The sequence below is a fragment of the Opisthorchis viverrini genome (assembly GCF_000715545.1).
Source record: "Opisthorchis viverrini unplaced genomic scaffold opera_v5_4, whole genome shotgun sequence".
Taxonomy (NCBI): domain Eukaryota; kingdom Metazoa; phylum Platyhelminthes; class Trematoda; order Opisthorchiida; family Opisthorchiidae; genus Opisthorchis; species Opisthorchis viverrini.
Genome location: NW_008751660.1, coordinates 2,872,261 through 2,923,934, shown reverse-complemented (window position 1 = coordinate 2,923,934; position 51,674 = coordinate 2,872,261). Strand labels below are relative to the sequence as shown.

Sequence of the window (51,674 nt, the reverse complement as noted above, 5' to 3'; positions counted from 1 at the left end):
CGAAGAGGCATCGGATGGGGAACTGGAAGCTACACACGGGGAGTTTGAGCTGCCCCAAAATCTCCTGAAGTTTTCCGCTAATAGCTTGCCGAAAGCGAACATGTCGCCAGCTCGCAAACTGTCCTTTCGTCAGGCTTCCAAATGTCCAAAAGTACCTACAGAGTACCTAGAGAGCGCCCAGTGGTTCGTGTTGCTTAAATATGCATGTGTTCAGGGTGGTACTGATCAAAACGGCTCTCGTTTTGAGAAGAAAAAGTAGTATCAGAAGCTGGGCTGGTAAGCACTCTAACATTGAGGTGCGCCAAATTAAAATTGAGAAAAGAAAGCTCGTCAAGGGAGCAGATCGGAAGTAAAAGGACATGAAGAAGAAAACTGATGGGTAGCACTGTAGATAGCACTAACATTTTTCTCACTTATCCACTCTGAGTTGTGTAGAAAATGAAGCTTCCTGGCTGATATTCCTACAGGGCGCAAATGCTGCGTGAGATTGCTTTTTGCAAAAACCATGTTTGCATGTGGTGTACTTGGGATGCCCACCGATAATCCCATTCGTGACAAATAGAGTTTGGATTTAAAGGCAGATGTCACTAAAGCTGACCTGGTCCTGTGCGATTTCCTGAAGGGACCAACAATTTTCATTCCAGCCTGAACCCAGCGTTACTATCGACCCAGTAGTGCATGTGCCCCCAGGTCCGTTGGAATGACCTTATTGTCTAAACAGCAGCCAGGATTGCCAGACCAACTCGTATTAAGCACAACTCGTCTCAAAACATCGTCTATCTGAGTTGCAAATGACTTATTCAGAAGTTGCGCGTGTTGAACATTATCTCTGAAACATACTGGTGTGAGGTGCCCATAAAATGACTAGTTTTTCTGGTCGCAATTTGAATAAAATAAGCCAGAAACGACAACCGAAGTGAACGTCTTGAAACGGAAATGTAGCTTGTGGTTGCTGAAGACCAAAATATATTTTGTATAATATTACCCTTGAAAATGTGAAAGGCAACTAAATTTTCAGTAATCACTGCACCCTACAAGGTCATTCTCATTACGGTGATAAGTGTTCTTAAATATTCTTCGTGGTATGGTATTCAGCCTGTAGTTACAGCGGCTTTCTGCAGTCAAGTCATCCTTTGGAGATTACCAGTTTGTTTAGTCTGTAAAACAATACCCTGGTGGGTCTTGGTCTTGAAATATCGAAAATCCATTCCGCTGTGTCAGTGGGATGCTTTTAGAAGAAGCATCCGTATGCTAAACCACTAGTTGAAATATCTCTCGGAATATCCAAGGCAGTGTCGTTCTTCGATAATTCTATCGGAGGAATTATCGCACATTTAAGTTTCATCCTGAAACCACAATAAATCTGTCAGCAATGAAACAATGTCCAAGAGTGATGGTTTTCCGTAGACCATAAAGATCAGGTTGTTTTTTCATCAAAACTATCAACTTATTTGCAGTCACTGAGTCTCGCACGTGAACAAAATACAGACCTTGCCGACTGTGACACAGGCCCGAGGTCAAACCGTCCGGTGGGTTATAAATACAAATAATATTTAAAGTTCATTTGTGACTCTCTGGTGTAGGATTCATTTCAGAAGGAAAAAAATTAAATGAAAATTGAACTTGTCACTTTCACGGACAACGAATCCCCCTGAAATAAAAACTACATTTTTGCGCTTTGAGTTCATACTTTCGTTCCAGCACTGAGACTCATCAGAAACGAATAGCCTCTGGAAATAACACTTGTCTGTTGGAGGCTGATATATAAATTGTTGTACGATACACCATCCATGCGGTTGAAAAAGCGAATGAATCCGATTCTGCTGACTGAGTGTAACTCAACCCCATGGACTAATTCCAATAGACAGTAATAGTTTGGCTCACTGCAATTCGATCGATCGGTAAACATGGACTGACGCATACTAACGAAACTGAGTTGAATCTGAAAGACCAGTAAAAGGAACAAACTTTGCAACCGTCGGCACACCGCACTGAATTGCAGTTCTAAAAAGCTGATGCATGATAAAAATTGCATTTTTCTACATTAACGTGTTTTTGTTTTATAGTTAACTGCATTAGATTATTTCTTCTTTGGGCTTTTGCGATGGAAATTATGCAAAAATAAAAGTAGTTGAGGGAAGTCAGGTAATTCCGTGCAGTTTCAGGATCCACGAAGAGGATCCCACAAGCACCAGGTTCACGAAAATTGAATTTGAAGATGTGGTGACGGGACTTTTTTGGTCCTTAAAGAGCAGTGGTAATAAAGTTATTTGACGTGGCGCGAATAAAAGTGTTGGAATACTGGGCCCAAGCACCATTTCCCCAAAATACGGAGGACCAATATTGCATGCTTTTTGTCAACTGAAAGAAAAACCTCAGTCAGTGGCTTTTATATCATATTCCTTCCTTATACTGTCATTAAACATATTTTAGAAGATGGTCCCCTCCCCATAAGCTACGGATAAAACTCAGCCAAAGACTACGTGACCACCCAGTGTTCTAGGAAAGCCGGCTGCTTTTTGAAATGAGATAGGTAGGGTGTCCCGAGTACTCTGGACATGGAGCCAAGTACAAAAAATGCAAAAGAAAAGGCAGGGTCTTTGAATGGGAGCCAAACCTGCCACCTCAGAAGAAATCGGATCACATTTCTAACGAAAAACGGGCAGCGCAACATCCTGGGGTTGCGAAATCCACCTTAAGTTTGCAGTGACATCAGTCTTCAATCTACTAGTGCAATGTACCTTGTATAGACGTAACACACCACTCATAAGGTTGCTGAAAACTCCGACAGGCCACGACCAGTTTCGCTCTTCCTCGGACTTTTTTGTCAAAGAAAAACCTCAGTCAGTGGCTTTTATATCATATTCCTTCCTTATACTGTCATTAAACATATTTTAGAAGATGGTCCCCTCCCCATAAGCTACGGATAAAACTCAGCCAAAGACTACGTGACCACCCAGTGTTCTAGGAAAGCCGGCTGCTTTTTGAAATGAGATAGGTAGGGTGTCCCGAGTACTCTGGACATGGAGCCAAGTACAAAAAATGCAAAAGAAAAGGCAGGGTCTTTGAATGGGAGCCAAACCTGCCACCTCAGAAGAAATCGGATCACATTTCTAACGAAAAACGGGCAGCGCAACATCCTGGGGTTGCGAAATCCACCTTAAGTTTGCAGTGACATCAGTCTTCAATCTACTAGTGCAATGTACCTTGTATAGACGTAACACACCACTCATAAGGTTGCTGAAAACTCCGACAGGCCACGACCAGTTTCGCCCTTCCTCGGACTTATCAGGTAGTATCAGCCCACTATGAGAAGTGTGTTACGTCTATGCAACGCATTGCGATATCTTGCATGTCGTACCAGCTGAAACATGAGGTACCCTGGTGCAGCGCATTCAGCTGAAGAAGAACGTCATAAACGAGAGATTCAGCGTGATTAACGTGAGTCTCTCCTGAGAAAAAAATCGGTATGCAAATGAGTCTATTCGTACAATGTCTTATTTCCTTAAATCAATCACGTCTATTGAATATATGAGTCTTTTCGGAGGCATTTACTTATGATCATAAACAGGGGCTTCCCTACATCTAGTGTATTCTCTACATTGGAAATACTGAAATACTCTCCAAGCATGACCGAATACCGAAATTTTAATGATGTGACAGTTAAGGTATCTTGAAGATGCCAGGAGGCGCTTTGCAGAAGTATGTAGTAGTTAATGAACAATGTACATTAATACTTCACACACTGATTTTATTCTGCAGGGGAATAATGTACAGCCGTTTCGTTTCACATCTAACGAGTCTAAAGAAACAATCGAGCTTACAACCATTCAGTTACTGGTGGCTGTTTAGTGACACACCTTGCACTAAATCATGCACGAAGACATGATACACCAATCAATTGGCCCAAATCACGTCATTTGGTTTTAACGGGCGCCCTGAATGATGACCTCTCAGGAGGAAAACCCACAAAATTTATGAGACTTCAATTCTAAGCAGGTTACTTGAATTTTATAGGTAGTGGGAAAATTTTCAAGCTCTGTGTGTTTTTCATCCAGAAAATGAAAAAACCACACTCACTTCATTTCTGGCGTATTTGAGATTTGATAGACCGTAAAGTTTCTCATGCTAACATCTTAGCAAACGAGGTAACTTGTGTTGCCCCTTATAGACCCTTTGGGACAAACCGGTGTGCGGTTTCAAAACCTGTCACCAGTTAATCACTTAACACAACAGACAAAGTAATAAAATAAGTAATATTGGGTGAAAAGTTCAGGCATATTGTCATATGTGACTGTGGTAAGCTACGTACTGTGCTTCTACAGTTTCTGCGACCTGGAATTGTGCACGTATTCCACTTATTGCTTGGCTCGCAAATTCCAATCAGCCCTAATCTACTCTAAACGGTTTTCCCTCTCCCCCCCCCCCTAGAAGATAGGCAGATAGCACAACCCAGGATAGTCACAAACACTCTTCTCTTCCGACTTTGGTTTGTTCGCTGAGCTGGGCAGTTCGACTGCAAACGTTTCATCACCAAGCTAAGTGACATTGTTACTCACATCATCAATGCGTTGCTATGGTACATAGTGGAGCACAGCTAGGGATCGGTGGTCGTAGTCGGCACAATCAGTGACTTCGCTCGGTGATGAAACATTTGCAACCAAATTGCCCAGCTAAGCGAAACTAAATAACTAGCATCTATGCCACCTCAGTTATCAATATTCTTTCAACAGTAAACTTTCCGCTTTCTTAGCAGAGCGGCTACTTTAGGGTAACTGATCTGCTCGTCGGCCGGGCGCCCTCTCATTGAACAGTGCGATAAGGTTTCTGCCATTCCACAAACGATTCCCCGCTCAGCATCATCTGAAAAAGTGCCCGTGTATAATTCATAGAAAGTATTATGAATTTTAATCGAATGACGGGTTGTGTGACGGAGATGCACATATTTCTCTATCTGGCCATCGAACTGTGGTAGCGATTCCTCTCGTGACTCATCGACTAACTGAGAGCACTTGGGCTCAAGATAGTTCATGATTTACGGTACGCAGTAACAAACCGGATGTTCGCGGATTAAACCCAATCGAGGCATCTCTGCCTAGACTTGGGCAAGTTAGCAGCATATCAACTCCCGTTTTTCCATCGAGTGGAATGAAAGCTAGGAACCGGCAGGTTTTCATACCTCAACGACTACTCATCGTTAGCATTAATCGACCGATTCACATCCACTTCTTTATTCGTGCTGGCTATAGGATGCGGTGTAATCTTCGTCCGATTAGTTACTATGCTTCCGTGGTTTAGGTGTGTGGGGCGAGATTACGCAAGGGGAAACCAAATGGTCCGCTACCACCAGTCTAGAATTTTGTGGCTGTTTTTGTATCGAAATCAAGAAGAATTAACCACATGCCATCGCATGTGGTTAATTCTCCCGTGAACGGGGAATAACATTACGGTGCCTACATATCATCTGTCCAGAGCAACGAGTCTCTTGAAAAGACGATCACTGATTTTCGCGGTTACCTCGTGTGGAATCGCCGAACGACTGGAACTCGTAACCTCAACGCAGGAGTGACCAAGTAGCCATTTTATACCATTCGAGTGGACAGATCTCCAAAACCGATGCAGCTAACTTCAGGAAGTCGTATGACACCTCTGCTGGTTTGTTAACACATTATTATCTGTGAATGTATGCAGCTGTTCAAGTCTGTCAGAACAGAGATGAATCACGCTATTAGTCCGAAGTTTTACACAAGAACTTTTCGTTTGTGGGACCTATGGTGCCAAGACTGTCCCTCGATCATGACACTAACTGCAAAAACCTAAAACTCAGCCGTCTGACATGTCTTGGCCGTACCATGCAAGTAGTGCTGCTCACGTGAGTACTCACACATTTGCGTGGAAACTTCACAATTCTTACAAATAGAATACCGACCGGTGACGCAGCGTTGTCTCTTCCACCGTCTGTATGAATCATTCTGATTGGATAGCCAGTCGCAAGTATTCACTTTACGGGCTCAGGGCTGCAACGCTATCCAGATTACAGTGGAAACACCCACGACCCAGTGCGTTGTCTATCGGCTAAAGCTTACAGAGCAAGATTTGTGGTCATGCTTCCGTCTTCAGTTGGGGCTGCAACGCTATCCAGATTACAGTGGAAACACCCACGACCCAGTGCGTTGTCTATCGGCTAAAGCCTTACAGAGCAGATTTGCGGTCATGCTTCCGTCTTCAGTTGGCCGATAATGATTTTGTTTGAGTAAAGATCTGTGACACAGATGACACTTCACTTCAACCTAAATATTCAAGTAAGGAACATCGTTTTCAGCACGACACGACCACACCATATCTGTCCCCCTGAGATACCTTTACTTTGATTTGAGCTCCCGTGGTAGGGACTTTCATTGAACTGAAAAGAGTAAACTAATACTAGTGTACAATCAAGCGGTTGTGCGCAACGTGATCCATTAAATCTCCACAACGCACCATATGACCTTCCCAAAATTTTCCACAAGTATGGTTTTTTTCAAAACAAATGTATGATGTAGATTAGGTTGATTAAAAGAAAAATAACTACAACATTATCTGTGCAGTTCGGTGCGGACCAGTTTGCTTTCATTTCCTGGTTGTTACAAAGAGGCACCTTGTCAAGAAAGGATTTGTGACGTTAATGAGGCCTTCATCTTGCGCTCTGATTGTCTGGTATTTCGCACATTTTCAGGAGTACGGTAGGATCAAACAGTCCGTTTGTAGGTCCAAAGGCTGTTACGTTAGAACTGTTGTCAATAGCAGAAATGCTCATTTCGTATCCGAAAAACGTATAATGGCTTGTCAAACTCACAAGTCTTTCTTTAGGCAAAAGGCTGTCCAAGACGTTCCCGCGTAGACTTCTGGAAACAAAGTTTCTTCCAATATCCAACTGAAGTGCATCTCATTTGATTTATGAAGTTAGCCGCACAAATGAGCACTTGTAGGTAGTGAAAGCACGTTGAAACTTCAGTTGAGGTTTCAGCAAACTGAGGAACAACCTACAGGTACATCATTATTGTTAGAAATACTCATTAAATGAGTCTGTTCAGAAGAAATTCCGGTCACGTGAGTTTTCCTTCTGGAAATTCACCAGGGAATTACAGGTTGCATTCCATTTTAATATACATTGCCGACTAGATCAGAAGTTGGAAATACGCCTTCTCCGAGATAGCGTTCTCTTACCGACAGGCTCCATCGATTTTGTGGGTGTTGCCATACTGGATGTGAGTGGACCAATCGAAGGCTCACATATCTTCAAACGCTAGTCACGTCTTAAGACGTGGGTCAAATATGTCGGAGTTGCTATGTTGCAAAGTCCTATAGCAAGATCGGTCGGTACTCTGCAGTGTGCCAGGAAATCTCAATATATGCTGCAGACATTCACCATTATATTCATCACTAGATTAGCTGATATTTCCCACCACCAAACCTGCTGCCTAAACTATTATAAAGGCACCAATGTAGTTCCGCTTACCGAAAGTCTATCGCAGCTTTCGAACATCATTCCAGTGGTAGATCAGCCCACGCGACCCGCTAGGGTGAAACTCAAGTAAAAAAATTTTCGTTTTCTCGACAGCAAGAGAAACATCAATCCGCCACTCATTCTATAACGGGTGTGGTTTGTTTAAGCTTATTTCTACAGAGCAGTAACCATGGTGCTTCCATCGCGCAAACCGCTAGGCGAGATGATCATTTTAGCTTGAACACGCTTGTCATTAGGCCCCATAATGCACACAGAAGCCACCGTCCGTCACTCGCTGGCACGCGATCCGAACATCACGTTTCTTGCTTGAGACACATTTCGGTTATGAAGGTGAAAATCACTAATATCAACCGTTTCGGCCTGCGCAATCTTCTGCTTACTGAAACCCGTTTTTGATAATTTGTATATCTACAGTCGTGTCGTCTTGGTTGGTGATGAGGTGCGGGACCCCGACAGAAAGATCGATACACTCATTCTATTGCCCCAAAGAGTATGTATCTGATGAGAACCCATTCAGTCGCTATGGTAATTAGACAAATTTTACGGCCCCCATAAGCACAACCCATGGCGTGGCGTGCCTTCGTCGCTGGGTGATTGAGCTGTGAGATTCATTATCAATGTTACGCAGCCCCAAAAACACGACACGCAGCACAGCTCCTGTCCACTGTTTTGTATCCGAAAGCTGGAACCGAAATAACAAACAATTAACCTATGCTCCAAATTACATAGGGTAATGTTGAAGCTCAGTAGAAGTATTCTAGAAAGATGGGATAATTAGAAAAAGCATGCAACTTTAATTGAAGTGATTTTATTACCAGACCAGGGGGAACTGACAGGGAGGAGTTCAAAGACCCATTTGCTAACAAAGTCAACAAAGAATGGCCAGGTCAGACTGCAGCTAATACGGTGCCCGCCGGTAACCCACGAGCCCATCACCGAAAAATGAAGTGAGTTTACGATGAAAACCGAACTTGTATTCAAATGAGCGCATTTGTCGAAGAATGGATGAAAAATTTAGGAGGAAAAAGTGAATTGGGGGAAACATACGGAGAAAAGCTTAGCCCTCATCAAATGCATCTGGATGAAAGATCGCGTTAGATTCAACCTCATCACTTTAGCGGCATTCAGGATGGTCACGCACGGTACCGTTTAGGTTCGACCCCATTAATATGTCATCTGAAGATCGAACCTGTCTCCTGTGAAGCAGAGTCACTCGGGTATGTAATACAATCGGAAACCGTCCAAGCGATTATTTAAACGCCTAGAAAGTAGACAAGCTTAAAGCAAATGGAGTGCCTGTGGTTTAACCGATTCGAAAGAAAAAGAGGCAATATGATTTAGCTAATTCACTGTCTACCGTCGGAAGGTTGTAAAACCGTATTAGAAAAAATACAGCGCAGTTGTGGACATTTACGTTATTCCCAAACAAAATGACTAGCTAATGAAACCAGTTCAGTCACAGACTAACGATCACGCCTTTTTGAACTCAGAGGTTAAGTCTGAAACGACTAATCAATACGGCTTCGAGAAACTTCACTCTCCGTGGTCCCTTGGTTCTTACTAAGACTCGGTTGGGTTGAGCTGAGTTGAGTTCAGCTCTGTGTCCTATGTCGATTAGATGCCTGATGATCGATGATTTGACTAACAGATTCGACCAGAGTCAATTGAGGGTCAGCTGACATGACATTGAGCCTTTTGTGTACGTGCCTTTGTGGCCACACCTCAAGTCTCCCACTAGTTCCACTGATTTATTAATGACTGCAACTATAGCTGTATTGGAAAATGTAATCAGTCGAAGACAACGATGCCCTAGTTGCCACGTCACCCGAAGAAAGCACGAGGGCTGAGATACTGCCAAATCCACGTCACCGAAAGCACGAGGGCTGAGATACTGCCAAATTGTCCAAGCTTGGATGGGAGCAGTAGAAATGCCCGGGTTGGATGTGAACCAGGGCATTCCGATCAGTAATTTCGCTTCTTAACCATTGGGCGACCCCGTAGATAAAATTGAATTTATTGCTTTTATAGGTAGCGGTAACGTACGCGGTGCATTCGCCTTTGCGTACAGTTGTGTTGCATTGTTGGTCCGGCGAAAAGATGTGTTTAGCACAACCACCGACCCATCACTACGATACCTAACAACGTGCTGATGATATAACCTCGATTAACTCAACTCAGTGAACAAAACAACGACCATCTGTGTTACCTAAGCCGCCAACATTCTCCTCTATGTTTAGTATCCATTTAAATGGACCGAAGACATGGTCACTGGTACAAGGGACGTCAACATGAATGTCGGTTTTCAGTGCCATGTCTGGCACCTTCAGTCTACCACAAAGGGTGAGGTAGTTTTCGGTGAAACGATCAGGGTTGTTGTTTTACCGAAGTTTACCTTTGAGCTAATCAAGTTTATCCGAGGTGCAGATCTGTACAAAGCTGTGGATTAAAGTGACAACTAAGGCACGTTTATACCGAAATGGATAGAAACTCTTGAAGTTTAGGTATCGCCCTGTCCATATAAGTTTCCCACACACCGAGCAGGAGGGCGAGACGGCTTAGTGGTAAGATCGCGAATTTACTGACTGGAAGGTCCGTGATTCAAATCTGATCTCTGCACTTCGACTTTTCCTGTATGGGCTTGGGCAACCTAGCAGTATACCAGCCCTCGTGCTTTCTTCGGGTGCCATAGCAATTAGGCACTGAAAGGGTGTTACAGATGAACGAGCAGGATATAATGCGTTTGGTGTTTCCGGTAATCAAATCAATCAAAAACAGAGTTCCGTTTTTCAAACTCATAGGTGAATAGCATGTTCAGGTGGACAGTCGTAGAAGCGGAGCACCTATTAGAGCCGTTTTGGATTATTTGGGCACAGTAAAATATCATTAAAGTCTCTTTTTTCGTGAGCACTTGTTGTAAATCGGCCTCTACTGTTTGTTTGATTATAAATGTGTCGGTAAGCGTTGGTCACATAGAACTCCCCATTGACAGCACAAACTTAGTTGAAGCAGGTGACCCACAAGCGTCAGCTGGACATGCTCAGTGCATTGTGAAGCAATATAGTAAGAACCATGGTTGGAAATATAGTGTTGCTTTGCTGTGATTCCAGATGTTCAACTGGACTCAGTAAGATGAAACATAACAAAGGATGAAAGCACGCCAAAAGAACACATTGGTAATTTAGAGAAACCGATGTGTTCTAACCACTGAAAAACTAAGAAACTGTATGAATGATGGAAGTCGACTGATTCCTTAAAAGGACAGCTGAAATTGTTGGAACAATGGTGTGCAAACTATTCGCAATTGCAACTAAGTAAAGTCTTCATTGACTTGACGTAGTGTGGCGTTCATAGATTATGAATACATTAAACGCCGTATCGAGCGTGCAAAGCCTCAGATTTTATTGACTGGATATATGTATTTGTATGCAGTGATCCGTGGTTGGGCAGCCCCCTGTAGAATCTCCCTTGAAATCTAGCAGCAGATGTGCCCAGCCATTAAACGCCTAATTTGTAGTGACACGTCAGCCAAACACCACAGTAGAATTACGAGCTTCACCCATATAGGCTGTTAGTCAAGCACTGAGTACAAACTCGAAGGCAGTGGGTTGTGGGGCTATTGCGATATTCGAGATGCCGCAACACACTACACTTGAGGCCACTGAAAACTCTTCAACAGCCTTCGACTGACGTCTACCTTCTTGTGGCTCATCAGCTAGGTATCTGCGTCGACACCGACGCACAGACCGTTTCTGACTGATGTGATATAAAGCCATTGGTTATAAAGGAGTACATTCACCCAGCCGAGTAGGCACGATGTGAAAGAATATGGGCGTCCTGGGTTGTTAACCCGAGAAAAAAGCCGGAGACGGCAGAGCGGACGGGCAGAATACAATGCCTCGATCAACAAGACTGGCCGTCTTCACGGTCCATTATTCGTATTTCACCATTGAGTACTGTATTATTTGGTAGACTAAATGTTCTTATTGCGGTACGAAATGTAACTGACTGTTCATAAATTTGGCCGTAAATAAGTGACTCAATCTACTTCTGTTGAGTCGATCCGTCAAAATTCTGACGAACAGCTTTAGTTTCTTCCACACACCTTTCGTCAATAACCTTGTGGACATAACTGAGCGTATTTTGCCGTGATGTTGGCTTGGGACAATAAGAGGAACCCAGAAAAATGTTGGACCACTGTAATCGTCCATTTTAAGCATATGTGACCACATTGATGGATAGACTCCACGGAAGGGATATGTTGAGTGTTGTTTACTAATCAGATCAGCAAATTCAGTTTTCACCAAATGAGTGGAAATGGTTAAACCATGGGGAAATTTCCTGAATAATTAAGTCGTGGATGGGATGATGCGTGAGTTTGGTAATGTGTCGAAATGCTGGTAGCAAGAGTGCATCTATTGTTTTTTGATGAGATGGCTATTGATCTACCCGCCGATCAGGCAACGTGATCGACAACCGATGTGCGAGTTCTTCCGTTCTTTTATTACTTGATGGTAATTCTTGCAGAGCTTGTCTGAAGAAGTGTAATGAGTTACGAAAACCAGCTGGACGCTTGGAATGCCCGTAGGCATTTCGACCCAGAATTCACATTGCAAGACAGTTCAACCGGTGCTGACAAGCTGAGACCTGTTGGATTGCCAAATTCCTGTTTGGAATTATCATAGTACACAACTGTGAGCATTTTCGAATCTGCGGCCATAGATCTAGACGGATTTGCACCTCGAGCCATTACATGCGTCACTCGAGAGATAACATATGCCCATGAAACTACCGTTGTGGTGATCAGTAAATCAGTAGAACTGGTAGGAGACTTGAGGTGTGGCCACAAAGGCACGTACACAAAAGGCTCAATGTCATGTCAGCTGACCCTCAATTGACTCTGGTCGAATCTGTTAGTCAAATCATCGATCATCAGGCATCTAATCGACATAGGACACAGAGCTGAACTCAACTCAGCTCAACCCTACCGAGCCTTAGTAGGAACCAAGGGACGACGAGGACTGAAGTTTCTCGAAGCCATATTGATTAGTCGTCTTAGACTTAACCTGTGTGCTCAAAAAGCCCTGATGTTTATTGACTGGTCACCTCATTTGTGATTAACATATACGCCCAAAACCGCACTGTATTTCACAGCCCTCCGACGGAAGACACTGCGAAATGATTTTTTTTCTCTTATTTTGCAGGCTGATTTCTCCGGAATGTCTTGGTTCTTAGGAACCGAGCTCTTGATTTTATTAGCCTGTATAATAATCCTGGGTAACAGGTGCACCCTGAAAGTATCTTGCTGAATGTTTTAGTTAACATGCCATGCACGATCACATAAATCAACAGTGTGGATTCTTACGGATAATGAGAAACCTATTTGAGTGAATAGCTTAAGATGATCCAAATAAAGTACTCTTTATAGTTCTGTCCAGAGGTATGAGTTCACATCACCGGAAATTCGTGAAACCCACATCATCATCATCATCAGCTGTAATAACCGCGTACTGGTCGTACACTGGTTGTAGCTGCCACAGTTTCGTTCACCGATGATTGGGGGGTAGGTAGCTGCGCATTGCACGCGCGAGCTGGTAAATTGGTGCATAAATCCAGCACTTTCAGTGAGCTGTTGAGTCGATCCGTCAAAATTCTGACGAACAGCTTTAGTTTCTTCCACACACCTTTCGTCAATAACCTTGTGGACATAACTGAGCGTATTTTGCCGTGATGTTGGCTTGGGACAATAAGAGGAACCCAGAAAAATGTTGGACCACTGTAATCGTCCATTTTAAGCATATGTGACCACATTGATGGATAGACTCCACGGAAGGGATATGTTGAGTGTTGTTTACTAATCAGATCAGCAAATTCAGTTTTCACCAAATGAGTGGAAATGGTTAAACCATGGGGAAATTTCCTGAATAATTAAGTCGTGGATGGGATGATGCGTGAGTTTGGTAATGTGTCGAAATGCTGGTAGCAAGAGTGCATCTATTGTTTTTTGATGAGATGGCTATTGATCTACCCGCCGATCAGGCAACGTGATCGACAACCGATGTGCGAGTTCTTCCGTTCTTTTATTACTTGATGGTAATTCTTGCAGAGCTTGTCTGAAGAAGTGTAATGAGTTACGAAAACCAGCTGGACGCTTGGAATGCCCGTAGGCATTTCGACCCAGAATTCACATTGCAAGACAGTTCAACCGGTGCTGACAAGCTGAGACCTGTTGGATTGCCGAATTCCTGTTTGGAATTATCATAGTACACAACTGTGAGCATTTTCGAATCTGCGGCCATAGATCTAGACGGATTTGCACCTCGAGCCATTACATGCGTCACTCGAGAGATAACATATGCCCATGAAACTACCGTTGTGGTGATCAGTAAATCAGTAGAACTGGTAGGAGACTTGAGGTGTGGCCACAAAGGCACGTACACAAAAGGCTCAATGTCATGTCAGCTGACCCTCAATTGACTCTGGTCGAATCTGTTAGTCAAATCATCGATCATCAGGCATCTAATCGACATAGGACACAGAGCTGAACTCAACTCAGCTCAACCCTACCGAGCCTTAGTAGGAACCAAGGGACGACGAGGACTGAAGTTTCTCGAAGCCATATTGATTAGTCGTCTTAGACTTAACCTGTGTGCTCAAAAAGCCCTGATGTTTATTGACTGGTCACCTCATTTGTGATTAACATATACGACCAAAACCGCACTGTATTTCACAGCCCTCCGACGGAAGACACTGCAAAATGATTTTTTTTTCTCTTATTTTGCAGGCTAATTTCTCCGGAATGTCTTGGTTCTTAGGAACCGAGCTCTTGATTTTATTAGCCTGTATAATAATCCTGGGTAACAGGTGCACCCTGAAAGTCTCTTGCTGAATGTTTTAGTTAGCATGCCATGCACGATCACATAAATCAACAGTGTGGATTCTTACGGATAATGAGAAACCTATTTGAGTGAATAGCTTAAGATGATCCAAATAAAGTACTCTTTATAGTTCTGTCCAGAGGTATGAGTTCACATCACCGGAAATTCGTGAAACCCACATCATCATCATCATCAGCTGTAATAACCGCGTACTGGTCGTACACTGGTTGTAGCTGCCACAGTTTCGTTCACCGATGATTGGGGGGTAGGTAGCTGCGCATTGCACGCGCGAGCTGGTAAATTGGTGCATAAATCCAGCACTTTCAGTGAGTTACGTAGCGATAACTGGCTTTCGGAAGTTGATTTCACTTGTAACGTTGAATTTCGACTTCGAAATTCAAAATCTCGTACATAGATGCAAAATCCAAACCGAATTTTGTGGAGAAATCAGTCTTCGTTTGTCACCAGTTTGTCCAAGCGTCCTCAGGACAAAACAGAAGAACCCAAGTTGGGCTTGGTAAAACTCAACCGTGCAAACCTATTGCCAGACCCAGCCCTGGGTGTCACGGGGCACCAAGCCTAGATGATCAAGTTACTCCACTTTGTAAACGCTAGTTCGACCAGCTAACCTGTCTCTCATATGGAATTTTTACAGGAAACCGGTGTTAACGGTGGTGTCGCTTTGATGAACCTAGAAAACTTACGAGAAAATGGATGGTGGCAATTGTGGCGGAGTGCGGTGGCGAAAACTATGCCAGCTGAACCCACTCTTAAAGAAGGCGGACAAGTTTGTCCAGTCTTCATTCTTCATCGTTTCCCTGTCTGTTGTGCCCTTATTGTAACAAATACTGGTTTAAATTTCCGTATACGTGATCAGTGTAGGCTAGGTCACCACGACTACTGGGCTAAACCGTAATTTTAGTAGAACCCCATCGACTATGATTTATTCGTCTTCTAGCCTCTAATACGAGATCGGTAGAATGTATGAACTGATGCTATCGGAATCAACTTCACCTATCAAGAAATCGGTTGGGCTATGTACGTTTTTTAGGTTGAATGAAAATCCACTGATTGGTGGCATTCGGTCCCCTCAATGATGTCTTCATAGCTGTTAGTCACAGGATGCATTGTCGGTCGGTCACAAAACAAGCAGGATTCCCTCAGTAAGTGTAGCATAAACAAGGGGTATTCGCCAGCTTTCCTGTGGAATCATGTAAATAATATATCAACATGTACTCAAGGTGCAACTTTGACAATCAGCAATGACGTAGTCGTTTACGAGTTAAATGGATGAAGTATATTCAGACGTTCGGCGTTTTACACGACGAAACAGTTGGGTGCATGAAAATACCTTCAAATTTACCGGTTTTTTGCTATCAGTACTAATATTCTAGTTCATTCTTCTATTTCATTTGACGGTCGAACCGAACTTTTCGAAAGTGTACGATTCCAGATTTCTGGAACAAATCCAACTCAATTCATTGTGGCAGATTTCACACGAAGGTAATGGAACTTGTTTATGTTCTCTACAGACTGTTTACAATGCTATTCGGAACTATGCACCCTTTCTTTTTGGCGAATTACCACGTGAGTGGAACAATCAGTTATGGGATCAAAAAGCACACGAATGCTGCCCAGTCATCTGGCCTGATCTGAACCAGCGACACAAGATGCAGTGTGAACTCGGCGGGTCATTGTCGGCAGCATATCCAAATGGACTGACAGAGGCCAAAATTATACATAACAGCGCACAGAAACCAGACAGTCAGGCGCAACCGCCAGTCCGTAATCCCAAACTGTCTATTCCAACGCGGCCACTGTTAGGTAAGCTTGAGACACTGAAGACCTATTGAATTCCCTAACACGGGATGCATTTTATCCAATCCACTGCATTTTATCCACCGATTATTTTAGGCGTGGATAGGAGCAGTGGGTTCGACAAATGAGTCCTACAAAGGAACCTACAAAATACGGTCTTGCACCTAACTATGATAACTTTGTGGTACGGTTCTGTCACGCAGCGAGCAAACAATATGATATTGCGGATTGTGGCAATACTCTATCCCCAGCTATGTTGCTTGATCCAGACTCCTAGCACGGCGAATAGTAGGAAGACGAAAACCTCGGACACAAACTTTAATAATCCAACAACACACGAACAACAGGCGATGCCCGGAGCTTCCGAACCCAAGTCAGTGGAAAGAAAGGTATCCTGTACATGGTCGGATTTAAATTTCCTTGGAGTATCAATAGGTCATTGATTTTTCATAGTTTGACCTTGAAGATGCCGGGAGTTCGCTAGCACACATAAAAACACAGCGTTTTCTGGGGGATATTGATATCCCAACACTTTGTCGACTGCTGAAAACAAAGCCGACTGTAGATTCCACCCTGGTAGTAGTAGAGTTGGGCGAGATCGACCAAGTGACTCACTAGAAACATTTACCAAAAACCCACTGCATCCATTTACTAGGGGAATTTTCAGCAGTATCCGGATACTAATTGTTGTTTTCGCACACACCACAGGAGCTATCTGTCCTATATTCCCTATATGGTACATTCTTTTCGCTTCGAAACCGGAAAAGAAAACGCCCATCCCAAAGGAAAAACAGGTGAAAATTCATCTTAAACGGAAGTTCCCGACAGAACAGCGCACGTTCCAGTAAATTTAATAGACAAACCCGGGGATACCTGAAATGGTTTTACCTCATGTGAAAAGCCGGACAGGAAATTTTTTACCAACTACGCTAAAGTGTAGAACTAGACGGGGATTGTATATTTTTGTCACTTGGTAAAGTTGAAAAGTATGACATCAATCAGATGCCTATGGATCCAATCCATACAATCAGCGATCTGCTAGTAACTATTGTCTATCCAGCTCCTCGGAAAGTAGAGGTAAACGATGGCCAGAAACAGAGTCTCGGGGAATCGGCAGCAGAACTTATACCAGTCTCTCTAATGCCAGGAATAAACAAACATGATAACCATGTGAAACTTGTAGTGTTAAGGGTTAGTGATTGATTGAGTGAATCATGTGGTTCAGGGGGTATGTGAGTAAAGTAGGGCAGTGTCTGTAATAGCTTCCCGTCAAACGGGGGAATAGTAAGTTCAGCCCCCAGTGCGATGCTTATCTTTCCTTTATAGAACGTGTTTTGGCTTCCCATAGAAACCCATCCTTCGTCTCTAATTGAAAATCCAAAAAATCTGTGCATCATGATAATCGGAGGATGTGATTCAATATGCTGCTTCACATTTTCATTTACCGAGTTGCGACGACGTGTGGAATAGAGCTATCACACATTCCAGCAAATGTCAATCAAATGCCTGGACCAACAAGGCACGGAAAATATAGACTACGCTACGTAGCACCAGAAGCAAGTGGAACTGAACCTTTTAATTAAACATCTTCACTTAAAGTTACCCGTTCCCTTGATGTTGTTCCACAAATCCGAATGAACATGCTCATACTTGAAAAGATCCAGGCAATCAAGATGGAGGATGTGGAGTGAGCAGTGGAACACACTTCCTTATTGCTGTACACATGGTAATTTCGTGAACAGAACGATCTACTACCAGAAAACGCTCTTACATATACTATTCGGGGGCATATTTGAAATGTACTCGTGATATGAGGAAACAATAACAGAATATCGAAGCAATCAAAGCCCTCAATTAGGATCTGCGACCATAGTCACAAAAGATCAAATTCAACCATTTAATCTGACGATGTTTCCTAAAGACTTGCTTTGAAATAACACAACTAGTCCGGTTTTCAAATCGCAGGTAAAACCGCATGGACACAGTTGTCTCTAAAATCCAGCACACCACAGGCCCTTGGCGGATATTGGAAACACACTAAGACAATTAATTTTGAAGTGAGTTCTTGTTGCGGTTCACCAACCGGTGATCATCTCTTATCGAGGGATCTGCTTTCCTCAATCCGCTAAGGCTGTTATTGGACTGGGACTTCCTAAGGTCGCAGTCAGTGACTTGTGTTTGCTTGCCATTGTGGGCTCCCTGCGTACTTATGACACTTTTATGCGTGGCACATGGCGTTGAAGGTACATTTTTGCCATTTAATCTCACACAAGACCCAGTATGACGGTCACTTTGTGCCTGATGTGCGAGTCTTGACTGTGCTAGCGCATACTGCGCCTTGAAGAGCATTCACCATTGTTTGTCCTTTCTTTGGTTGTTAGTCTTTAGACGCCTGTTCCCATACCAAAATCTTTACATACTTTGGGATTCACCTCATCAGACTGGCACTGTCCCTGGCATGATTTCGAATGAGACGTTTCTCTCTTTTCTCCCATATTCTCCTGTTACTCTTTCGCATTCATCGCTTGCATTCACTTCTTATGTTTGTGACCATGCTCTTCAAAAATAAATGATAATTGTAAGTAAAGTAGTATGATCATCCACAGTGACCCATGGGCTGAATCATAGTGTTTCCATATCAATAGCTGTTGGGATCGTGTGCACGAGTGGGTGAGAAATGTTGAGTGAGTTGACCACATCAAATAGTCTAACGGATACGGGAAAACTGAGCTCCGCATGTGTATCAAAACGGCAACTGATTGACATTTTATGGAGAAGTGAGGTGACTATAAGGGTTTCGGGCGAATTCACCCTAATTCGATCACCAACAACTATGGACCATGTAGGAATTGTACTCGTTCCAACTGTCGGTTCCATTAGCTCAACGATAACGGATTGGAGGGAAAGAATTGAGCCTCAGACACAACAACTCAAAGCACTGAAAGTTGGTCCAGTTATGACCGCACGGAACACAACATGAGTTATGGGTGGGTTGCATCGACAAGAACTTTGAGCTACATGTTGAAGACAATGACTCGGATCAAGGACGTTCACCGGGTGCGCGACTCTATCAGCGCAGAGGAAAGACAATTTCATAAAATGAATGAAACCTTCATCTAAGGAGGCGTCAACTGAAAAACTAGTCAATACGTGGCCAGGTGATATGGCTTCCGTGACTGCAGGATGGGTTGTGCGATGTCCAGAGCTAATCACATTGCCCTTCGTGGCCAAACTGTTGAATGTTCTTCAGCAAAAATTGGCCAAACTGATAGACAAAGTCTCTATTGAAAAACTACCAAATCTTCGCACGTCACCATCAATATATCAGTTGTGTCAGCGCATACAAACATTGGCGAACATCGTTTCAAGGTCCCCATTCAGTTTCGAGTGCGAGTGGGTTTGTTATCAGTGACTTTCAGGTTTCGTTGACAAGTCAAGGCCTACTATCTCTCTCTCTCTGAGACTGTGTTTACCTTGTGCACGGTTAGGCTAGGTGCTGTGTGGCAATAGGTTTTGCGGCATACAATGCACATCACCAAACCAACGCAATCCCTGGGGTTTCATGAGATCATCTTTCGCACGAATTGTCATCGACAGTCATTCGACAGACCATAGTATTGCTGATGTGGTTTTCTCCTCTAGAATCCGCCATTACTTTAAAGGTACAGATGAAAACTAAGTTGGAAATTCCCATGCACAGTTAAATAAATTCTGAGCGTTCCAGGGTTTGAAAGCCTACCCATGACAGATCCACTGTATTTTCACACACGACTTTAAGCATAGTCATTCCAGCACTCTATATTCCGAACGGTGCAGGAGGGAATGGCCTTCAGCAGGCACACAATCACAGCCCCAGCATAGAAAAAGAAAAAAAACAGAGGTTCTCCAAGAAACTGCCATCTTACTATTCACTGAACCAGATGACTGTAACATGCGCATTGTAAGCGGCGGCAACAGCGGAAGATTGTTAATCACAGGAGAGTACAAGAGCGTCGTGAATGCTAGGCTGAAGAGGCATTATCCCTCTGGCGGTGCCTGTTATGGGATACAGGCACTAAATATAAACGCCATATTTATGGGGAGATTTGGGGGTTTCTTCGAATAATCGAAAAGGGCCAAGGCAATAGTCAGAGAACTGGTAGTATGTGTGAACGCAACGAACTAGTGACTTTTGGACCCAATTTTTCCCTTTCTTAATCAGCGCCAGAAAGTCCACTAAAATGAAGCATGAAACGATGGGATGGGTGTAAGTCTGGTATCAGATCAGGCACAACGACATGTAGCGATGAGAGCAGCCGGAATAAAGTGGTGCTGCAGAGTTGTGTACACACTCTACTCTCTTCGCCATGTCGTGGAAAATAGCAAGTAAAAAACCTAGTCTGAAAAGGACTTAATTACAATGCGGAAGTCGTTTGGCCACTCAGGGGTTTGAGGGCAGAGACATTGGCCTTGGACAATTTCACAGATGGCGCTTCACAAGGGCAGTCGGGATCTGAAGCGTCTCCTGACATTTCTCCATTCACCAGCTGTGCATCGCCAAGCTGCATCTTTTTTAGGGGCTCCACCACGTCTGCGCTGTCCGGGGCCACATCGTACTTATGCTCTTTCAAATCAGTTCCAGTGTAGGAAGTGTAGAGCCCACACACTGCTGTTGCATTTGCCTCTTCTACGGCCTTTGTACGCAACTCCTCGAGTTCAGTGTCCGTCTTGAAAGTGTTAGCCATAGGAAATTGCTGCGCGCATAGTGCTCGGTAATTTTCTATTACTGATGCGTCAACTTCGCCGAGGGAGGTGGTATAGGCAGTCTTCAGTAAGTTCAACGCATCCGCACAAACCTGTAAGGTAAAGTTTAGCATGAATAGATGCTCGACAATGAGAAGATAGAGCTCTTTGTTACAAGCAACAGCCATAACTTATGTTATAGTATTCTCCTATTCGAGAACGAAAAGTGATCATACCACCTTGTTTTGCACGGTTGAACTTTTGGTCAGAAAATACGGAGTCAAAGTTCACAAGCTAACTTTTGCGTATTGTAACCGTCTCCTTACAGAGTGACTGCTGGTTTCGACCTTCTTTTCACAGATCCTTACTGGTGCGTGCAGAGCTTTAGTCGGGGGTCGTTCATGACTCGAATTGTAGACAAAACTCATCTATTAGGACACTGGGGCGTGAAACTAAAAGGCCATTCTGGTGACATAATGCTGTTTTGAAACTCCTCCTGGTCGTTTGCTTGTGCACGATGTGCTCAATGTTGAGAAAAAGCCTTTTTGTCGTGTATTTCAGTGTCTACTATTCCCTCCCACTAAGAAATCATACGCACATCGTGGGCGAAATTGGTACAACATCAGCACAATTGACTGTGACAACGACCAAAAAGCAACAAGACTAGCAGTAGCACGTCAGTATCTTACCTTGCTGTTTACGAGTTTCAGTGAAAACGGGACAGGGAAGATGAGATATATTTCGCCCGAGGTTTTTAAATAATTACAAATAACCACCGATTTTTTATTGGGCTTCACGGCCTCAGATGAAAAAATCGACTGCTATTCGAATAGACATCATATATATATATACATATATATATATATATATATATATATAATGTCTGCGTGCAGAGCTTTAGTCGGGGGTCCTATATAAACACCTCGACCCTTCAGTAAAACAGCCCTGCTGTTCTACAGTGCAATACAGAAGCAAAGTTCACATCAACTGACGTACCTTCCAAGAAGGGCTAAATGATCCGTCTGTTGGCAAGGGCAGTTGAGAGAGATGTGTTTTGCGTTCACCGGGGTTGGTCAGACAGCGAAGCAAAGTGGCTGGAATTAGAGAAAATCAATCACCCATCCAATAATTATTGACGTGGACTGTACCGTACAACCAAAGTAAGGAGACACAGAGGAACACACCTAACTACGGTTGATGGGACTGTGCAAAAACAGCCGCTTTAGCAAGTGGGCGCGGTAAGAGGGAGGTTTATCCCTACACCTATCCATGAATCCGAAAGTGGCATAACATTGCATCAATGGGTATTCTTCGTTAGGGAGTTTCGTTGTGAGGACCGATCATTTAATGCCGTTGACCATGGGGATTTTGAATCTCCTGATAAAAGGGCCGAAACAAGCGTAAAGCGCCGAAAAGTGCCCGTTGCAGAGAAGCTTCGCTGAGTTCAGATTTGGAAACAACTTTCAAGAGTCTAAATGTGCTCCAGCGAAGACAGTGAACCACTGATTTTTCATATCCGGTGCCTTCCGTATTAGGTGCAAACAAAAGGGACAAGTCTATTGGTATAAATCATGTATAGTTGACGATCAAAGCTAATGCTACATACACTTACACTACCCAACTAATTCTTTCTGTACTATGCTTGGTGGGTAAAGACAATCCCTTTTCGGCCTCCAGTGCGCATTCAGACCACGCCAAATACTGCAACTCAGACGTAAAAATGGTTAGTGAATTCGAATACACTGTTTTCTAATCCATGCAATGAAATTTGATGGCACCACAATATGTCAGGGGCCAGGTGATTTTATCGTACCCTTAAAACCAATGGAAACCGTGCACAGTCGATCAAATAAACAAGTCTAGTATTTTGAGACAGATTTCTACATGCCCAGTTATGATCAGCTTCAAAGCCTCAATTATAATGACGCAAACATTGTTATACTTCATTAGTGAACCGTCAGCTGAAGGTGGTTGGTGGCTGTCTGTTAAACAATTTAGACCAAAAGGAAAAAGTGGCTTATTCTCCCTTTGACAGTGTTCTGTAGGTTAGACCACAATTAGCGAAGCGAGTCAACCTCTTCCCTGAGAGTAAGTCTATGTTCAATCGGGTTCGTGTTCAGCGATCATCACGTCTGGTACGCAGTGTTCCTCACTTAGTTACTGACACCACAAAGTTAAATCCTTCAACGCACAACAATGAGGTTCTGCGCCATCCTAGCCATGAAACATGGTGACGTAGTTCGGCCTTGGTGAGGGACTGTTTTACGACTGACACCTGCAAAGCTGAACGAGTGTACTCTTAGACGACGGTCAGCAATATTATGTCTGCAGCTAGACGCGCAGAAGAAAGTACAGCGAGAAAGACTTACCCCTGAACACATGTGAGTAACTGGTAGCATTGCGTTTTTGAAAAGCTTCGTTGAAAGCACTTGGCATGGAGTTAGCAGCAGTCGGCCAACCAGGGAATAGCAAAGGAACCTCAGTGCTGAGTACCTTATGTACATATGAGTCTGGCGCTTTATTGAACATCTCTGAATACGAGTCCAACTGTACAAGGAATCGGACACAACATTCGTGGAACCAGGGATGATCGGCCGAACCGGGAATACGACTACCATGTTTGATAGACCGTAGCATGAGCAACAGTTTCTCTGAAAGCAAGAGCCAAAAACCCATTTGCCATGAAAATATCCACCATTACGCGCTGGAAACACCCTAGCAACCCACCATCAGCACACTTGATCTCGAAAGTAAAACACATAAAAACGAAGTGTTTGTAACACTGTTTAGATTCCCTCAGAGCTTTATTCTTCTGGGAAAAAGCACCGCGCCAGGCAAAAAAGACACAGTAATCAATGCTTCGAGAACTAAGTTGATTACGAAGTTACCCAGCAGACTCGAGATAGCCCAGTGGTTAGGGCCCGAACTTACTGACCGGAAGGTTAGTGGTACGAACCCAACATCCGCCCAGTAAAGCAGGCTGTGGGATTTGCAATTAACTTTCTATATAATGCCTTCACTGACCGGCAGCCTTCCTGGCTGGATAAGTTTAAAGAGTTCGATTACGCCCAACCCATCGCTTTCACATTTCTTGGACATTCCTTTGCCACTCCACCCGGTCAGTCTTCGAGACAGGCATCGTTTCAGGAATCGTATTGTGGCACCGAGTAGACCACCTTCATCGGCTCGATCAGTGACAAAGGTCGCTATGAGACCCAACTAAACTGGGTAACAGTCTCGTCTCTGGACGCAAACAGTCAAACGATGAAATGAACTAATTTTGGATGTGGACCTGTCTTCATTTCGTCGATCGGTTTTTTTCACACTTTTCATTTACACAGACTTCTTTGGCGACACAATAATATTACAGTAGCAACAAGGGCACGACCCAGGCCATGATAAAACCTGTACATATGTTCCATGAGGAACCATTCTGAATATACCCTGTAAAGTTAATTGTTATTTGATCTATCTGGGTGTTCGATGGGTAATGGTTGGGATCGCGTCCCCAGTAAGGAGATGCTCACGTTTATGGTTGCGACAAATAAACGGTGATCAGCACGCTGTCGTAGGAACCGACAGTCGTTGTTGGTTCTGGGGGCGTGTACACAGAATATTCCACCAAGATGGTGCTCATGCTTGTTATTTGTCTCCACTTGGATGCTCGAATCGCCAGCCAGAATAGTACTATCCGTCCACTTTGCCATGCGCAAAGTCTCGAAAACTTCACAAAATAGGCGTCATTGACTGCCGCTGGCTTCAGTTTGTATGGGGGGTATGCAGACAAAACAGATTTCGGGTTCGGCGTCGTTAGTAACGGGTTTTAACAAACCTGTGAAACTGTACACAGACGGATGTTCACAAGAATCTAGTCACGTAGGGTACCTTCAGCTCTCTCACTCAACGCAGCACCCACACCATGTAAATCACGGGGAGCTGCATGTGGACCACCTGATACCCGAAGAGTGGACCTCGATTGAATTGAGTTATCTTGGACCATGTTCAGACGCATTACCCTAGTATGTGTATGTATCGATTTTTGAGAGGGAGAGGGCCTGGTCTGTCTAAAAGATGTGACGTTAAGCAGATTGCTTGTTAACAGCACATGTCTGGGTTTTATTTTTCTGGGAAGAGGGCTACGAATCCGCGCTGAAATCATAAGGCAATAACCAGATATGGTCATATTGATGTGTGATAATAAGGTTGGGTCTGATAAATTAGTGAGATCACCAGCTGCTTGTAGTACAACAGTAGGTTTGGAGATACCTTGGTCACATTGCCATCCCATTCTTCTACAGTAACATCCCTCATTCCCTTCTGCCATGTCAGATTCTGTCCACTTCTAGGTTTCCGCCACTCCGAATCAGACATGGAAAACAGTATTCGTCTTGGTATGCGTAACACAGCACAGCCGTCCTAGCTTGCAGTGCTGGATGCATTTTTTGAGTGAAGTGCCGTCTGCTTCACCAAAAAACCAGCCTCCAGATCAGCTCACTGCAAATTCACTGGTTCCAGCCGAAACCTCTCAAGCATCGACGGTCAAAGACCTGAAGATGCCTCAGATTCTCCAACCAAGTCTCTAAAACCGTACAAAAATGCAGCCCGTAGTGTGATCTGAGATGTGCCTCCAATGAAACCCAGTGAGATGCTTTTTTGATGCCACAAGTGGCACAAATCGGAAAACGCAATTCTGGACTTTGAGATTTGTGTGTTCATTTCGTCTGTCAAAGTATCGTCAGAGCCAAAGCAACTTCCGAGATACGTATAGAGTTCCACAACCTCCAGTGTCGTTTCTTGAGTCTTCAGACACGTGTTCAAAAACAGTAGGTCCATCAGCATGAACCTACATTTTCTGAGTGCAAAGCTCATGCCGAAGGACTGGATAAACATGGTCAGCTTTTCAAACAATGCTTGCGGTTCCTGCTCCCAGCTCGAGAAAGCTCACTCAATTCAATTCAATTAATCAGCTATACCCGTGTCCCATATGCACACTGGTTCCAGCTGCTACAGTTTCGATCACCGGAAAACGGGAAAGTGGAATACAAAACCAAAGCTTGGAGGCGAAGGCGTGTTCAGCTTGCTCGGGTAGCTACGCATTGAAGGCAATAGCTTTGATGCACGAGCGCCACCAACTGCGCGATTGGGCCATTTTCACCAGTGTCATTAACCACTGATTTGAGCCCTGTAGTCCCCATCCAGGGAGGCAGCAGTTGCCTATCCGACTTAGTTTGCTGGTTAGTGTCTTCATACTTCGTTGCCAGGTCATACACTGTCCACCTCTCGATCGCTTCTACCCAGCACAGGGCTTGGCAAAAAGAGCTCTGGGGGCAGACAGTCTTCTGGCATGCGGAGTACATGACCCAACCAGCTCAACACTTGAAGCATAAGTAATTCATCTATCGTAGGAGAGCTCCTTCTTCCTAAGACCTCTGGCGTACTTCAGCATTACTATTCCAATGTTCCCACCAGATCTGACCAATGCTTCGGAGACACCGATGATCAAACACTGACATCTTCCGTATGTCCTCTCCGCGTAGGGGTCACGTCTCTGATCCGTAAAGCAGTATGGGTCGTAGCACCGCAGTGTAAACTCTTCCTTGACAGACAAGCTCACGGCACTTCGGCGCCATAGGTGTCGGAGGTTGGCAAAAGGCGCCGTGGTCTGTCGGATTCGAGAAATAATCTCATCCCTAGCCAGTCCACCGGAAGTTATACAGCTGCCCAGGTAAACAAATCTATCCACCACGTCGATGGGCTCACCCGCAAGCATGAGGTGTGGGTTTGATCCGACTCAGTCACATAGCAGTACTTTACACTTTGCAGCTGTGAAGCGCATGCCAAACCGTGCGACAGAGTAATTTAGGTTATTTAAAATCGTTTGCATTTGCGAAGGATCTGAACCAAGGAGAGCAATATCGTCTACATACTCGTCTGTGAGGGAACGTCTCGGGAGCACTTCGACTCCCGAGGTTTCGGAGGAGGGCAGAGAAATTTAAAGCAGCATATCAATAATAAAGTTGAAAAGGAAAGGGGAAAGAGGACAGCCTTGTCTTACATCATTGAACGTGGTGGACTCAGGCGAGAGCTTCCCGTATACTAGTACGCGCCCACTGGAGTTCGCATACAGTGCCCTCATAAGGGGGAGAAAATTGGAAGGGACACCTTTGATCGCCAGACACTGTCAAAGTTGCTAACGATCAACAGAATCAAAAGCAGCTTTCAAATTCAGAAAAACTACCAACGTAGGACGTCTGAAGGAGTGGCGCTGTTTAAGGATTTGTATCAAGATAAAGATATGGTCGATGCATCCTAGACCAGAGAGAAACCCAGCTTGATTCTCACCGATCTCCCGATAACCCACCAGCCTGCGCAAAATAATGTCAGAGAGCATCTTAGATGAAACGGATACCAGGCTGATACCAGGATGGTTTTCACATGACGTTCTCGCTCCCTTTTTGAAAACTGGGATGACAGTCGAAGAGTTCCATTCGGCTGGTATTCCGTTTTCGTTCCAAATCCTCTGCAGTATGGCTGTCAGACTGTTCATCAGGACCTCGCCATCTTCTTTGAAGAGCGCGGGATGTAGATCATCCGGGCCAGGTGCCTTGCAGCGCTTCAGGATTCAAATATCATGCTGGATTTCGGTTGCTGATGGTTGGTGTGTGTTCAATTCAGGCTCGCTTGGTTCTTCCAGCGGTGTTGAAGGAGACCAGGTGAACTGTTTTTGGAAACGATCAACCCATCGCTCAAGACGGCGATTGAGGGAGTGAATAGCTGTTCCGTCTTTTTCGCATACTGTCTCACTGACACTTGGCTTCCTTTGACCCGTTGATCGGATCAGTTGAAACAGGACACGGCTGTTGCCTGCAGCGATAGGTTTCTTTATCTCCAGGGCCTTCGAAATCCACCAGCGTTATGTCATTCTTCGAGCTTCTGATAATCCGATGTTTGAGGGGTCTGCGTGCACCAGCGTAGTCGCTAGTTGCTGGTATGACCTTTCTGGCAGCTGATGTCGAAGATATCCACTGTTCATTGAGTCGAGTCGGATGGGTTTGACCTGCATTAATCTTAATTGAGCCAGACAATCGCACAGCGCAAAGGCGAGTGTTTACTGGGACCCAGTCCAGTGAGGAGCTTTCAGCCTTGGGGCTGAGTGCAACTCCCATACCGTAGATACCATTGTGTCAGGATCACCGGATGCCCGAAGAGTCAAATATAGAACATCTGGGCTCGTCCTAAGCGGCCTACAGAGCACGACCGAAATGGGGTCTTGTCTGCGTGTTTCGGAGACACAACGTACATCGATAGAGAGGGAAAGTAAGGTTTCAGCAAGAGGTGCCTGCTGCCCAATTTGACAGAGTACAGACATTAGAGGTTGCAATGTGGATCGAATCTTTTGAGGTTAAAAGGTGATCATCTTTGGTCTATTTTTCTGGGCGATAGTTGAGACACGGAACAGTGGCTAGCGGGTTGACAGATTGGTTGATTGCACAGCATTGTAAGATGGGTTGGGAGGGAATGAGGGGAAGGCCGGTCAGCGAAGAACTGTAAGGGAAAATGATACTTCCTGTTTTCCCAAGCCGAAGAAGGGGGTTTAGTTGAGGTACTCCACCTTGAGCCTTTGACTCAAAAGTCTAACCCACAAGGCAGTAGGAGGTTTTGTTCGGGGACCCTGCATCTAGCGTCTGACTCAAGAGTCTTGACCACAAGACAGCGGTTGTTGGTTTTCTCGGGGGACCCTGCCCGGAGCCAATGATTCAATAGTCTGATCTACTCGGCTGTAGGGGGACGGCCTGGCCCGAGGTCGCGGGGACTAGGGCTGAGCACAGCGGGTGCCTTTTGAGCAGCACCGGGCTCTTTAGTTTTGAAACTATTCCGACCGCATTGAATAATGCACCGGCGGTCACAGTCAAACGTTGGGCGATCGGAGTGTGCGGTTTTTGGGGCCGACCTTTTCTGATCCGTCGTTCCTCAGGGGAAGGCAGCATCGCTGCTGGTCGCCTGGAGGAAACTCCTTACTGCCTTCACACTCCTATCGCAGGAGACAGTACCGCTTTACCTCCAGACCGCTTCGTAATACGATTACTCGCAGTACGGGGACTCGCTGTTCTTTGTCGGACTGCTCCTCTATTGACCTTTCTGGCATAGTTGAACCTTTAGGAACTTAGTTCTAGCCGGTATAGCCCATAGAATCATTGCAACACAGAAGCCCGACCACCATGAGAAGGCGACAGCTTTGGGTCGGGGAGAAAGCTCAGTGATTAAGGCGCGAAAGGTCCGCGGTTCATACATGACCTCAGCATCTCGATTGCTTCTGTCTAAGCTTGAGCAATCTGGCAGCATCCAACCCTAGTGTCTCATTCCGTTGGCATGGCAGTTAGGCTCCGAATGGGTGCTACAGCTGAACGAATTTTTTTGTTTTTTATAGTGCCCCCTGCTCTTGTTCGAAAATGAGAAAAATGTTTTCTGTATACAGCAAGTCGAGAAGGTTCTCGCCCGGAGAGATTTGAACACCTGGGGTATTGGAGACCTTTCAGAGTTCGCCTTATCATCTCATAACGAAACTGAAACGATGGACAGAGTGGGTATCCTTGTCGAACACTAAGAGCGAAAGCGGTGCTGAGTTTGAGATGGTTCAGTGGTATAGACTCGAATTTACTGACTTGAAGGTCGGAAGTTGGAACTCAGCCTCTGGGTCCCGATTGCTCCCGCCTAGGCTTGGGCAACCTGGCAGTATTACAGCTCTCGTGCTTCCTTTAGGTGGCATGGCAGCTAGGCACCGAAAGGGTGCTACAGCTGAACGTTTGTTATTTTCATTACTGAAAGCGGCGTTATAGCCGGTAACGGCAAAAAGGGGGGTTGAATTTCCAATAGTTTTCTAGTAGTTTCCAGTAGTTTTCTATCCTATACCGCTCTTACCAGTCGGTCACCTGAATAACACTAGATCAGGAAGTCTCGTTCAGCTGTAGCACCCTTTTGGCGCTTAGTTACTATGCCAACGGAGGGAAACAACGAGAGCTGGGATACTGCCAGGTTGCCCAAGAACCGACAGAAGCAGTCGAGATGCTGAGCTTGGGTTCGAACCACGGACCTGCCGGTCCGTAAGCTAGCGCCTTAACCACCGAGCTATTTCGAGCCCTGGGTTAGAAGTCGAACTGAACTCGCAGGTTCAAAAACGAATAGAAAGTTGCGCATACCGTCTATGATTACGGTTTACCTGGTTTGTCCTGTCGAAAGCACACCATTGAGATGAATTAGTGGCCAGCATGAACCTCGGTCGGGTACCCTATGGCTTGAACTGCCATAATCAACGGTCTAAGCAAGACTAAGCAGAATCTCGGGATCCCAACCCAAAAAAGGCACTGAATGACTCTACACTAAAGGCTTAGAAAGAAAGCGAGATCGTTCATTTGCTCCGAAATGACCGAAATTTTTTCCCTGAATCAACGTGCTTTTGAACACAGCGAGTGCGATACTTGTAGGACTTTGAGCACAGAGAGCGATTGTGCTGTGGCGGATGACTGGTCAAAATGCCGTCAACAAACTCATGTGTAGCTCTCGACCGAGTTAACAAATGTTATGAAACTTGTGGAAAAATCTTTTCTAGTCAGCCAGAAGTTCTGCATAGAATTTCGGATGAGTCCCTACAACCCGGGCGGCTACTGGTGATGGATATATGGGTGCAAAATCGTCATCACTAGCGTGAAAGATATTCGAAGGGAACTAAAAATAATCAATTGGACTTTTATTGTTGAATTGTAAGCGAAATTCCTGAGTTTGGTTACACAAGTAGCACAATGAACTTACTAGATGCCACAGTCTTACAGAGTAATCCAGCATCAAACTATAGCGACAATTTTACCATTTGTAGTAACAGACAACGACAATCTCCCTAGAAAGCATACAGTACAGATACCACAGTAACTAGTGTCGTGGATATCATATAAGTGTAAGGGTCGACATAAAAAAAACTAACAACCGCAGCATCCAAACCACGTGCAATACTCAGAGGTTCGAACTTACTCTTATGTTCGTACACTTCGTAAGCCAAACAATGCAATTCAATTCGTTTCGGAGCCAAATCGAGAAGTGGTCTCAAAAACTTGCAAGCTTCTTCGAGAGGATCAGCAGGCTGAATAGAGACGAACAATAGTATGATAAACTATAAGGCGAATGATACCCAGAAAATTTAGGCACTGATGCTAGGGTGTACGAAATTAAGAAATCGATGTACAAAAAACCCATCAGAATAGCCTAAAGTTGGCCACAACAAAAAGTTGTAACAAATGATACGGCATTCGTCATCGACCACGGTTATCTTATAAAGGACGAGTACAAACCAGGAAGAGTTCTGATACGTTTGAGAAGTATGTGGAAATCAATTAATTTCTCTTCAGTGAATCCAACGTATGCTGCGACTATGACCCATATAATGCAGCTTGCTGATGGAATGCCCACCTACTATTATTGTAACTACCGCCGTAGCTTGACGACAGGGAAGACTTAGCAGCATACCGACTGTCCTAATCCACGACCTGAAGTGCGTAGTGTCTTGGTCACCTATGGGCTTATGAAGGTTGTTGGTGGTAGTTACTGTCGCATCGTGCCACAGCATGATCGATCAGCTTCGGTAGAACCGTGAAATGTGGAAAGGTGAAGGCGCTGAAGCCCGGATTGCCGAAGTTCTAAAAATTATGCGAACACTGCAAATGTGTTGAGGAAAAGCTTGAGCACGACACAGGATAACAAACAAAGGTGAAATACAATCTCAAGCACCACTAAAGTATTCTGCGGACAAAATCGTAATATTCCATTAAGCCTAATTTGGTGTCAACGTACTTCTATGTCACGTTCGAGGCCAGATTAATTTGGATCAACCGGTTGCGAATCTTAAAAAATCCTTGCCGATGATATTACATTTGAACTGACTATTATTACAGATTTCACGCTTGTCAGAGAGCTTGTACATAAAAATGATGAATCACCTGATATGAGCAATAGGGTAGTTAAGGAGACTAGGCAGATGACGTATTCGGTACGTTAAGTGGTGGATATTTTGGCCTTTAGTGTACAAGGATTCCATTAGTTGGATGTGGTGTGTGTACTGCGGGACGATCACGTGATCGATAAACTACTCAACCGCACGAGTCTATTGAAGGTGTGGGTAAGACCAAATGAGCTCTGACGAGTTCCGCCCAAAGGTATATGTCAGGTCGATGTCGAGATGGCTCGGTGGCCAAGGCGCCAAATTACGAACCGGAAGGTCCGTGGTTCGAATCTGACCTCAGCACCTTCACTGCGGCTGTCTGGGCTTGAGCAGCCTGACAGCATCTCAGCCCTTATGCTTCCTTCGAATGGTATGGCAGCTAGACGCCGGAAGGTGTCAGAGCTGGACGAGTATTTACTACTATTATTATACGTAAGGTTGAAGGTGTCGGACTTCTTGCCAGGTTTCCTACTCAAAATAACCAAAGGCCCCGTCTATTAGGGGTCATTCGCTCAAATAATTCGCAGTCAACCGACAGTGTGTTACTAGAACTGCGCGCATTCAGACGGTTTGTGATAGAAGCTTCAACGGCTTTATCGAATGCTAGCAAAGCCATGTTGAGAGCATATTTTACTTCTGCTGATCATGCGGGGGGAGGTGGCCCAGGTGGTTAGAGCGCGAATTTACTGACCGGAAGGTCCGTGGTTCGAACCCGACCTCTGCCTCTGGACTTCCCCTGTCTGGGCTTGGGCAACCTGGCAATATCCCGGTCCTCGTGCAGCCTTCGGGTAGCAGTTAGGCACCGGAAGGGTGCTACAGCGGAACGAACAGGTGAACGCTGATCATGGGTAGGCGCCGGTGCTACAGCGGAACGAACAGGTGAACGCTGATCATGCAGTGGTAGTCACAAGAAATGAGCGACTTTTAAGATAATTAGGTTAGTCGCGCTTACGCACAAATATACTGCAGAAGTCGATTCGGAAGGTAGCCAAGAGCATGCCAAATCTAACTGAATTCAGCGGAGGAACTTGAATCTTCGATCTCCACCCATAGTCGCAAACTGTCATACCTATTCACTTTCCAGTCTTATTTACTGAGAATTACAAAGGGGATATAGCCTAATTCTCCATTCATTTGTTTACGTTGCGCCACTGCAGACAAACTCAAAATATAGAGACACTGTATTTATGATTTGTGAGAGTGGATCGCGCGGTAGCAACAGTAAGACCTACCATCAAGTAGGTAATCGTGGACCCAAATTCCTTTCCTCCATCGATTTGGGTTAATAAATGCAGGGAAGAGAGAGGACAATCACGATAGACCAATGCAATCTCTTGACCAAAACGAATGACAGATGTCGGGGAAGGAGGTCGGTCAGCTGGCCGCTTACCAAGTCCCACTGGGAAGCATCTGCCTTATTGTGCATACCATTAGCGTGGCTCTGAAAATCTTACTGACATCTTAAACCTTCATATACCTATTCAAGCTCTTATGTTCCATTCTCCAAAGCGAGCATTATTCCTGCCACTGCATGAAAATGAAGCTAAGGTAAACTAGAAGTCTGCTCGAATATTAGACTTTTCAGGAGCAGTCCCCGTCCACAGTACGAATGCACCCAGAGAGGCTAAACATATCATGGTGCTTAGCCTGAGGACTCACGTAAAATCGTTTTGATATTCTATGTAAATAGATCAAATCCCGCTGATCTGAAAAACTTGGTTTCCCAGAGCCTAGTCTGTGAGCTCTCAATGATAATTCCATCGAATAACTGAAAGAAGATAGCTGACACAGTGCCAAGTTTACTGAATATTCCTAGTATCTGACTAAGCCAGATAGTCACCAACACTTAATTTAGGCAGATCAAACCGAAGACCATTCGGGTCCCTAATTTGCGGCTTGTCCTAGCAATAAACTTGTGAAACTGGTTTGAAAAAAAGCGGAACCTAGCACGAACTGGCTGTTTAACCTGGAGACGTTATATTGGACGGATTTAGCCAGTGATTCAACGACATGGAATGATTAAGGCGGATATTGGTATCAACTGAAACTGCTGCATAATTTGAGAGCCATTTAACTGAATAACAAGTGTATTGTGCTGGTTTCACATAGCCTTCTTTGACTAAACAGATACAATGAAAGACAACCGCGTGAGGTCCGAGTCATTGCAGTATTCAACCCGAAAAAAGGCTCATGACAGGCTTCCTAAAACCTCCAAATATAATTGGGGGTATTCGTGGCCACTACTACATTTTCAAAGACATCGACTATCAACAAGCCACAAATCACGTCAAAGCTATATAAGTTCATCCTCGTCAATGGAGCTTACTCCCCCTTCGTTTCTCTCTTGTGTTCCCCGTGTCTAGCGGCGGGATCCACAGGTTGAGTTTTGTGAGTCACACGGAAAATCTCCGTAACCTCCTGATCGACAAGACTTAATTACGCTTGGGGTTGTCACCTCTGTCTGCCGACTTATTGTACTCACGTCAACTAAAGCATTTGAAGCCTTTCGCTGTGTTCTAACCATGCACACTATTTTCTTTGTCCATAAGAAGACACCTAGCTTAAATATTATACCACTCACTTTATATCTTCGGACAGGCAGTATTTCACTAAACTCCAGAATATTGCCTACTTCATGCTTCACTGACCACGGTCACTTTAGAGGATAAACAATCATCAATAGGCTAGCACCGCTCCACCGAGCGCCGGTGCATGGTCGCTTGCTACTGGGTTGCAGTGTTGATGGTGCTCAAAGCCCTACGCACTCATCAAAGAACTTAATGTACAAATGATATTCCCAAAAAACATCACTGAGAAATCGTAGAAACCCCTTGGGCATATTGAGTTGTGGGTATGAACCGGTAGATCCCATTCGTTTCATTTCAGCATTTCTCTATTCAAAACTCACTGACCCACACGTTTTTCGTGTGAACGGACCCGACACAAAAAATGTGCAAATACCAGTTAGTCTGCTAAGAAAGTTTTGGAATATGGAAATCAGGAAACAATCTGCAGGGTGGAAATGACTTACCAATCATTATTACAGACAGCAACCAGTATTGGCATTTCCCTACCGTACAATCGTGCAAATTTCGTCTGCCAGCCCGAAAGTCACGAATCAGTCTTGCCAGTCTTGCAATAATTCCAAAGAGCGCTCACTTATAGAGCTTGAGTAGCTCGAGCGTCATTGAAGTCGGTTTGTGACCAAGTCACGGATTGCTGGGTCATTCTATGGAAGATATCGAGGGCGCCACTCGTCCATGTGCCATGAGACGTGCGCAGCCGATAATAGCCTCTAAAATGATCTTTGTGACAAAAAATCCTATTTCCTCACAAAAAAGTTAGAACGCTCTTCTGCTGCACGGTTTAACGCTCAATCTCGGCACACGTAGTTGTTTGCCTTCGCTATTCCTAGCCATACTGCACACAAGCCGAAAGAACAAGGAGTATATGTCCTGCTATTCTAGGCAACAGAGCGCCAGTCAACAGCTATAACAAAAGATCCTATACGGAAATGAAATCGGTTGGTCGTATGCAGCCACAAAATCTAGCGATTAGTGAATGACAGTGACCAAATAGCCCTAATTTGAGGCGAAACCACTCTTAACTTAGTAACTCACTGCATTTCAGCCCGAAAATGTCGTGGATATACATTCGAACAGTAGCTCACAGCCCCACGTACTATGTGGACCCATATACTCTAGCACGCTACTCACTCGAGCGAGGACCTGTGGATCTAACCCACTGTCTGTGGTGACTGCGCGATCTGGATCAGCTTCATCCGTAGCCGGTTGCCGAGATCTGATGGCCTGTTCTCGTCGCTCTTGTTCCGCACGGGCGCGTGCAGCCTCGGCTTCCGCGCGCCGTGCGGCCTTTCGCTGTTTGTTGCGCATTTTCTTTGCCTCCGGCGTGGATAAGTCTGACAAAGTGAAAAATAGCAATCAAACGTCATTGCGCAACCAATTAGAAGAACTTCATGAAACTAAATGTATGCTTTAAAAGCAAGATCCAAGACCTTGACAGTTGCAGTAGAAGCGACGGCCCAACCGATCTCAAGCTATAGATGAAAAATAAGGACGAAAAACGAATGTGAACAAAACCAAGTGCACAACATACCTTGCTCGCCAGCGCTACGGTCAGTCTCTGCTCCCAAGGGCCGGACAGTCAAGTGCAAGTATATCTAAAAGGAGATTGATGATACGTCATGCAACGTTCAACAACAACGCAGCATCCACCTGTTGCACGTGGATGTAACAGCAAAAACGTTCGACACTTCCTAGTGCAGTAAGAACTCCCTAACAGGGACCACTTCCGGTTTCTTTAGTCAAGTTCCTATCCCAACTTATTTCTGAGAACAGGGTCCAAATACGGTCCTACGAACGTTTTTCACTGTTCATCACCTAATGTTAAACAATGGATGTAAGTTTTGCGCAAAGCTCAACTTCGATGAATGGATATGTACGTGGTTAAAACATTCCCCAAAATGCCTTCATTTTATACCGATCTGATCAGTGTGCACTGCAAGAAAGCCTCAATACACGCATGGTTTTTAACGCAGCTTCATGATCATGTAGGCAAAACAGCATGTCAGCATGGAAGACCGGGCTTGGGTTGAGAAACAACATCTTGGTAGTCAATATCTGGGAATTCAAATACGATACGGACAAAAGAAGATGGTCAGAAAATGCAAGACACTACGTGAAGTAAGCAACTTGCCTCCACGGCCAACTGAGCAGCTTCGAAATAGGAAGGATGATCGCGTAATCGGTCCTCCAGTCTTAGTGTTTCAATATAAGCTCTGAGGGTCCCTTTCCGGAGGCAGTACGAATGAAAGTCCAACTGGTCATCTAGGATGTTTCGGTAGTGCTGCAAAAATGAATGAAGAGCCATAAAGCTACCGAGAGTACAAGGAAATCAAATACACCAGGCGGATTATAGTTTTCTTATGTTGTTATAACGCCGCGTTAACAGTGGAAAAAATGTGAGCAGACTGTGAAATATTTACAGTAGCACTGATCGACAACAAATCAGCTATTGCGATCGTCCGCACGCATCTGAGTGCAGTGCCCATGGGTTCACGTGATGAGGTCTCCACAACATTGCAAGAGATGATACAGACTAAGAAATGCAACTAAAACTTGAAATCAACGGTCTTCTGGAGATGCGTTTTGTCACCCCCAACAATGCAAACCAAGTGTAATTATGATCCGCTATGATTCACACGCATTTCCAATAACTCCTTCGGCATGACGTGATTAAACTAGCTCATGCAAATGCGTGTTGGCCATATCCGCTCGGTACAACGATAACGATGGACGGCATCCAACCATATGCACTCACCAGCGTTTGTATTTGGTGAATGTCTATTTCCGATACTGTCGGCAACCCCCCGCTTCTTGGTAATCTTCATCCACGTGCCCCACTAGTCCCAGAAGGGACAGTCGACCGTCGATGCCATGACTCAACACAAGACTGTTGTTTGCACTTGAGAAGACTGAGACCACGCGACGCTAATGGAGAGTGCACACATAAACTATATCCGATTGGTGCAACAATATTAACGCAGCCATCCTTCCCATAAGGCTATCACAGTGAAGTCGTCACTTATTTAATACTCTTCCGAGTGAATCGACAAACACTGGCCACCCATTTGACTCACTATGCACCATATTGGAGTGTTTGTGGACCGACTAAGTCAAGACAGCCGCCCTGTATTTCTGCAGGACCCCTTCGCCTGTTGGACCCTGACCACACTATTCGCTGATATGCTTAGCAATCAGGGGTCATCGGCAGTTAAACGAACTTCCAAAAGGCCTGGGGATCAAGAGCTATGGTTCGTCTCATGGTTCATCCATCCTACTTCGCCAAACCTGTTCAAGGAACTGAGATCATCGACGGAACTGTTCAAAGAAAGAATAATGAAGACCCTTTTAGATTTGGAAGTGGGAACACGTTGGGTCAAATCAGTCGAGAACTCGGTTCCTGTTTACAAAATGATTGCCAGTTGTTCAAACCATCACGAAATCAACACATCAATTGTCTGGAAGCTTTTAGCAACCGTCATTTTTCGTACATCTTCGCCCATTCGTGAAGTCAAAATCCACGAACAAGCTGTTTCTCAGAATGAATACAGTTGTATCCTCACAATCCTATAAACCCCAGAGCGCTGTCATACGGAAGGGTAACCGACTACTGCCATATTATTCTAAATCCATGCTTCAATCCACTGGGCGGAACGGTGGGTGCTGTGAAGACATCTACGAAAGAATCGCACACATAACATTCGTAAACAACCTCAGGGAATGGCGTGGCGAAATCTATAGTGAAATAAGTTGAGGCTGTAACACCACTTTGGTGCCTGACTGCCATGCCACTAAGCACGAGAAGGAAGCACAAGAACGGAGATACGGTCAGGTTGTTCAAGTCTAGAAGGGATTAGTCGAAATACCGGAATTGAATTCTGAGCAAGGACCTTCCGATCAGTAAGTCCGCACCTTAACCACTAAGCTGCCTCGAGCTGCAAGAACGCGCTGCATACGGGTCAATAGACAACTATCCTAATTTTATTCAACATCTAGTTTTAGCTTCATTATTGCGATATCTTTCAAAGTACTCAGGATCCTTCACAAAGAGACCTTATCTTACCAAGGTGTGACGGCTTGTGTATCTCCGCGACCCATTGAGCCATTCTGGGGGAGGAGGTGTCCATCATTATCATCATCATTATCAACTGCAAAAACCGCGAACTTGTCATGCAGTGATTCTAGCTGCCATTGGCAAACTAGATCACTCAATGGATAGAGGTCTGGTGAACGAAATCTCCTGGTACTCCAGGTTGGCGGTTGAGACAAGTGTGGCGACGTGTTCCGTAAAATCAGTAATGTATTTGCATTTCCAGTCAAAACCCGCTGCCTTGCGATCAGGCTTTTGAGCCAAAGGATTTGGTTGAAGACACTAATAGACTTCATGTCTGGGTGTGGGCTCTCTGGCAGTATCCCAGCCCACATACAACCATGATTTGCACATACCAATAAACTCATGCTACATCAGCCGTCGCATGGTGCCATCAGCAGGGTCACCTTACTTGATGCATACAGCAGGAGGGGTAAGCGAAAACAGGCAACTGCTGCCGCCTCACTTTTTCCCTTCCACACACTTTTCCTTGCCCCCCCCCACACCACAACCCATTATTAACTCTCCTTGAAGGTCAAGTACTTACAACGGATGTTTCCGTTCGGGCTGCATCGGTTTTGCAAGCAACATCTGCACATCATCCGCACCAACATTCTCAGATTTTCCAAATCAATCTTCAAACCTCGGCAGTTAGTCTACTTAGCCACAATCTGAAGCAAGCGGGTCAAAAAGTTTCTCACGTTCTCATATTGGAATCGCCTGACACTGATGTGTGCTGTGTATCAGAAACAGGAATTCAAGACGAAAGCGCGGTGGTTGAGCTAACCGCCCCATCAGTCTCCAATCGCTTCTGGTTACGCAGTTCTGACGATCCACAGGCTACTGCAGCAGGATGTGCGAGGGTCTGTATTGTCCTCAATTACCGAGGGAAAACACCATAGCTCGACTGGATACCCGCCGATAATCGCCTCTGTACACTTCATCTGGTGGTCTGTGAAGGAGCCTCACAAGCAAGAAGTTGGTCATCATCATCATCATCATCATCATCATCATCATCATCATCATCATCATCAAAGACAGCAACATCAGTGATACCACTGATGCTTAGCTGCCGTAAGAAGTTGGTCGATGTCTGTCTGCCGTGCCCGCTTACACCCCAATTGACTGTACCTCTGACACCATCAGAGACAAGTTTTATGACGCTCTGAGTGCTCTTTTGCGGCGAGCTAAAAGCTCAGAAACCGTTATGAATGCCAGAGATTTAAGTGTACAACCAGGCAAGCTCAGTGCATCTGAGACCCAATTAGGTGGTCGACATCGATTGGACTCAGTAAGGAACTATTGCTTCAGATGCGTGCTGATCGCAGGTTGTTTTTATGCAGTACTAACTTCCGAAATGGCCGAAGTTACCTGGCCACATGGTATCCCCCAACGGCCAAGTTCAAATCGATCACATTGCCATCAGTTACCGATGGCCTGGATCAATAACTGACTGTCGGTCGTTTTGGAACACTCTTCCGGAGTAGCTTCCGTCTACGTCTTTCGGGGTCGCGCAAAATGTGTAGGGACCGCTCGGCAACTGAGAGACTGGCAGATCCGGATATTAGACGAACAGAATCGCATTCTAGAGGCTCCTCCAGATGCCCCACTATCAGATGTGACTTCACACTGGGACCAGATCGTCACTTCTTGGCACAGTGCTGGCAGTTTTGCCTGTGGCAAGATGCTACCCGACCCACTCATACACCAGATATCAGAACGAACGGTGGCACTCCTTAAATCTCGGAGAAATATCCCAGCCAGTCCCGAACACAACTTGGCGCGACGAATTATCAGACCTCAAGCGAAATCGAGCGTCCGAGCTGACCGTGAATTCTGATAAGCATGAAAAGCCAAGGAAAGAGGAGAGGCCCAGACAGTCGGGAGTGCACGAAGATTACTTCAGTTGACCCGTACATTTGGCCCCAGAAAACCACATGTAAGCAAAACCACCAAGGATCGAAAAGGAGTGACCATCTTGAATAAAAAAAAGCCTCTACCGGTGGGCCGAATACTTCGAACAACAACTGTCGTGGCCACCAGCTGCCACTCATCTGGAGCCTGGAACCCTGGATTTCAAAGTGGCACTCAACTCGGTTTGTCTGTCTGTTCTTCTTGACATGCTTGCCCACCAAGGAATGCCCTGGAAGTTTGTGAGCATAAAACGTTCTTCGTATTTTCGGACTTCAGGATGCGAGAGTATATGGAGAGCTCTTCAAAAGCTTCCGTACACAAAGCGGTGTCCGTCAGGAGTGCCCACTATCGTGAATATGAACACATAGCTCCTCCTGACATCACGGATTGTACAAAACCGGTGCGAAACAAGACACGAAAAAAGCTGCACATTCAGTGAAATAAACCCGGTATATCTTGCAAAATTTGTGTGACCCTTTCAAGTCTGTGGCGGGAACTTTTTTTCAAAATGTCCATCCTTGACTGCTTAACGCTGTGATCCATGTGATCGACCTCGGAAAGCAGATGACTATGTCTGTAGGAGGCTTGTCCATGTGACATTTTCCTACTTACGGGAACGCAGACGTTTCGCTAAAAGCTACCAGTGATTCCATCCGTTAGTAATGGCTCCGCACTGAATAGGCTCAGGACCTGCCTCTTATGACTCAAAGACACCGGATGTTGTGGAGACTTATCTATCTCCGAAACTGCCCCGTTTTATACGGTGATGTGAATGCATGCGCGTTAAGGGTTAGAAGGCGTTTAGCTGTAGCACCCCTTTCGGTGCCTAGCTGCCATGCCACCCGAAGGAAGCACGAGGGCTGGGTTACTGCCAGGTTGCCCAAGCCTAGACAGGGAAGTCGAGTGGCGGAGGTCGGATTCGAACCGCGGACCTTCCGGTCAGTAAATTCTCGCTCTAACCTTGGGCCATCTCTGCAGCCTGGTCTGGCCATTTTTTGTTAACTGTCTTAAAAGGGTCTTTGAACTCCTCCCCGTCAGTTCCCCCTGATCTGGTAATAAAATCTTTTCGATTGAAGTTGCATGCATTTCCCAATTATCCCATCGTTCTAGGATACTTCTACTCGGCCTCAAAATTGCCCTATGTAATTTGGAACATAGGTCATTTTGGTTCCAGCTTTCGGATACAAAACAGTGAACAGGAGCTGTAATGCGTGTCGTGTTTTTGAGGCTGCGTAACATGCATGCTAATCTGAACTACTTGGAGCAAAATGCCGGTGTGCCACGGGCGGGTGATTGGGGGCTCCATGTGAATCCCAAAATGACCCGAATACCTGTATAGAGAAGCCCGAGTTGAACAGTTGACAATCGACCAAGTTACCATTCATAGAAATACTCACCTGTTCTATTTCATGACAAAGCTTTAAGGCTTCGCCAAATTTACCCATTGTTTTCAGTGCACGGGCATTTTCTATTAGAAACCACATGCATTGCATCTCCGACAAGTAATCCGCTGCCGACGTATTTCCCTGAAACAGTAATCACCGAAGGAAAATATAGGCTTACTCGGGTAAACTTGGAGGCCATCGATACGGCATCTGTAAGGCGATGCGCCTGCACCATCAAGTTTGTACAACGAGCATTTATGTAGCGGTCAGCAGTATCTAATGATTGGGCTTCCTCCATCCATCGACTCGCTGTAATCACATCACCGGCTGCACTGTACACGTCAGCTTTTAGGACGTAGAAGTCAACCAACGTTGGAGTAGACATCAGTTGGGAGTCAATCACATCGAGGGCATCCTAAGACTGTTGGACTAAAGGATACCAAATTACCTGGTATTGACCTTTATGGTTGAGGAATTGGGCCTGAAGAAAGTTCAACCAAATGTCTGTAGATGGAGGTTCGGGGTCGTCCGGAGAATGGAGAGAGTGACAAAGAGACATAGTGCTTCTGTACTTAGCGAGCAACTGACCCAGCGTTTTGAACTTTTCATCATTTGACCATAGACCCATAAGCTGTACAAATAATGGAGGAGCTCCTCTTCGCAGATGGTACCGCAAATAAACATCAAGATGATTCACGAACTCCTCGCCTATTACGGTTAGTGAAAGGACACAAAACCCCACCTGAGTACAAGTCGAGCAACAATCTTCGAGCCAGTCGTGATCTAGGATACTTCGCAAGTACTTCGTCAAAAGTAACCTTGCACACTGATTTGCCTTCAGCGGACTCCGTGTCAGTACATCCGCTCGCCTTGCACAATAAGTCCAAGTACAAATGATTTTCCGGGTTGCGGTCGACTAGTTTCCATATGCACTCCTTTGCGCCCGTCAAGTTTCCCGTAGATAACAAAAGCTGTGCTGAGAAAAATGTAGGATATAAGAAGACAAGTACCTTTCATCTCCAGCAGAGAGGTTTTGTCTACAATCTCATTCGCAGAGTCCTCTAGATGTTTCAGGGCAGCCTCGTGCTTGCCAGCCTCCATCAGTACCATTGCCTGATACAGCAGCAACTCGCTGGTTTCGTATCCGGCACCAGGTTCTCCCTGGCCCTTCCTGAATTCGTTTAAAACCATTAATGCCGTATCGTAATTCCCAAGCAGATGATGTATTAATGCATAGCCGATCCAAGAAGCTCTCTGACTTGGCCTAAGCATCAGAAGTTTGTATCGCGTGTCCTAAGGAAGTAACGGCAAACAAAAAAGTTTTACCTTGCACCCCTCATAATTTCTCAGCTGCATTTGTAAAACGGAAAGGTCCCTGAGCACCTGCAGATTTTCCGGATCCAGGCGTAATGCTTGAAGATAACATTTAATAGCTTCGTCATACTTCCTGTCGGACTTTTGAATCAGCCCATATATGTGCCAGCCTGAAACAGATGAGCTGCGAGGATCGGAACATACACACAAAACTCGAAATATTAGCCTTGAGACCACGTTTCACGTACTCGCGCGCCTCTTCTTTTTTACCCAGGCAGTTCAACAATATTCCTTTCATTGCCAGGGTTTCTAGAGGAAAATAACCCAAAGAGAAAGGCACTACCCCCATGTTCAGCAAACTTCGGGTTCCCGAGGATCTGTTTAGTGAACTTCAGACCATTTTTGTACTGCTTCTGGTCATAATACTTCTGAAAATCAACGAATCAGAATCGAAGGTACAGGGCAAGTTGACAACGAATAAAAATAGGAAACGTGAGAAAGGCAGCAACAAACGCACCACGATACGCTTGAAAATAGACACTTCTTTCGGGGGAAGCAAGTTTGGATTCGCCTGTTTATCCATAAACCTAGGCCACGCGCGCAAGCGAAAGGGGTTTCAAAAGACGCGGATTTCCTCACCGTCGGTTAAAACAATTTTCCTATTATTGTACGGATTATATGATGGAAGTAAACATAAGACATTCTGTTAAGGTTATTTGTAAAACATGAATTATGTGCTTTACGACAGAAATAGACCAGCTCCCATGCAAATGAAGTGCATATCAGTACCCACGAGAAAGGATACATTCTCCTTCCCGATTGAGGGTACTCGTAAGTTAGTTCTTAACGAACAATCTCGCCTAGCATTCAACCGACTGAAGTCCTGCTTGACTCACTCGACGTTCTTGCATTATATTCCATCCGATCCACACACCAAGTTGTACCTCGCCACAGATACCTCGCAAAAAGCAGTCGGCGCAGTCCTTCAGACAATGAAAGATGCAGAATTTTAACCTCTCTCATTCTTTTCAAGACGTCTGCAGCCCGCACAAACCCGTTACAAAACGTTTGGAAGAGAATTATTAGCTGTATATCTGGCAATACGCCATTTTCGACATCTTTTGGAGGGTCGATATTTCCCAGTTTTGACGCGCCATAAACCATTGATCTTCACCATCCAAAGTACGTCCGATCGATATTCTCCCCGAGAGGGCCGGCAGCTGGCATATATATCTCAATTTACGACTGAAATCCGTTATATTGAAGGTAAATCAAATGTAGTTGCTGATGCACTTTCACGTATGCGGATTGATTCTTCAGGCTTTACGACCCATTGCAAGGAAACATAAAAAGCCCTAAGACGCCGACTAATCGATCAGGTCAAACGGGGAGCTCCTTGGCCGCACAATGTTCTCAGCTGCAGAATCTTGGTGACTGGTATAAATTTTTTCACTCCAAAATGCTGGATTTTGTTGTAAATTTGCTTAAGCGAAAAATCACCCTAATCTATTTTCATACACACGCAGCTCACCAAGTTTCCCAGTCCAACGAAGTAACCATACATCTGACAGAAACATTCTAGCGGAATAACTTTCTCGCGTCACTGGGATCCTGGGATGCCTATATAGGGCTCAAATTTTCGACCGGTATTCTGAACCTGATTGTCTGTTAGTTTTTCGTCGTAGATTTCAGAAATTCAACTCGCTCCCTCGAACACTGCGCACCGTGAAAGAGCTATCCATAATTCCAAAGTGGATATTTTCTTCGACAGCTTCGGGGCCAATTACGCACTCCGGAACACCTTTTGTGGTTTTACATTTTTCTCTCTCAATATATGGGTTCATCCCTGTCTAGAACTGTGGCCTGTTGCCCGTGATATCCGCACATATACAGCCATCATTACTTACACCCTGCTTACTTTTTGCGGAATACGGTCTCTGAACTGTTTTTTTTCGTTTTTTAACCATCATGACAGCAAAGTTGCCAGAATGTCGAATGTGGAACAGCACTTTCCAGTGTCTTCGAGATGCGATCCCCAAAGATATATATGTACTGCAGTAACATAGAAGCCCATGTATGGCAGAGTTAGTTTTGCTTCCTTGAGTGAGATTCAGCGTTGCTTTTTAGATGGCTTATCCAAAAGCATGCTTCTTGGTTACTCGGCACTATCTTAATCCCGTTTGAGTCTGCACCCATCAAAACGGCTTTTACATGAATAGATACTGCTAGTATATCAAAAAACGAGGTTTCCATGTGAAGTCTGCCGGAGGAAGGACAATAAACATAAATCAAACAATAATTAATCAGGCGAAGGTGTATCGCATGCGACAGTGTTAGCGACAATGATAAAAACAAAAGAAAACCTTTGCTTACCAACTATACGCTCGGGAAACTTTCCCTTCTGTGATGACTCGTGGAATGCCACGGACCGGCAATGAACAATTACAATTTGAAGGTGTCAAAATCTGTGGCCCGTATTACTCTATCAGCAAGCTTCCCTCAGAGCCTAACTCGCCCTATAAGACAATCGTATCTCAACACCAATCGAGCCGCGAAGGCCATTCATCCGAACATAAAATCTGTTGGGCGTTTTTCGTTTTCATCGCGCAGGCTTATACGAGAGCCATAAATTTCCTGGTTCCGGAAAAGTCAGCTTTTTCGACTTTCGTAGCTCAGTGATTTCTGAGCATTCCTTTCTGAGCACCAATTCCTCGGAATAATTTAGCCGGTCCTTAGTTGGCAAATTTTGGTTTCTACGAGAAATTAATCGGACCAAAATTTTACGTAATGGTGTGGCATTTTACTAAATATATGCTCACACCAAAAACCGCCGCAACCTGCCTCGGTTTTCTTGGAATTCGTTTTATTTTAGGTCATCTCTCTTTCTGAAATTTTACAGTTGCGGGACTGAAGCTCCATGTATGGTGTCTGAATTTTTTGTTGCAAAGTTGGCAGCTGGCCCACTTTTTACCCTTCACGGAACTTGATGGCTGATACTTGTTCAAATTGGGTACAAAAGCTTATTAACTATTCAGGCAGGGGGCGAAAATGAGTAACGCCATTTGGTTAAATTCGGCACCGCTAATTTATGCCTCGCTAGGCGGTCGTCCGTGATATTTGTAAGATGAGCATAAGCGTGAATATACTGTTGCCTAAATTATGGTTGGAATGTAGGCGTCCGTGTGGTGCCGGTTGCTTAGCTCGCAGACATCTAGGGAATTAGTGTTATCATATATTTCAGGGTTCTATGGCGAAAAAGAGGTAGAAAGCTATCACTGACAGGTTTCAACGTGGCGCACTGGTAAAATGAATTCGTTATAATAATAAAGTTTGTACCCAAATGCTGGGTGACACGCTGTCAGGCATTATCAAACTGTTACAATCTGAATAGCAGCATGATTGTCGGGGGCAGTGAGCATGTATGATTGTGCGGAAAACGGACGGGGTCATGAACAGTGGGCATTTTCCTATGTAGATGTTAGAATTTGAAGGTGGCTGGCAAGAAGAAAACGAGTGAGGGGAAAACAGGAGGTTTCCCTGCTGATCTTTACTGGCACTGACAAGAGAATTGCAAATTGCGGAAAATGAGGAATGACAAAGAAACGGTTGTCACACAGACCTAGGAAGCTGGTGGCCGAGTGTTGCCCGGCAGCTACAGGCCTATTGGTCTCACCGGCGTACCGTAAAAGGTATTGAACATGTTCTGAAGCGCGCCATCATGAATCACCTTAACACAGAAAATTTGGTTTATACCCAGTGCGACATGAATCTTTACCGAACCGCTCTTGCCTGACAAACCTGCTAGTGGCTACGGGCGTCACCACATAATGGGTGCCATATTTTTCTACTTCACAAAGGTATCTAGCTGAGTCCCACCCATTNGGCACTGACAAGAGAATTGCAAATTGCGGAAAATGAGGAATGACAAAGAAACGGTTGTCACACAGACCTAGGAAGCTGGTGGCCGAGTGTTGCCCGGCAGCTACAGGCCTATTGGTCTCACCGGCGTACCGTAAAAGGTATTGAACATGTTCTGAAGCGCGCCATCATGAATCACCTTAACACAGAAAATTTGGTGTATACCCAGTGCGACATGAATCTTTACCGAACCGCTCTTGCCTGACAAACCTGCTAGTCGCTACGGGCGTCATCACATAATGGGTGCCACATTTTTCTACTTCACAAAGGTATCTAGCCGAGTCCCACCCATTGCCTTGCCCCAAAATATTTAGTCCTACGGGATATAAGGATAAACTCAACGCTGAATAAGGACGTTCCTATTCGACAGAACATTCGGAGTGAAACCGGGCTTGGTCTACTCTTCTTCAGCGTTCTCCATTTAGAGTTCCTCACGGCTCGCTTTTGGGATCACTTCTGTTCTTGACTTCCGTAAAGGACTTTCCAGATGTTCTCTCGAGTCCATGGTGACTTGGAATCCTGAGGTTTATTCATCAGTGCCCTCCAAATGGATGTTGACGCTGCCAAGCAATGATCGCTGGATTGGTGCCTTCCTTTGAATGACGAAGGAAGAGGCTCAATAAACACTTCTGTCGTGTATGGTGAGAGCGGACCAGAAAACGTCCTGAAGATATACGACGAAAAGGATTTGGATACCTGGCTATCGTCAAACACGTTCTTACCACTGCACGTTGAAAAATAGACACGGATGGCAAGCACTATTCTGTGGATGATTCAGCACACCCTCGCCCGAATTTTCCGCATAGATTTTCAGATATTATAAAGGGCTACGGCGTACCGCTTCTTGAATACGCCAGCTAAGTTGTCTACTCAGAATGCGAGGAAGACGTAACCCTCCTTGAGCGTGTCCAACTAGCAGCCACAAAGATTGCTGCCGGTCTCAAATGCGTTGATCATGAAATGCGTCCCGCAGTGCCTATTTCCTCCGGAGTATCGTCACCTGCGAGGATACCTGATAATTACTTACCCTGTTATAACAAGTTTTGGACAGCAGTCGTCGAACTGCTGACAACCAGCGCACGGCGAGGACATGGTAAGTGGATTTTCAAGCTCAGAGCGCATAGATTTATTAAACAACAGTTTAGCTCATTCCGGGTTGTTGGTGTATGGTCTAATCTTTCTGTAACGGCTTTCCAAAGTGCATCTTGTACTAAGTACATATGACTTTTAGGCGCTTTTTTGCTGAGCCAAAGAGCCGGCATGTTTGCTACTGAACGCCGAAAAGTTAAGTAGCAGTGCTCCACCTTCTTTCTACTTTTTGGGTGAGCAAGAGCCTCCGAACGACTAGAAAAAGTGCAAATTGGGAAGTCATGACGAAAAACTTTAATTCTGTGTATCAATTCGTGACGGCCAAGGACAAGGCTGTTCAATAAAAGACGGCGGGATATACATTGGCGCACTGGGGAAAGAATAACAATACACTGATACACAAGGCACATCGTGTTCGATCTGACAGTCGAGGTGACTGCACGCCCTAGGCGGACACACCCTAGGTTCTCAAATTGCTACACCCGTCGGAGTGAGTGAAATTGATGAATACACACTGGATGAGTAAGTCGTGGATTCATTGATGAACGAGACAAGTGGAGAATTTCAAGTACTCTTGAATACTTTGAGGATGAAGGGTAGTTGATATTGAATTTTGTACCGCCAAGACGAATAATTAAAAGGCCCTAACTAAAACTCGATCTTGGGAGCAAAGCATAAGATAGTGGAAGTAACGGGAGAACGTTAGATGTAGGAAATTTCCGACAGTCTCGAAGGGAGCGGTCTGTAAATGCAGCGCTCGAGATGTACTGGAGATCGAACACCAGACCTGATGTGTGACGGATATCAAGAATATCTTCCACATTCTTCGATTTCTAACAGACCCGAGAGCACAGACAGCCAGGAATGGGTAGTTGAGGCTACAAGGTAAATGAAAGGTTAATTGCAATGTCACAAAGTAAAACGATTACTTCAACTATTAGGAAACTGTGGAATTAATGATGTTTGGAATGAACTGGCTATTCCAAAAGCAAATTTGGTTATGATGTCTGATTGCATTCTTTTTGGCGTTTTTATGTTATAGTGTTCTGGTGTTAATGATACAGAGGCGGCCGCAACTAACTGGTAGAATTAACATATCGGGTATATTTCATATGTCTCTTCGTCACACTATTTCTTTAACTTAGAGGACAGCGGGCACTTGTCCATGCTTAGTACTCTAACTTGTCTGATGACCCTGCAGGTAGGACTGTCGTCTACGTGTCCCAGATAAAAAAAACAATTATTTCTATTACTATTTTACCTGAACCTGAACGTGTAAGTTTTTCACAAATGGGAATCACTATGTCGGGTGTGAACTCTGGTTTGGTACGTACCCGTTGCACGCCAAAAACCGGAAGGCTCCTCATTTGGAGCAGCCCGCGCGGAATCGACTACCTCTATTCCTACAGTCGTGTTGCCGGTAAACAATCCTCCAAAATCAGCTCCACCGCCACCTGAATTATCGTGAGTAGCGCTGCTTTTCCTAGGTTGCTCTGTGGCGTTGCTTTGTGACATTGCGACGCGATGGACAAATTCAATCCTACGGCTGCTATCGATGGCTGGTCAAACTGCTACAGCCGCCTCTACCGAGAAGCTATCTTACGGTGGCTGTACACCCGAAATCCGCCTTTTAGAAACGCACAACCGCCTGCCATGTACACGTAAACTTAGGATGTGATGGGTGCTATTGGGAGTGTGTTGTTTAACCGGGAGCCACAAAGGGGGCCGTTCTTAAAGAAGCGTGGTGAAGCACTGAGCTCGACACACACACAATAAACGCCTCACACCACGGAATCCATGAAATATCTTGCGACGCCTCCCGTAGCACCGACCTCCGGAGTCAAAGTTCTAGACAATTCCAGAGCAACTACTCAAGTCCACCAAAGAGGACGATTCTCTTCGTAATATCTGTGGTTTGGAACAATCTTTTGGATTAAACAACTTGGGCGTCCCGCACTGCCTTTGGGCACGGGATCAATTCCACAAACGTTTCCATTAATTTCAACTGTGCCTAACCACTAAGCCCACAGATAGCCCGTCACCCACAGCTTCCGCCTCACTACGTGCTACTCCAGTATGAGAAGTAGCGACCTATTCATTAGGAACCGTCCCCGTAATTTGACCGCAGCTGCGCATCACATTGCCATGTGTCCTTCAACGCCAAGTTGTCCCGTAACCTGCGCGACTCTGGTTCCCCAAACTTTGGTACGCTTATCCCCGGTTAGACGTATTATCACAAATGCGGAAATGTGCCACAGGTAGTGCACCAGGAGTTCCAAGGCTTTCGGACCCTAATATGCGGACGGTTTTGGACCCAGGTCCTTATGGCGTACGAAAAGTAAGGGCAGGTGGTGATAAGGAGAGGGGGCTCAAAACAGCCAATGCAGCAGTATGTACACAGATTACTTAATGATGTCGGGACGCCAACTAAACCGGCGAGGAAAAATCATGGTTTACTGGCTTGGATGGGCATAATAGACTGAATTAAAGAGAAAGGTTGAATGTGGAAAGACTCAACATGAAACAGAAGAAAACTTCACGTGGTCTTTGGATGTCGACCTTGCCCAGGGAATGGCAATAGTCCCCCTGAAGATGACCAATTCCTCATACAAACCCTTGGGCAACTCTTCTCCAACTACCACTTCGCTCATCTGCTGGTAGGTGACTTCAACGCCCAAAAGGCCTTCTGGATTGAGCTCCAGCGCAACAAATCAAGCTGACTTTTTGCAGCGACGCTGTTTGGAGTCGTTTAACAGAGCGCTTGCAACATGTCATTGCACCCACCAGATACCGCGCAGGCCAACTACCATCTCCCATGGATTTGGTCATCACCAACGAGAGACACTTCGTTGATCAGGCAACAATTACCGCCTCACTGGGACATAGCAACCACTGTGTGCTGACTTTTGAGTTCATCTGCTATTTGGCCAGAAATCCCAGACCTCAAACGTAGTTTCGAGACTTTTGCCGTGAAGTCTTCTCAGGAATGCGCATCTTCCTTGAACAAGTCACTCTGGGACCAGCTCCGGTGGAAGAACTACATAGGACCATTGTCCAGAATGTCCACAAGGCTGACGCGACGTTCGTCCCGGAAAAACCGGCACGCACTCGGATGAACCGCAGGCTGCCAAAAAGGATTCGGCGACTTCTGGAAAAAGGTCCGAACTCTTTTTCAAAAAGTTGACTACAGAGGATACAGAAGATGAGCTGGCATTTCGTAAAATGCGGAACCGCTGTAAATGGGAAATCCACAAATGGGACATACGAAAACAAGCCACCATCCTGGACCTCGCTCGAAAAAACAAAAACGTACTGTTCAAGTACATGAGACATCGCCGCGGAAACAAGCCATCCGCGTTCTCCTTGAGGGACAGAAACGGAGAACCGACGAATGACCCAACAGTGGTATCTGAGGTTTACAGAGAACACTATGCGTGTCTATACTCAGCCCCAGCGTCCTCGTCACATCCACT

General features: G+C 45.0%; 4 protein-coding genes across 4 annotated transcripts; 3 read left to right on the top strand and 1 right to left on the bottom strand.

The window, feature by feature from the left end:
• Positions 1-15,022: 15,022 nt before the first annotated feature.
• T265_12545 (hypothetical protein) lies at positions 15,023-16,205 on the top strand (the record flags this gene model as incomplete). Its single annotated transcript, XM_009164269.1, has 2 exons — positions 15,023-15,220; positions 15,915-16,205. Coding segments are annotated over 2 exons (489 nt in total), but the record flags the coding sequence as incomplete, so codon positions are not given.
• Positions 16,206-20,086: 3,881 nt separating this feature from the next.
• Positions 20,087-43,830, bottom strand: T265_00451 (hypothetical protein; the record flags this gene model as incomplete). The annotated part of the gene is made up of 16 exons (XM_009164224.1): positions 20,087-21,035; positions 21,919-22,016; positions 23,292-23,573; positions 30,946-31,054; positions 35,626-35,828; positions 36,026-36,089; positions 36,632-36,775; positions 41,893-42,021; positions 42,059-42,295; positions 42,329-42,588; positions 42,623-42,856; positions 42,891-43,173; positions 43,207-43,364; positions 43,399-43,503; positions 43,535-43,622; positions 43,712-43,830. The coding sequence occupies 16 exons, from the start codon at positions 43,775-43,777 to the stop codon at positions 20,595-20,597; spliced, it is 2,901 nt and encodes a 966-aa protein (XP_009162488.1).
• T265_00452 (hypothetical protein) lies at positions 37,570-38,064 on the top strand (the record flags this gene model as incomplete). The annotated part of the gene is made up of 1 exon (XM_009164225.1): positions 37,570-38,064. The coding sequence occupies one exon, from the start codon at positions 37,570-37,572 to the stop codon at positions 38,062-38,064; it is 495 nt and encodes a 164-aa protein (XP_009162489.1).
• T265_00450 (hypothetical protein) lies at positions 42,523-42,777 on the top strand (the record flags this gene model as incomplete). The annotated part of the gene is made up of 1 exon (XM_009164223.1): positions 42,523-42,777. One exon carries the CDS (start codon positions 42,523-42,525, stop codon positions 42,775-42,777), a length of 255 nt encoding a protein of 84 aa, XP_009162487.1.
• Positions 43,831-51,674: the final 7,844 nt, after the last annotated feature.